General features: G+C 41.2%; 6 protein-coding genes and 1 long non-coding RNA gene across 8 annotated transcripts in view; 3 read left to right on the top strand and 4 right to left on the bottom strand.

The window, feature by feature from the left end:
* Nucleotides 1–9,869: 9,869 nt before the first annotated feature.
* Nucleotides 9,870–17,051, bottom strand: LOC112976253. The gene is made up of 4 exons (XR_003256973.1): nt 16,694–17,051; nt 11,269–11,325; nt 10,693–10,765; nt 9,870–10,522 (listed from the first exon to the last, which is right to left on the bottom strand). It is a non-coding gene; the product is annotated as an uncharacterized LOC112976253 (long non-coding RNA).
* TTC23L (tetratricopeptide repeat domain 23 like) lies at nt 11,282–16,684 on the top strand. The gene is made up of 4 exons (XM_026087262.1): nt 11,282–12,253; nt 14,155–14,304; nt 15,275–15,357; nt 15,880–16,684. Exons 1-4 carry the CDS (start codon nt 12,047–12,049, stop codon nt 15,917–15,919), a joined length of 480 nt encoding a protein of 159 aa, XP_025943047.1. The 5' UTR covers nt 11,282–12,046; the 3' UTR covers nt 15,920–16,684.
* Nucleotides 17,052–17,471: 420 nt separating the features above from the next.
* RAD1 (RAD1 checkpoint DNA exonuclease) lies at nt 17,472–25,015 on the bottom strand. The gene is made up of 5 exons (XM_026087208.1): nt 24,737–25,015; nt 22,922–23,030; nt 20,239–20,497; nt 18,532–18,630; nt 17,472–18,227 (listed from the first exon to the last, which is right to left on the bottom strand). The coding sequence occupies exons 1-5, from the start codon at nt 24,929–24,931 to the stop codon at nt 18,044–18,046; spliced, it is 846 nt and encodes a 281-aa protein (XP_025942993.1). The 5' UTR covers nt 24,932–25,015; the 3' UTR covers nt 17,472–18,043.
* Nucleotides 25,016–25,157: 142 nt separating this feature from the next.
* Nucleotides 25,158–30,386, top strand: BRIX1 (BRX1, biogenesis of ribosomes). Of its 2 annotated transcripts, none has more exons than XM_026087206.1 (10): nt 25,158–25,342; nt 26,361–26,472; nt 26,897–26,940; nt 27,590–27,660; nt 28,107–28,156; nt 28,244–28,317; nt 28,416–28,466; nt 28,741–28,842; nt 29,316–29,444; nt 29,767–30,385. In XM_026087206.1, exons 1-10 carry the CDS (start codon nt 25,193–25,195, stop codon nt 30,028–30,030), a joined length of 1,047 nt encoding a protein of 348 aa, XP_025942991.1. In that variant the 5' UTR covers nt 25,158–25,192; the 3' UTR covers nt 30,031–30,385. The 2 variants fall into 2 exon arrangements, with proteins under 2 accessions (XP_025942991.1, XP_025942992.1); XM_026087207.1 differs by lacking the exon at nt 25,158–25,342 and adding an exon at nt 25,370–25,613 and having other exon boundaries at nt 28,711–28,842; nt 29,767–30,386.
* A 1,669-nt stretch (nt 30,387–32,055) lies between these two features.
* On the top strand, nt 32,056–45,089 carry DNAJC21 (DnaJ heat shock protein family (Hsp40) member C21). Its single transcript, XM_026087239.1, has 12 exons — nt 32,056–32,254; nt 32,877–32,970; nt 34,009–34,132; nt 35,034–35,156; nt 38,234–38,538; nt 39,750–39,904; nt 40,259–40,346; nt 40,575–40,733; nt 41,202–41,241; nt 43,151–43,341; nt 43,766–43,841; nt 44,584–45,089. Exons 1-12 carry the CDS (start codon nt 32,158–32,160, stop codon nt 44,746–44,748), a joined length of 1,617 nt encoding a protein of 538 aa, XP_025943024.1. The 5' UTR covers nt 32,056–32,157; the 3' UTR covers nt 44,749–45,089.
* A 6-nt stretch (nt 45,090–45,095) lies between these two features.
* Nucleotides 45,096–59,693, bottom strand: AGXT2 (alanine--glyoxylate aminotransferase 2). The gene is made up of 13 exons (XM_026087240.1): nt 59,616–59,693; nt 59,035–59,219; nt 58,605–58,728; nt 57,393–57,487; nt 56,121–56,214; nt 54,941–55,034; nt 53,624–53,724; nt 52,443–52,535; nt 51,566–51,698; nt 50,791–50,879; nt 49,136–49,285; nt 48,667–48,765; nt 45,096–47,198 (listed from the first exon to the last, which is right to left on the bottom strand). Exons 1-13 carry the CDS (start codon nt 59,649–59,651, stop codon nt 47,088–47,090), a joined length of 1,404 nt encoding a protein of 467 aa, XP_025943025.1. The 5' UTR covers nt 59,652–59,693; the 3' UTR covers nt 45,096–47,087.
* An 8,935-nt stretch (nt 59,694–68,628) lies between these two features.
* Nucleotides 68,629–69,172, bottom strand: part of PRLR (prolactin receptor) — a 17,327-nt gene continuing 16,783 nt past the window's right edge. The window contains exon 13 of the mRNA XM_026087195.1: nt 68,629–68,911. The gene's annotated coding sequence lies outside the window, so the exon portion shown is untranslated. The remainder of the gene's footprint in view (nt 68,912–69,172) is intronic.

Raw genomic sequence — 69,172 nt, 5'->3', positions numbered from 1 at the left:
AACAGGATATTTTAGGGGCAGACCCATGGTGGTCCTGCCTTTTTGCCTTCAAAGTTGGTTGCTGCCACATTCAAATAGAACTGCTTCCTGGGCATCACAAGTCTGGTAGACATTTATTTCTGGTCTCCTGCCTGCACAGTGACAGCAGCATGGGTCCTCTCCTGGGCAGCATTTTTACGGCTGGGTTTCTTTTTTTTACTAAGCATACAAGTGCTGGGGATGAATGATGCTCTCATCATTTAAGTTGTTTTCAGCAGTTCACACATAACAGATTATTTGGTCAGATTGGTCAGCTTGACCCATCCCCTTCCCCATGTTAAGAAGGTATGTGAGAATAGTGATGAGTGGTGGCAGCAGACTTGAGAGGACTGTGAATGTGTTGAAATTCAGGAGGAGGCATTTAGATCAGTGCGAAAGATCACCTTTGTTTTTGTTGTGCTGGAGAAAGTGTGAGTCTCTGTTAAGCAGGTGTTGCCCTCATTATTTGGGATCTAGCCATCACAGGCTCCCTCTTTTGCCAGCTAGGTGGGCATGAGAAGAAAATGGACAAGGATGTGATTCAGGAGTTTGGATGGATGCTGCATTGCCAACAGGAAGGTGTGTGCAGCCGTAACATGGCTGGTCTGGGGAGGTGTGTGAAACCCCCCGTGCCTGTTGCAGTCAGTGAAATGCTGTTGCACTATTTCCACCTGGGGATCCTCTTCCATGCCCTGGCTCAGCCCCCATCTGCAGGCAAAATACTCTGTCTCCAGGACTTTTTTTGCTCATGCAGTTAGTAGCTGCCACATGCCCACTGAACATGACTTGGCTGTCTGAAGGGCAGATGGAGGTCCATTGTGGCCGGGCAAGATGTCAGCCGGGCAAGATTCATCAGCTGAATTCTGCCTGCTGTATCCTGAACAGTGTCTTTGAGCAAAAGCAAGCTTTGTGGTAAGTTTTTATCTGCACAGTCTGATTTCTTGAGGACTGAGTGTCAGTAAGTGTCACTCCCCTGGAGCTGGCTTTCCAGAGAAACAGGAGATTGGGGATAAAAGAAGGTGTTGCCAGATAGTTTCTTCAGCTACCTCCTGCACTGAGGTACTGGGTAAGGAGCAAATAGTTCTTCAAGCTGGATGTGCAGAGCAACTCCATGAAGGCAGAAAGCCCTGCTGGTTTCCCTTCTGCCACTCCTCAAGCTGTTCAACAAAGTGATGATGTACAACATGTCAACACAAGACAGCAAAAGCCAAAGGAAGGCCAAGCTGCCATATGCTGCAGTAAACCACAGCACAGTGCCCCAGGAGGAGCAACCAAGAGAGCCAGCAGAAAAGCTGGCTGGAAATCACTTGGCAGATGCTACATAGCTATGTGGAGCTGCAATTTAGTTTTAAGGCTCACATCACATTATGTGAGTTTTCCAGAGCAATGGATGGCTGTCTAGGGAAAGGAGGTAGGTGGTGTGTGATTTCATTGCTGTGAATGTTTCAGAGCTACATAAATCATTGTTGCTATATGTGCACTGTGTGTAGGCTATAAAAGCTGCTGGACACGGTCTTTGGCAGTGTAGGGATGCCAGCCTGGAGTGAGCAGGAGGGAGGAGGATATGCAAAGAGGTTGGAGACCCAGGCAGGTATGTGGGGAGAGCTACTGTCATGACAGTGTAGCAGAAGTTGTCTACCTAAGCGTTTTCCCGTCTGACCTGTCTCCAGGCAGACCCTGGCTCATGTCAGGCCAACCAGAGCATCCTGGGGCTTTCTCCACCCCAGTACCAGCCTTCATATGAGCAAAAGGCAGAAACGAAAGGCTGAAGCAAACTGACCTCATATGTGGCGGAGACCCATGTGCTGTGGGGAGGAATCACCTGCTCAAGTGGTGTGGTCAGGCTCCCTCGCATGGGGCAGGACCTGGTCCTGGAGCCGGAGCACCTCGTGTGGTTTTGGCCCTCCTAAGAGCCAGGGCCCCAGGCTGGTGCTGTGGGAGGTCTCCAGGATGGAGGTTGCAGAGCAGCTGTGCTGTAGGTCATGGGGCTGCACTCTGAAGAAACTCGTGGAAAAGCTCCGGGAGGAGCCAGGTTACATGTTGATGGACTTTCAGAGCAGCCGCATAGACAGACGTGCTGTAACCTGGCACAAATTCTGCAGGCGCAAGCATAACCCAGCAAATTCTTCCAAACAAATTTGAACTGGTGCAAAGCTTTTCTAGGCCAGATCAGTGGTTTAAATCCTCTGTTCACTGTGGTTTGGATCTGCTGCAGGGAGCATTAAAAGTGCTCTTAGTTTAGTGTCAAGCCACAGTTCAAAAGTTCGCCTGAGTACCTTGAAACTTTCATTGATAGCAACACTGTCTAGTTTTCCTGCCTCGGGTCACCGGTTGTGTTTGTGGGTGCAAGCCAGATCTCGGTGAAATGTTCCACAGAAGTGAAGTTTCCAAATTTTTTTTACATCCCTCCTTTCTTCTCCCCTATTTGGATCATTCACTGATCCTTTTGAAAATAAGTAACTGAACTAATTTGGAAACAAGTAACAGAGATGCTAAATACAGAGTAGAACCAATTTTTATTTTGTTTTTATGTCCCTTTTCTTCTCAGGGTAGTAACAAATCTTTTCCTATTAACAAGCATTAACCCCTTTTGCATGGAATTCTTATACAGTGGTAAACTGCAGCTGAAATAAGTTCAAATTCTTGATTTAAAAGGTTTCTCCTTGTTTGAGGAGGCTTGAGTTGTAATTTCTGTAACTATAGAAAACGGCTGCTGCCAGACCCTGCTGCTGGCAGGGAAGCGGAGCGCATTGCTGCACCTACATGTGTCGAGTTTTCCAAGTCACAGCGGCACGTGGCAAAATGTTTCCTAGGAGGGAATGGCAGCCTCTGCCTCGTGTCGGATCCAGTGACAGGATCACAAGGCCGCGTGTCGCCAACGTGAGGCTCCTCTGATGCAGCAGTTCAACAGTTTTGTCCCTCTGCACAAGCGGAGGAGGTCTGTGCTTTTAGTCCTGGACGTGCCAGTCCCAAATTCCACTGGTGGCTTCGGCAGGATCGGCTCTGTGATATAGCTTATAGCTCCTGAGGCGTTTTAAGGCAACACATCTGTCACTGTTTACAAACCTTTGGCTGCCCTGGCAGACTCTCTATTTAATGAGCTTAACACAGGTATTTACACAATCATCAGATTTCAGTCTATTATTTTAAAAGCCTGCTTGAACGCCGGTCTGTCCAGATTCACAGTGTTGGCCCTCCTCATACATTTTCCAACAGCCTGAAATGCTCAGACGGTTGGTAATGGGGCCTCCTACCAGCAGCTGGAGATTGGAAACAGGCACATCTCGGTGACTTCATCCCCCACAACGAGCACGGGGCCGGAGCCCATCTTCCGGCGTCCCGGCAGGCGCACATCTGCTCCTGACCGCCTGCGCCGGGCCCGCTGTTAACCCTTCCCGAGAGGTGTAAAAAGGACAAACGCGCTTGTCTGGAAAGCTTTCGCTCCGAGCGTGGTCGTTCTTCCCTCTGGGGTTAGCCGAAACGCTCTGCGGCGACTGCTGGGCCCAGACCTGCAGCGCTTTTGCACGCCCTGACCTAAAGCAGCAAGCGCTCTGCAGCCAGCTGCATGCCCAGAAGCCCTGTGAGAAAATGCTTTGGATGCATTTGCTTCTCCCCAAGCACTTTGCTGCCCACCAGGAGGTATTCCTGAAAGAAGAGCCTACAGAGGAAGAGGGGAGCTGAATTAACTGCATTTCCCACTCAGAAAAGAGTAGAGGAGGGACAGAGACCTAAAAACTGCATTCGACCCTCATGCAACCTCCCTTTTGCTTGGAAACTGTTTGGGGTGAGTAAAGACACAAGAGCACAAGGCTCCAGACTGCCCTCATTCCTAGAAATAGCTCCTCTCTTCTCTGCCCTGGGAGGTGTTCAGCATTAGCAGAGCGGTTCCTGAAGGAGCAGCTGCCTGGCACAGCTGGACAGATGCTGCAGAGCCCGGTGCTGGCTGCAAGGTCCCCGTGCAGGGGAACTAGCCCGTACAGAGGGCAGCGTGTTCTGGGGCAGTGATCCTCCTGGCTCGAGCCCTGCACCACGTGGGCGAAGGGCTTGCAAACAGGACTGCCCCAAAGTCCTGTGCTGCCTGGCGGCTGCACGTTATCTGCAAGGTTTCTTCCCTTGCTGCCACGTGAAGAAATCACATCACTGTCTTGCTCTTGGTGAGGAGAGGTTGGCAGAGTTTCCTTGGCAGATGCTCCGGCTAATGGGTCTCTGGCAATATGTTCTGCAAATATCTGCATGATTAAAGCCCTGCATGACTGCCCAGCCTGGAGAGCCTGGGCCGTAGCACAGGGAAGGAACGCGTGCGGCTGCACAGGCTGCTCTTGCACGGTTCTGTGTTGCCAGCACCTCCTCTTTGGTCCCCTGTCCCCAGCAGCTTTTCTTGGTGGTGCAGTGCTGCTGCCCAGGACCACAACTGCAACATGCCCTGGTGTTAACTGATCTCCTGGATGCCTCCAGTGACCGCAGCCGCATGCAGCATGCTCAGACTACCAAGGAGGGGATGCGAGCGGCGAGCCAGGGCTGGCTCGGGGACGCTCCTGCTGGAGACGAGCCCGGTGCGTACAGTAGCTATGGCTCCAGCCTGGTGCAGGGCATCCTGTTCCCGCAGCAGCAGGTTGGACGTAGCCTTGGTCGCAAATCCTTCCCCAAGGGAAAAGTGGCCTCCAAAGGCCACGGGGAGCTGCCTGCTTGTTTCATCGCTGGAAATATGCCCGGACCAGCCCCAGCCTTTCCCTGGGGTAGTGGCAGGCTGCTGTCTTGCAAATAACTGCCAGGCGCAGCTCTGGGTTAGCCCCTTCCCATTCTTTAGGTGGTCCCACGTTTCACAAGGCGAGTGCTCAGCTGGGCGAGCCCGGGCCGTGCAGCGCCGTCCGCCTCTGTACCCCGAGCAGGGCATGCACCGGTGCAGGTATAGACTGGGAGCCGGGCCTGGGCTTTAAATGGGGGCTCTGGTGGGATTTGTAGTACAGCTGTGGACCTACACACTCGCTCCTCCACTTTTTGGACTGCACTGAGCTGTGTATATAATCTAAGAGACAGAAGTCTGTCTCCTTGGACATCTGTCTGATCTCCAAACAGATGGAGGAACTGCGGTTTGGTGTTGCTGCAAAGATACGGTCTAGCACAGGAAAAACCCTGCTACTGCCTTACTGAGTGAGATGGCTTGATTCTGCCCTTGCTGCTGCAGATCAGTCACTGCACTGTACTAGCACTTACAGGGTAGAATCATCACGTATGTGCAGGTATATTTGTCATCTAATTATACAAATACAGGATTTACTTTGGGCTGTCCGGCTTTCTGCTGGCTTGGTCATTTCCAGTCAAGCCCATGGTCTGTCTGCATGGGTAGGAATAGGGGACTGCTACATTTTCAACGGGGAACTTTAATCGTTCCTTTTGTCTGCCTCAGGACAGGAAACTAGAAAACCCAACAGCCCCTCTGGGTTTGTCTGCAAGAGCCAGCAACCAACAAAGCAACTTTAACTTCTGGGGGGGTTTTGACCAGCGCTGCAAATTTAACTATTGGGACCCAAGGATTTTCAAAGTGCTGCTGTGAACTCACCAAACACTTGAACGTCATCGCTCTGGAGTTTACATGAGAGGAACTCCCATGACCTGCCTGCCCTCCTTTGGGCCCATGATGGCTCCATCCTGGAAGCAGGTGAACGCCAGCTCGGGCACAAGCTATCCAATCCCATTTTTACTTCTCATCCAAAAGTCAACACGTAAAACAGGCCAGATGACTAACGCCATAGAAGTGGCTCTTTTTCTCAAGGGAGCTAGCTGGGCTGCAGGGGTCTGTAGACATCTGCAGTCAGATGTTTCAGTGTCCTAACCCCATGCAAACATGAAGCAAAACAGATGTTCCCGAGTTACAGAGGTAATGGTCAAAGTGTAAGAGAAGGGGTAGCTGTGGCAGAAAACATAACACGGAGTAGTGATTAGCTGACTTCAAAGACACTTGAAGAGTGGTTTTAGGGGACGTGGAAGCTTTTCTGCTCTGATAAGTTTGTGGGGAAAAAATGCATCTAGCATCCATCTTACTTTTCAACAGGAGTAAAGAAAATCGGGCCAGACCCCTACTATTCAGGGTAAGGAAGAGATGAAAGCCAGCCCAATATATATTCCTGCAGGTTCCAGCTGTGGCCCTGAGGCCTCCTGCTTTCACAGGTGGGTTCCCACCTTTTCTTTCTTAGTGATTTTTATTCTGAACAAGGTTTTTGTCAGCTTATCTGTAGTCTGCTCTATTTATTGGCATAATGGCTTTCCTCTTTGAAATAATAATTTAAGAAGCAGATTTTACTACTGGGGGCAGTGGTGGCAGCTGCAGGTTTGGCCTTTTGGGTCCCTGTTAAGTTGCTCGAGCCAGCAAGAGGCTGGCCGGGTCTGCAGGGGCGGCATGGGGATGGACTGGCCCATGGACCCTGATGGGATGGCAATGATGGGAGTGTTGCATGGGTCAGGTGGCTGGAGATGGTCTGCAGTCTCTTCTCACCTAGACATTGGGGTGCTGTCACTTGCGACAGGCCTCTGACAGCCCAATGTGGCACGCCACGGGTCGCGTGTCCTTATAAAAGATATTGTTGTCAGAGCTCGGGAAAGCAGCACAAGTAAGTGCTCCCAAGCGCGTGGCCGGACCAAGCAACAGCAAAGCTGGAGACGGTGCCAGAGGAGAAACGGAGGGCGAAGCAACAGCCTCCAGGCAGGACTTTGGCCCCCGCTGAGAAGCTGGAAGGAGCCCTAGGACAGGCTGAGAAGCTCCTTGGAGACAAGCAGGTAACAGGACCAGTCCTTGCCCTCTGAGGTGATAACTCACTTTCGAAACACTTCCCAGTGGGGGAGGCAGTGGGGGCTGCAGTTTGATCTCCCCGGTGCAGCCACCGACCGGGTGAAAGCATGGTGGCGGTGGTGGGGTCGTTTTTTGAGCTGGGAAAGTCTGGTGCTGAGGCTCAGACAGGATGTGTAATGGCAAGCTCAGATCAGTGCTTTAGCCTTGTGCCGTTTTTGACGAGGAGGACTTTGCGGGGGACTGATCCATTTTTGCAGAGTCCACTAATGAGTCTGGAGTCTGGGTCATTGGATGTTTTGCAGGGATTCAGACTGATCGCCCAGGGACAGGGATCCCCGTGGGCTTGCAGACCCCTCAGCAGCTGCGTAGCAGCAAGCGTCCCTGTACGGCAGGTGCCTGGTGTCAGCTGCCATCCCTCTTGCGCCTTGTTAAATTCCCCTTGGCAGGAGCTCGCTGATGCGCCAGCTCCATGAGGCAGCGGTGCTAAAGGAAGACCAAGGCATTACGTTGTAGGAGTGAATAAGATGCAGCTGAACATGGTAGCATTACTTCAAATAATAGTCTGTGAGCCTGTTGCTGGGTTTCCCCCCATTTCTATTGCAGGAGACACTAAAACCAGAGCTAGAGACAAGCTCTCGATGTTTAAAATTTGCTAGTAAAATGCTACAAGCCTTATTTTCTCTTTAAACAAACATTAATACGAGGAAAGGCAAGAGCGGAGTGATTCCCGATGTGGGGCTCCGCAGGGAAGGGGGACCGGAGGAGGTGAGAGTGGCGGGAAGCCCCGAGACGAAGCTGTGATTCGAGCAGCTGTGGGAGCAGCGGTGGCACTGAGCTTCAGAGTCTTCCAAGGGGAGGAAGGCATGACCCTCGGAAGGACTGGGAGGGCAGAAAACCAGGCCAGATGTATCTGCGTGGTGTGTAGCTCACCGTTGTATTGCGCCTTGAATGGGTTGAAGAGACTAAGATCAGAGGCCGGAGGAGAAGACTCTCTTTACAGTGAGGACAGGAGGAGGCTGTATCTGAGCAAAGATTTATTTGAAGCGGGAACTCGAACATCTCTGTTTCCATCTCATCATGATAAACACTGACGCCAGATACTGAGTTTTGTTGTAATCTACACGTAGATCATTTTCTATCTGTTCTGGGGAAAGGAAAACAAAATCTTTAGCACTATGTGCTGTGTCTGCTTAAATGACAGTAGTCCTTTCTCCAGAATGTCTTCCTGCAGGTCGGTGAAGCCACTCATGAGCTGATCTGGTGTGTCACTCTCACTCGAGTTTTCTACGGAGACAGGCACTGGAAGCTGGCACAGGCATTTGCCAGCCTTGCTCACAGCTATCTAGTACTTCGAGGTCTGTATCTCATGGCTTTGGGGAAGGTACATGAAAAACATGGGAAAATTATGAAATCAGCTTTGCAAATTCAGGCTTGCAAAAAAGCACTGTTGGATGATGAGGTGAATACAAGTTACATGCATCTGTTTACAGATCTCTCAAAACAGACATTTGGCCAAAGTCACCATATGGTGTCTGCTCTTTTCCATGTGCAAGCAAGGCCTTTGTCATTGAAGAAATGCTGGATGGTGACTGGTTTTGTTATACAGTAGGTCTTTGAGAGAAGATGTAGACAGTGAAGCTTGGCCATTGCCTTGATCTCTATATTTGGAGAAAATTCTGTAGCGAGAGTAGTCTTGAAAACCAGAGATAGGTATGTCTGCTGAGTCATCTGGAAGAGGAGGTTGCCTGCATGCTGCCTTTCTCCCAGGACTGGTATGTTTGTACAAATAAGCAAATTATAATTAGAATAAACTGGAATCCATATCTCTCATTCCCTCTCTCCTGGGAAAGATGGCTCGTGAGGCTTTGCAGTTTTCTCAGAGTTAGTCAGAGGGGTGGTATGAAGAATGCAACACTGATAAAGAAGGAGCAGCACAAAAATTCCATTGTCAGTGCTCTGCATTTCTTTTTTTTCTTCAACCCTAGACCTCAATATGCTAAATGCTTTTTTGCTGTAAGCGTTTCCGTGTCAACATGTGTCTCAGCCCAGTGGTTTGTCAAAATTCTGCGAAAGCAGAATTGTGTTGAGGTCTGGATAGTCAACGGAAGAGTAATTTATTTCTTCTGCATCAGCTGCTTGGATACAGTGTAATGATCGCACAAATCTCTGCTGTATTAGTAGGACGGAGGCCCAAAACGGAGTGTGAGAGCTGCCGTGGTAGCCTGGCACCACATGTTGGTTCGGCGATCTCATCACCTTGCCAGGGAAGTATTGACATTGCTTCGTGCCTGTGGCACAGCTCCTCGTCTACTCGGAGTTTGCCTGGCACACAGGAACCGTGGTTGCGCACGGAGGGAATGCAGAGCACGGGTACAAAGCCACGCGGAAACCACGGCAGTGCTGCTGTTACAGGCTGTATCTCAGTCTCGCTTTCCCAAGCAAACACTGCAGTAAGTGAAAACATGGTAGCTTCTAGAGAGTGCACTGATTTTCAAAATGAAAATTTGTATTCGAATCATCAGCCTTTTCAGTGACCTTTTCTCTAAAACCATTGATCGCAATACAGATGTGATTCACAAGCTCAGCTTTCAACTGTTTTTCATCAAAGTGAAAATCTAGCCCCGCATGAGTCCTGTACATGCTACGCAATGGTTTTGCAGCTTTGCTTCGCCCTCGTGGGCTGTGTCCTGCAGTGACGCTGAACTTGCTGTACAGCAAGTTCAAAGACCTGGAGAGTACTGCCACCTAGCTCCAGTTTAACCAGTCAGCTGAAACCATTTAACCTCCTGGCACAGAACTGAGGGAGTCAACAGTGCCCTGTTCTCTGAGTTCCCTCACGTCTGAAATGTGCTGGGACCCAGAGTGCAAAAACTCTCCCAGTTTCATAACCAGAGCCCGAAGTGTGCCGGAGAAGCTGCAGGAGGCCATACCATGCAGCACACAGCTAAATGGGGACAGTGCCCCCGCAGCCTGCCGGACGGTGTCTGCGAATCACAGCCCGCAGGGCAGAAAGCTGGTTGAATGTTCAAGCACCAAGTGCAGGCACTGTGCTCAGACCGTTCGCCTTTCGCTGTTGCAGAGTGAGTTCAGAAATGGGAGTGCTGGTGCTGTGCCCTGGTGCCTGGCCACCGCGGCAGAGCGGGCTGGAGCAGGGCTGCTGTGGCAGGCAGGGATGTGGGTGCCTGCCCGCACTGCCTGCCGGGCTGGGAAAGGGTTGCACCAGTCCACTCCTGTTTCCCTAAAAGACTTTACCCAGGAGTGTTGTGCAAGCTGCAAAATGCTTGGCCTTGTCGTCTGCATGTTTTCTTAGTGCATCATGTATCTGCATAATTGTTTTTTGCTGTTGCTTGTGTCACATGTTATGGCATGTATATGCTCTGCAGAAGCACTACGCACGCAGAGACTGCTGTAAGGAACCTTTCTGTTCTCTGCAAGCTGGTTACTCCCCTACTACATCTGGGATGAACTCATGGTCTCAGTAAAGCTGAACCCAAATCTCTCATTGATGTTAGTCAAACCGGGATTTTACTCTACTGCATGATCTAGGATTATATGCTAGCATATTGTTTGGTGGATGCTTTGGTGGATTTTCTTATGTTGATAACTCTGTACGTATTTGTCCTCTCCCAGGTCTGTCCACACAGTAACATGCTGCCTTCCGGGACACTGAATCTGCCAAACGTGCCCTGCTGATGGGCAGAGAGTCTCTGCCCGCAACTGTGGAGGAGAGGAGAGAGCAGTTTAGGGACCCTTGTGACTCTCTACTACACTGCAGGAGCAGCACATCTGGCACAGAACAAATATCCTTGCACTTGAAAACACTTTGTTCTTAATGTATCTATTACAAATTTTTTTTTAATGCCTAGTAATGATGCATAACTTCTTACCTTGCAGTTCTCCCGTGCAATAATTAATGAGAAGACACAGCATCCTTTTGCAGTGTGCAGGCTGGTGTTGTGACTGTGAACGCAAAAAAAGCCAAAGATGATGTGCCAAGCTAAGCGGGTACCAAGATCAGAGCTAAAAACAGGACGTGTGATTTTAAGAGATGGGGACTAAGTTTTAGAACAGACTGCAAAGAGGGCTGGGGACTGTCCATCACTTGTCTCTAAATCAAGACAGGATGCACTTCCAGAGCACTTTTTACTCAGAGGCAAGTGCTGAGCTCTAACGCAAGGGTAAGAACACGAAACAGCCTGTGTGATACAGGAGAGCAGACAGGGTCATCTAATGCCCTCTTCTGGCCAAAAAGCTCCTATGAAATTGGGTTACCAGCTCGGCTTTCAGGCGCCCGCACAACACACTAAGACCTTGCTATCTGCCTTTGCCCACCCGGTTTCGGGAGTGGGACTGTGTATAGTCCACTGTGCACAGCCGAGCATGCTCATACTACTTGAGAATGTGATACTTGTGTTTCTTTGGGGATTTTTTTTTTTTTAAGAAAGGAAAAAAGAAAGTCATACTTTAAGATTTCTCCAGTGGTTAAACATTTCTGGAAAGATGTGATCAAGCTAAAGATCCTGCAAGATGAAAAGATGAAAGGTCAGTGCAAAGAACTATGTCCCGCTAGCTGTTCCCTGACGCCCTCCATGCTCCTGTGCAGGCTCTTGCATCCTCACATCTTTGTTCATCCTTCAGCTGTAAAAGCACAAGCCATGCTCAGCCCCAGCACAGTGAATTGAAGATTAGCAGCTACTTTTGTGGAATCAGAAACAGCAAGGAATAATGCAAGAAGTTGCCTCTTCTAACTAAAAGCTTGGATCTGATCATTAGAAACACCTAAAATGAGCACTGAGAGTTCAGAAACAGCTGGCATCACACTGTAAGACTGCTCTGGAAGCAGGAACCTGCACAAAAAAAACCTTTTCTCATTAGCTTCTGTGTCTATTGGTTTGTGTGTTTTGGTTGCTGATTAAATATTTCTGGTGGGGGCTCTTCCTTGACTGTTGCACTAGCAAATCATCTTACCTTAACCTCCGAAAGGCAGAGAGACTCCTGGAAGAACTGCAAGGACTTGACAGAGTTCCTAGTGTGAACCCAGGATTAAAAATCTCTGAGAAGGATCTAGTCATTGCCCTGGGCAGGTAAACACAAAACACCACACACAGACATCATCTGTGTGCTTTTGGGAAAATAGCATGTGGTGACAGTTCAAAAAGAGCAAATGACACTGGTGGGAAATGTGCAAATAGCCCAGATATGACATGTCGGTGCTGTCACTGAAATACCTGCTAACTTTCAATGAGTGTCTGGTTTTCCTCTTTTTCCAGAACATGTCTGCAACAAAATAAGCTGGAAGTTGCTACACTTTACTTTGAAAAAGCAGCCGATGCTGTCATTTCATCAGAAGGAAACACAGCACCTGAGCTGATACAGCTATATGAGGAAGTTGCCCAAACTGAACAGCTGAAAAAAAACTGTGATAGAGCAATAAGTTATTTATTACAGGTAAGAAAGATCCTGGTAATCACGTTAACCATTTAAACCATATTAAAGTAACTAACACAGATACATCAATATATAGGACGATTTAGACTAGTCTGAGACAAATGCTTTGAAATTTTTGCGTTCAAAAATCTAATTCTTGACCTTCAGACTGATAAAAATAGCCTTCAATTTTCAAGTACCACAAAGCAAAGCTCTTGAGTATAAATAGCTCTAAATTCCAGTGGGGTTAGAAATCTGTCTTGAAAATATTCAGTGTAGGTCCAGCCCTGAGAATATATTTTTAAAACTAGAATGGTTTGTTTATGCATTTTCTGCTTTAGAAAAGTAAAGCTTGAGAAAAGAAGAGACTGAGTGGGGACAATATCGCATGGCAGAAGATAAGCTGAATAGTACAGTTGGAATTTCCTGTTACTTCATTGTCTCTGAAAATGCCCTTGTGCTTGTTTGTGTGGGTAGTCCTTCATCCTCCTGTTTACCAGCCCCGAGGCCCCTGTCTCTGTTGTAGGCACATTCCCTTCGTGTAGCTCTCAAGAGCAAACTCAGCGTGGCGGCAGCTCGCACAGGGCTGCTGCTGGGTAGAGCTTATGCTGCGGCTGGAAGGAGCAGCACATTGGTGGGTGTCTCCTGAACAGGGAGCAGTGGAGGGTTTGGGGGAGAAAAACATGAGATTTTGGGTTTGTAGAGCAAAATGCTGCAGAAGGCAGTAATGCACAGGAAAGTTTGGAGATTACGAACACAGAGACTAAAAGAGTATGCACAGAGGCAACTCCGAGCTGCTCTACAGATCGCGAATGTCCCGTATTTCTTGGATTTTGTTACCAAATGTAGCACTTCGTTCTGCCTGCAGCGGGACAATTTCAGTTCTGCCATGAAAAAAATACAAATACACCCAAGCCAATAGAGACTGCAAAATTTGACTTTCTGATTTTCTGGGAGATAAAAGCCCACCTCTTCACATCCAAAAAGTGCAATCGTTCTTGGTGGTGTATATTGTTCCTGTAAGACTGCTCCTAATTGTTATAACAAAGTCAGAACAGGTGAGGAGAAGAGTTGTTCAAGGAGAAAAGCAGCTATAAGTCCTTACCATATGCCTCTCCTAGAGGCCGCTGAAACGTACTTTACAGAGAGCCTCAGTGCCTATTAAGTAACGTTGGGTGCAAATAATTCCCAGACTCTTGGCACTATTGACGAATTCAGCAAATGGCTTGTCCGACTAGGGAAAAATCAGGTAAGAACAAATATTTGCCTCAAAAATTTGCTGCAGACCTGAATGTTGGCAATAGCTGCTCAGAGCTTGTCTGTGCAAGTAACCCAAGCCCAGTGCAGGAGGAGGGAGACATGCAGTACAATGGCAGCATTTTCTGTTGTCACAATTAATTTTCGTAAAGGATATGAATTGATGGCAAACATATTTTTAGGAAAGGGAACATCCCCCATAGGTTTTTGGTAGGACAAGTTCATACTCCAAGCAATTTTATATATGTATAGAAGATTTTATATATCTATATAAATATTCTTGCATTTGTACTTCATAATTGTTTGTGTGTTTATTGTTAAAGCACTGGACATGTCCTACATAGAACTGACTTGGCACATGCATATTTGGTGTCAAACAATTCATTTCCCACAGGTGTCCAGCCTCACACATGTTCGGATTTTCGATGGTATAAGGAAGGGGAACTTGGTCTGGAATTCTGCTTGTTGGGCAGTTTGCTAAAAGTTCCTCATGTCTGGGCCTGGCTGTAGGTTCCAATTATACTGAAGTGCATTAAGCATGCACCAATCAAGCCTTCAAAAATGCTTCTAAAAATTAATATATTTAATAAAATTAATTTAATTGTGAGTGATCCATGTTGCATATCTTTCTCTCTCTCTCACACACTCACTCTCTCTCTCTCTAGCAGGCCTACACTCTGCTGAAAGACATCTTGAAATGTAAGGCAGATGCCCATGAGGACCAAACTGAGAAGGTTGTTGAACTTTATCTTATAATGGGTAGCATTTGTCTAGCAGACAGAAGGATACAAGAAGCTTATCAGCTGTTCAGCAAGGTAATTATAATATTATAATACTGCATTTTGCTTTTTTTTTTCCTTTGACTTATCACCTGTCTTTGAAAATTCAAATGAATGCAGTTACACAGCACTCTGGGCTGCTGCATCAAAACTAGCTCTTGTTGAAGGCAGTTCAAGTCTTTCTACATTAGTCAGGTTTATTTTGTTGTGGAGGCCCAGGATAGTTGAAGAGAATCACAATCACAGTTTTAGCGGATATTCATGCACCTTTCTCACCATGTATTAACTCTGCAAAGATCTGAGCTTTGTGTACGCTTGATTACATCTCCCAACAAACAATCCCACTCCTTTGCAGAGCCCTTTCAGTTAGATTTAGGAATGCTAATACACGGCCGTGTTAGTTGCTAGAGCACCGTTAGGGGCAGAGGGCACACTAGAAAGGCCAAAGCAGCCTCCACTATGAACCTTAGCTTCCATTTCTACCTAAGCAGTCCTTCTTCCCCTCAAAACTAATTCCATATAAACATGAGTTTGTCTGAACAAGAAGGTGTCAAGCCTCTAACTAGCTCTTACCATTCTGTAATAGACCCATTTTAAAAAATAATTCTGTATTTGTTCAAATTACTGAACAAACTACTGAACTCAGCTATTGTTTAAATAGTTAACGTTAAGAACGTTCTGTCTGTTAAAGCACTATTTAGTACTGCTATTATTCTTTATACAGTTTCTTTATACACAAAACCCACCCATTGGATTCTTAGGGATTTATAAGCTGCTACAAAACAAAGTTCAAAATAGTCACCTATAGGTAACCACACACAACTCCTTATCTCAACTTTTCAAACTACTCTACTAACCTCACCAAAGACCTTTCTAGTCAAGGATATTGGCATTTCTTTATAAATCCATACATAATTAGATATTAAACAACTGATTCTTTCCTATGACTGATTTTGAAAGGGGAGTATACAAATTAATTCCTTGTTGGTAATTTTGTGCTGAACAGTCCTTACAGATTCAAATGGTTGTGGATGGGCCTCAGCATGTGAAAGCCAAGGAGATGCAAGGACTTCTCAGCATGTTGGAGAGGTAAGCGATAACATTAGCCCTGGCATCTTGAATGTTTTGTTGCACCATGAGTATCAGGCCTGGGAGCCAACATTATATATATTTTGGCTTCTAGTATCTTAGCAGATCAATGGGATTAGAAGCCAGTTGATGGTGGTTTTCAGGTAGAGTAAAACAGGTGTTGTCTTGAACACTTGAGGCCAGTTCTTATTCTGAAAAGCACAACCGAAAATGAATACAGAAAAAGTAGGTTTTACGGCCTGCAGAGCCAGGTTGCCCAGAGGCCCTAACAGCAGTAAATCTGAGCAGCTTGGGAGCACCTGCTACAAGTTGTGGCAATCCTGAGAGAAAAGTGCTGGGTTCCGGTTTCCATCTCCAGGGACTGTTTTAGTTCACGCTACCAGTAAATCTGAGTACTTAGCTGTTCTCTATTTTATAAGAAAGCAAGTGGGCAAATTCTGAGCCCTGAGAAGTCCCTTCTGTGATGGTACTAAAAAAAAAAAAAAAAAAACACCCATGAACTAAATGTTTCTTCTACTGCAGGTTTCCCATTGTCTGCAAGGGGAATAGACTTGTCAAGTAGAAGAGAGAAAAAGTACTAAAGGTACCGTTGTCAGTGTTCTGGATCTCATGCAAAGCGTGGTAGGAAACTGGATCTAATCCAGTGGTGCAGGTTTGCAGAATTTAAGCAAATTATCAAGTCAAAAAGATGTGCAAAAGCCTTCCAGTCATTCTCTTCTTAACATGCATCCTTTTGCCCTTTTTACTTTATCTGAAGACAGAGACGTACCAAAACCCACCACAGTACCACAAACTGCATGCATTTTTAGCATTTAGCACAGTTTAGAACAGGACAGTAATCTCTTAGAAAAGCATGTCTCTATACTTATACCAGTGAACTTCTAAGGATGTTCCATTGCTATTTTCATGAATAAAGCATAATCTTCCCAAAGGGGGGAAATACAATTCCTTTTCCCCATAACTGTACCCTGACCTTTATTATTGTTATTTTAAACACACACTGAAAAAAGCTCAGCTACAAGACTTGAAGTTTAGTCAGCTCTGAGTTTCAGTTCAGACAACTGGATGCTATCTTTCCATCATTAAACTTCTGTTTCCACTATGAAAAACCTTGGTTTAGCAAATGCAACTTTTCACAACTTTTCTAACATTTTGATGACCATAACTGTGAGGTTAATGCTTCAGAAAGGCAACACATTCATGAATATGTGTGACTTCTGGAAATCCAAATCCCATTTTCAAAAATTACTTGGATATCTCAGAAACGGGTCTTTAAGCATCTACATCCCATTATTAGGCCACCACATAAGAGGATGTGTGCATATGCCAAACATACCTCTGGTAGTAGTCTTTAACTTACATCCCTCCAGGAGCACCCCCATACGGAGTTCATGCAGAATCACTGGTGTACTCCAAGTCCATTCCTTGACTCACTGCACAATAACTTCTTTTTGCAGCCAAAGCTTTCTGTGTTCTTATCTACCTACAACCACATGCACAAAGGCATTTGTTGACAATTACCAACTTACATTTGTGAGTCTAGGCCTCTGTTTGGTCCTACCATGTAGAAACATAAGTCTTGTACAAATCTTGCGTGTCTATAATAATTCTTATTTGTGAAATGGAAGAGTTACTATCACTTACTGGTACTGTGACGATTGTACTAACTTCTTAGGATATTCTTTCCATAATCACTGTTGGTAGATTATAGAAGAAATTGTTAAAAGTACCATTTTAAGAACTAATATAGTACATCTGAAGTCAATTATGTAAAAACACAAATGCCAAACCACAGCAATGTCCTTGAATAAAATACAAGGTAACTTCAATACTCTAAAGTAAATCACATTGAGAAAGTCATGTGTTCAGTTTCATTTTTATCTCATCATCCAGAAGTAGTAAATAATAATTCTTAATGAGACAGTAGATAATATTTCTTAATGAGACAATAATATTAATGTTTTTCACTGAATAAATTGAGAAGGTAAGCCTAAGGAAAATTCACACGTACTGAATATTTAATTTTATTTTTTCAAACTTAACAGTGAGTAAGAGTAATTTAGAATATTTTTAGATATCTTTATCAGCTCAAAGATCAGTTTAAAGATCTGTAATTCTTTTTAAAAATAAAATTTATTGCCACAAATGATCTACACAGAAGACAGTGAAAACGAATGGCTAAATGAATTGCTGACATAAGCAAGAGTTGAACAATGGTCAACAAAAGCATTTTTAACTCAAAATAAACCTAGAGGATTTGGATAGTATTGAATTGTGCAGCCATCAATTTGGTGACATACAAACATACTGTTTCTCAAGTGTGCAAGGCAGGACCTCACCTTCCGACAAACATCAAAGCTCAGCTATAATCTAAAACTGTAGGAACTACCCATGGATCACTGACTCTCTGGATCACAACCCACAGCAGCAAGCTAGAACACTTCAGTCTCTTGCAGCATCTGTATCTGGTTCAACAGACGCTTTGCACTCTTAGAACTAATTTTTCTGGGTCAAGGCTAAGAAACATTTGCAGGAAAATACAAGAGAAGTCTTCATACTTTTAATTCCACATTAAAAAAAAAGGCAATATCAAGTCTATCAGTCTTTACAACTTTCATTCAGTTCTATAAAAAAAATACATAATTTTATATATACATAAATAAAATACAGACTCCAAAACACACAGCTACAGGTCTGCTTCAGTAACATCCTCATCAGGGCAACAATAGTATTCTACAAAACAGATCTGTCCATCTTCATTCCTAATCATATATTGCAGTGAAAGAAATCCTCGAGTATCTGTTCGAATGGATACTTTACAAGATAGAGCTAGTGCCTTTGTAGATGGTTTAAGCAAAGAAATCTTATACCTGGAAGGAAGAAGAAAAGTCATTTAAAACTGTATTACACAGAGAAGAGCTGAAACACTACTTCCAATTAATGCCACAAAGTTACAGAAAGCCAGTTAGTAACACCCTATTTTGATCTTCTCCTGGTAACAACATCAGACAGACACTGTTATCACTGAGCTTTTGATCATAGACACAGGATTTTATCAGATGGGATTTCTGTACTAATGAAATAAATATTTCAGTAATGCAAAAGCAGTTTTTTAACCTTTCCATCAAGAATGTATAACCTGCCACAGAGTGCGCCGCTCACACAGTCGCTAACCTGTTTGTCTGGGTTTGGTTACAGTGGAATGCTTCCATCAAATCAGAGTCCCTGGGATAGTCGAGATGTGCACTTCCTGCATTTCCAAAAGTGGATAACCTGGAAGACAAAAGGTGCCATCTCAAAATATTTGATAGCAGCTCTACAAAGCCCTGTCAGAAGTGGTCATCTTACATATCCCTATGGCTGTTTTACAAAGCGCTATTGTTACCAAGAAAACATTCAGCAAGTTAGAAGAAACAGTGTTTTGTATCTCCCAGAATGGGAGATACGAATTACAGCAGAATGGGATAATTTAGCAAAAGGCTGAAGCGTTCCAAAGCCTAAGATTCCCCTAAGGCATCTGACACTGGTTTCACACAAAGCTGATTTACTTTAACGAAAGATTGGCTATTGGTCTTTAATAGCACATTTTAGTCTTTATTTATAAATACTGCAAGTGAAAAAGTCCCCGTTCTGCAGCATTATCTATGAAAGTAAAAAGAACATGGAAATCCCAGAAATTTCACTCATCTTCTATAATGACTGAATTCTTGATTTCAGATAGTTGGGAGTGCTCCCAAAGCCATTCCAGACCTGGGAGATACTCTCAGCAAACAAAGGTGCTAAAGAAAAATTCTTAATGAATTCAGACTCCGTAAAGTGTACAGAAAACAAACTAATGGAAGTTGAATCTTACTTAGGCCAAGACCACAGATCTCCAAGTCACATGGTTTTCAGTTGCCAACAGCATGAGGTTAACACTGACAAAAGTTAACATTAGTCATTGAAACAAGATTCAGGGCATGAAGAAGGACATTACAGAACATAGCAAATATTTACAATGAGGTTATTGAAGGTGCAAACTCACAGGATGGAAAATAGACAATAATAACTAGGGGTTCAAATGGTGTCCATCAGGAACAGATTTTTCCAAGTAAAAGCATATTTTTTGCTGCCTTGTATGATGCTTTGTACAATCCACATCACCGATAACGTGCTACGTTATCTTCCAAAGCGATGCACTGTCATATTCTCATGGTAAACTTGGACAATAACTGGACCATAGAATATGGCTGCAGGGTTCCACTATTAGATTAGAGATGCCAGAGCAACATGACATACAACACTGAGCTATTGTACGTCTACCAAAATAGTTCAAATTTGCTTTAAAAGAAATTTTATGGGTTGAATTGAGGATCATCCATCAGGAAACCTCTGTCTTTATGGAGAAACAGTAAAACACCATGAGCAGAATACACATATAGGCAGTTCTTCATTCTGCCCCTCTGCTTATTTTGCAATATTCTGATCTGAGTCACTCCATGCACAGTTTGGTTGCACATGCTGCAGCAGATGTAAACCAGCAACTGCTATCAAGAAATATGTGCTCTTTGGATTGCACTATCTGTCCCACCTAGAAATGCTGTCGTCTCATCTGTTTCTATATAAGACACATAGCTAAACAAATTTAAGCTGACATTTGTGTTTATTTTACTTTAATTAAAAATACTAAACTGTCTACATTATCAAGGTGGTCAATATATTCATTACTATGTTAATTAGATTACATGTTGTTATTTACTATATTCATTACAATTTTCCTTAAAATAAACTAATGTTCTAAAACAGCTTCCTCCTGTTCACCCTAAAACTTCCAGTCCTTACCCACAGAAGAGCAGAAAGGCCAAGTATGAACATTTACGGTGGATGCATAATTTCCTGTACCTGAAATATGGTTTGTTGGGAGACATTGTAATCTGCAGAACTTCACTGGTCATATCCAATTCAGCAAATGCTTCTCGTAGCCCCTCCGACTGCAGGATAATTTTATTAACAACATTTGTACTGCAGAAATCAAAGTCTAACAATTCCTCAGGTTCTTGAGTATTAATTTTGCACACTGTCACCACTCCTCCTTCTTCTAAGAACAGCATCAAGGGATAGCCATAACCACGATAACACATCCTAAGAGCTGTTGATGTTCCTGAAAAAGAGAACGAAGCAGACACTCTTTAGAGAGCTAGCTAGCACATCTGACCACTTTAAGAAATTTAGATACTACCTGCCTATGAGGCACAGATTAAATTAATTTAGAAGGCTTGGTCTAGCCTCTCATACATTAATTCAGCATGCTCAGTCTAGCCTCCTATACACCCTTCAAAGGGTTATGTTTATGCAGCAAAATGAAATGACGTGAATGTAGGCACTAGTTCCAATCCAACTAGTGGTATGTACCAAACAGGTAACTCTAGCTGTGACAATGACGCTGCATATGCCACAAATAGGTTAGCAGATTCAGTAAAACCTCCATGGTCCTAGGGCTCACTCTGGCTCAAACTGTCATTCTTTACTGCTCTTGTTACTTGTGCAGTCCAAACTAAAATTAACACAGCATAGCTTGCACTATGGTAGAAACCTCCTTTTGCTATGTAAGCATAACCTGAATGTTTGGGTCCCCCAAATCATGGTGCAGTTTAGCACAGTTGATAGTCTACCTTTAGGTCAGAGCCAGAACAGAAACAGCAGAGAAACCTAGAGCTCAACACACAGCTGCAATGGTAGAACTGCCTCAGAAAACTGGCATGGTATCACTCTGCTGCATACAAGTACACAGGGCATCCTGTAGCACACACAGTTACTCTGAATTCCAGTTATTTTGCCTGGGAAAACATTTTCTGAACAATCATCAAGTTAAAAAAGACTTTAACTTTTAGGAAGTAAAATCTAGCTAAGACTGAGCTTTTTAAACAAATGAATATATGTAATTCAATATTTGTATACATAATTATGAAAGAAATTTCCCTCCCTCCATCACTGAAAGCCAGTAATAGTCTGTGTGATTTTTGTAATTCACACGCTCGATAAAATACTTTATATGCCTCACAGCAAAATCAAAAACCCTCTATGCACCTGAAAAGTGTGTGTAGGGAAAGAGATGGTGTGCTTGGGCACTTGAAGTGGTCCTCAATTCAGCCACAAATTCCTTAAGAGGCTGTAGGGAAGTAACATGCCTTAGTTCCTTATTTGCAAGCTAGAGATAATACTCACAAAATAGATGCAGCTGTAGCTTGAAGAAGGGAAGGAATAGAGGGCACTACATAACAGCTATTGCATTAGGAGCACAGACAATGAACAGACAATGCTAACTGGAACAGCTGCAGACTCTTTCAACCCCAATAAACCTGCCCTAGAGTATTTCCTAATTCAAGCACACACTTGTTAATGTTTCTGAGGCATTTAGATGTTTCAGGGTGGCACAGGCCACACAGATGTTTGAAAAGAGAACAAATTTATTTACAATTTTTTTGGTAATAAGACAAATTCCAAACTATGTCTATACTGTCTCTTAGGGCACTGGTTTCTGCTACGGCACACAGCATTGGCCTGGGTCCCTTGTAAGACCAATGTGGTGCCCCTGTGGCCTTGAAACATGCTGATAATTGGGGGGGATGGGGGGAGGGATTCAGTTCAAAGTGCCAGCTCCAATGAGCGCCTGCAATGCAGCTTGCCCAAGCAGTAGTCTTTTAGTCTGATGCTGAGCGCAAGTGCAGCCTGCCCTGTTGGCCATTTAAATGGATGTGACAGAGTTGAGGACTGTCCCTAGAGGAGGGTACCTTGGTGCTATCTGTAGCCATACCGACTACCTTGAGTGGGCTGCAGAGGAACTACTCTGTCAGCTGTGCGCAGGTTTTCCCCTTAAGTGAAGGGCACTCTGGAACAAACTAGGATTTGGGCGATGTGGGTGATCTGGGTCCTGGAGTGAAACAACTGGCCAAACTGACAGTAAAGACACTGTGTGCATCAGTCCTGGGGGCCAGTACTGGTTCTGGCATCAGAATTCCAACCTAAACATACCATGTGACTTGCTGGAGACGCCTGGATAAATTACTTACCAGGTTTTCTTATCAAGGTTATAGAAAGTGTTTGAGATCTTCAGCCCCAAACCAGAGCAAGGGTATGAGGGGGCTCACACCTCATGCCACAAAAGGGTTGTCTCCACATAAAGTGGCCCTTTTGTGCCTTACAGAGATCCAAGAAACACTATCTTCACAGGAAGACTCCTCTGCTTCTTGTTACCCCACAGACATATGCCTTTATTCCATCCCCCAAACAGAGTCACCCTCCTCTGGCATCTCCTTCAGCAGTGGTCCCAGACACACTGGCTAGGTTAAGATCCAGCACCTCCCATCTTCAGCCCATTCACTGTTACCATAGCATACACTTGCATTAGCTTAAGCAAACACTGCAGATCCTGCTTAATAATGATAGCTGCCATTCCCAGAAGGGCTTATGGTGAACAAAGTCACAAATTTTACCAAGACTGGAAAGTTGCCTATGGCTAAGCACAGGTTGCACTATGTGATTACAAGAGATACACATGCATGATAAAGGTAAAGATGCAGCATACCTGGCAAAGAACTTGAACCAAAAATGGTCAAGCAGTCGAGAAGAACAGCCAGATTGATCCGGAACATCACAGATTCCTCCTGAACAGCAAATTCTTGAAAAATTTCTGCCTATGAGAAAAAGAAAATGAATGAGGAGAAGAAAGTTTTTGCAATTGTTTTACAGCTTGTATTTATCTCCTTAAGTTCAAAGTTTTCACTTTCAGAGATCAGTACAATACAAAGTGATTTCTATATGTAACACAATTTCTGTTAAAAAACAATAAGTCTTGATCCTCAAAAATTAGTAAAATAAAATCAGGTCACTGTTTAAATAAAGTAGCATGTCATAAGCATGAAAATCTAAACACTCATCTCTATAGTTTAAAAACAAGCCACAATTGTTAAAGTCTACAGCCACCTACTTCTACAGCAGGAAACATTCAGGTATCTATATGATGTAAATGATACACTTGTCCAGATCCAACACAACCCCATTAGTGATCAGACCTAGCTTGTTATAACAGTTATATTAAACCAATTTTTGAGTATTTTCAGGTTCATGGAGAGAGACTCTGTACTCTGTTTCTCTCAGAGAATAAATACAAACTCTAAATCCACACTCAAAACCAGTAAGTAGGCCAATGATAACTACCATACAAGAAAGCAGAAACTGTCTCACACCTTGTTCTTTTAAAAACTTTTGCTGGAAACATAAAAGCAAAAAAATCATTGTCTCCAACCACATAATTTAACAAACCAAAAAGTGTTGTCAACAACAACAAAGGGACTTACTTTTATTCTTAAGTAAGAGCTTTGCAGCAAAAAGCATGAGAAAAACATTTCAAATAATAAAAATATGTAACTGATCTTTCAAAAGCAGCTGAAATCATCCCCCACTTCTTTTGAGATACTCTTTTCCTGTGGTTACCACAAAGCTGCCGATACCTCCTGTCTATGCACATGCTTTTGCCCAGTGACAAACAGGAGGCAGCCTGGAGTAGTTTACCCCCTATTAGACTAGTCAAAGGCACATGTCACCACATGTGCTGAACTCACCTAACAGCTCAACACACTAAGAGTGTGCCCATGTGTAAACTCTCAAAACACTCTTTTAGGCCAAAACACTCCTTAGGCCAAAGGCACAGGCAGAATCAGAAGGCAAAAGGAACAGGCCATTGCTCCGGGCTTGCAATGACACAAGTAAACACATGCTCCTGCCATGGAGCTGGAGGCCCAGTGGAACGCTCCTAGTTTAACCCAGCTGAGATACTGTAGATGAAGTCTGTGAATTCAACTCTCTTTTGTAGTTAAGCTCATCTTTTTGGCTTTAGAATAAAACATAATAAATGTGTCCAGATATACTTTGTGAACCACTCATGAATCTAAGAATGGTACAGACAGAAGAACAATAGGCTTATTAGGTGCCAACATATTAAACGAGGATACAAATTCAAAACGTAAGCAGGCATGAAGGAGCCGTGCATCGAGTTCAGCCTTTTAATGACAAGGATATATCATAACTGACCGCAGCCAAACCAGAGCACTGCCCTCAGGCCAGCTTCTCCAGCTGCTCCACGGTTTTGCTCAAGTTTCCCCTTCTTCGCAGGAAAACTCCCCGCACACACCTCCTCTGTCAAATAACCTGGGCCTTTCTAAGGCTCCCAACGCTGCTGTACACCTATGTCTCACCCGCGCGGGTAAGAGCAGCTCCTGCGCGCGAACGCTACGAAGCCTGATGCAAAACAGCGGGAGCGCGGCCGCTCGGCACTGGAGACCGCGAGCAGCCTCTTCTCGCGGCAAGCGGCGGCCTCCGCCACCGCCCCGCGGCGCCGCACCTGGATGAAGGCGTTGGCCTGCAGGCACTTGGCGTCCTCCACCGTCACCTTGATGCCGTTGGCCGTAGCGAAGCAGGTCGCGTGGTCCTGGAAGTGCACGGCCCGGAGGAGGCTGGAGAGGTGGCGCGCGTTGTCCAGGCTGGCCGTCAAGACGTAGCGCTCGCCGCTGGCGGGCGGCTGCGTGGAGAGCGGCATGGCCGGAGGCGCGCAGGCGGCCCGCGGCCCTCTGCGGCCCTCTGCGGCCCTCTGCGATCCTCCGCGCCGCCCAACGGCCGCCCCGCGCCGCCCAACGGCCGCCCGCCGCAGCACCAACGAGCAAGCGCGCGCTGCCGCCCGCCACCACCATAGAGTGCGCGCCAAGGGCGCACGGAGTGGCTACGGGCCGTTCCGGCGAGGGGCGGAAGTGCGAGCAGACGGAAGTGCAAGCGACTTCCGACGCGGGGCGGTGCAGCCAAGATGGCGGCGGCCAAGAGGAAGCGTGGGGCGACAGCTGCCCGGCCGAAGAAGCGAGCTAAAGGGGACGCGAGCACCCCCGAGCCAGCTGCCAAGCCGGGCCCGGACGGAGCGGGCCCAGAGGAGTACAGTATCCCGGCGCCGGTCTCCCAGGTACCGGTCGGTCCTAGAGCGGAGCAGGCTGGGCCGCCCGCGCCGGGAGAAGTCCCGTGTGCCTGCCTCAGAGCGCGCGCTTTGCTCCAGCAAGGGGCTGCAGAAGCGCGAGTGAGGTGCCACTTCGTGCTTCATGCAGCTCCACGAGCTGCTGTGCTCTGTATTGCCTCATGCAGTGCTTCCATCAGGCGTTCGTAACTGATGGATTCTGAATTTTGCTGCCCTTCCTACTCCTAGGGAAAACTGTTAGACTGAGATATTGGGGCTCAAGGTGCGTGTGTTTGGTGGTGGGGAGCCAGCTGCTATGCAGGGCAAGGGAGGGTCGTTCATAACTTCTTATAGCTTTAGCACACGTGAAAGTAACATCTGACAGTATGTTTTTTTTCTGTGCAAGTTTGGGAAGAGCATTATTCTGCTCTGTGTAAATTGTGTTGCACTAATCTCAGAAGTTTTTTAGTCAGCTAAATAATGGTGTCATATGTGAAGGACTTCAGGGATATTGTACCTGTTTCATTTAGGAACTCTTCTGAGATGGCCTCAATAACTTTCTTGCCATTTGCTTAAAACCAAAAATTAGTATGTTCAAGTCTGAGACTTTTTTGTATGGTTATCTGTAGGAGAAGCTATGTTGTTTTAGAAGTTATGTTGTTTTGTTCTGATTGTAGCTTAGGTCATTTTATAGAAAAGGAGGGGTGCCTTTGGGGAACATGTATTGCATACAGATTTCTTAAACTCTAGTTGTTCTGTATTAGAGAAAGGTTTTATGTAGGAATTCAGTGATGCAGTATGGATAAGAGTCATTCTTGTAAAAACTTATACTGCTGTATTCTGTAGGAATGTCAGCACTTTCCCTGAGTGGGCAATTCTTGCTAGTGTAGTGGTGGTAGTAATATTAATAACAAATGTTCTTATCATGCTTTTCTGTTATTACTGTTCAAACACTTATTTTGGCTGTGTTGTAACAGTTTTAAGGCTAGAAACTTCCTTTCCCTGCTTAACTTTTGTGCCATTTTCCTAGGGTAAATGGAAAAACAAGGAGCGGGTGCTTATTTTCTCTTCTCGTGGAATTAATTTCAGAACAAGGCACCTAATGCAAGACTTAAGAACGTTGATGCCTCACTCTAAAGCAGGTAGGGCTAGGCATCATTCCTGACTTGGTTTAGAACTAGTCTGAAAACATGACTTACTGTTTTTAACAGCCTGTTTTTTTTGTTTTGTTTTGTTTTTTTAATGTGGTACATAACTCTTTTGACAAAACTATGGCCTTGTATCCTAAACAAACAACTGCCCTCCCTGAGCCAACAGAACTTGCAGCTGTTGTTATATCCTAATGTTCTCTGGGAAATTATTGTTATGGTCTCTGTTCTGTAAGTGCCCAAATATTCATATTGACATATTTCTTTATTGCATAACATGGCGGAAACAGCTTGATATAGTTATTCTTAATCTTTCATTTAAGGCCAGTAAATTTTTGCAAAGAACAGATTTCTAAAAAAAAATTTCCTGGTGTTAAATTGCTTTTTAAGCATTCCCAGTTTGTTTTTTGTTTTCCAGATACTAAAATGGACCGTAAAGACAAGCTGTTTATAATTAATGAGGTAATTCAGAATTGAACTAGTACTTCTTTTTTTATTTTCTGTAGTAATTCTATGTGTAAGAGAAAAGGGCAGCCAATGGACAGATAGTTCAAAGGAATTAATTAGCTATATGAGTTGTGCAACTTCATAAATGAAAACGATTAATGTTCAAAAAGTGTTTAGGTTAAAATGGGAAGTTGACTTTTGATTAATAAAACCAAATCCAAATCTTTAATTAAAAAATAGGCTTAAGTCATTAAAAAAATATAACAAAATGTGCCTTTCTAGATAGCTGAAATGTTCTACAATTTGTATTTGGATAAATCAAGGAACAAACAAGTGACCAGCCCAAATAATGTAGTAAGACATTGGTAGAGCTGAAACAAGAACCCATTGTCACAACTCCTGCTCTAATGTTCATGTCCTGGGAAGGCCATCAGATTGCTTGTAGCTTCAGTGAAATTATTGCTCCTGGTAATAAGAACTTGAGATCTTTCAATAAGTGTTTAAACTAAAGTTTGGGGATCAGTAGGTATAATCAATTAAGATGAGACCTTTTGTTTTTGAACTTTTATTTTGCTGTGGGGGGAAACATTAGAGATTAATGTGAAAAGTCTGTGAAAATGTTTTCAGAATTTTGTAAATAGCTAATTTGTCATGTTTTGTGTAGGTGTGTGAAATAAAAAACTGCAATAAATGCATCTTTTTTGAAGCCAAAAAGAAACAGGATCTGTACATGTGGTAAGTAAATGTTTTGGGTTTTACCTTTGCATATATAACTAGGGATGCTTCTGTTCTAACTGAAGTCTGTTAGAGTAATAGTGAAGATGCATAAAATAGCATTGCTTAGTTAAATCTGTACTAATCCCGCACTTACTTAGGTAATGCAAATTTACAGTGCATGATTGGTTTTACTAGACTGTTTACAAACGTATTTTATAAAACTGCTTAAAAAACAAGTATACATAAAATGCATTTCTGTTGAGTATTATAATTTAAGGCCTACTAATTGTACCCAAAGCAATTTCTTTTAAAGTATGTTAAAGGAATTCAATACTGCTTTTAAAAGAGGCTGAAATTACTTCAGTACAGAAGTAATTGGTTGGAGTGTATTGTACAACTCCAGCACACCTTTCTGTCTGCCATTTACACTTTTCTCCCCTCTTCTTCCTGCCTATCCCCTGTAGGCTTTCAAATACACCACAGGGACCATCAGCCAAGTTTTTAGTGCAGAACAGTAAGTTGTTGAGATCATTTGTGCTTTTTATTTTCTTGTCTGTACAGTCTTCTCTAAATACTAAAATGATATTTTTAATCATTGTAGTTCACACACTGGCTGAATTGAAGATGACTGGAAACTGCTTAAGGGGCTCACGGCCCCTTTTGTCTTTTGATCCAGTACGTATAGGTTTTGTTTCTCATGGATTGTGCTTTCATTTTCTTTGCACTACTACTGCATTTTGTTTTGTATGTAAAATTGCATTTTTCTTTTATAGACATTTGACAAGGAGCCACACTATGCCCTGTTAAAAGAGTTGTTTATTCAGGTTAGTTTGTAGTTCTTTTGTCCAGTGATTCCTCCTTCTTGGAAATGGACTTTGGCAACATGTTTATTTGTTTAAGTAGTAATTTTACACTTCTAAACTTGACCTAATCCTGTGGGGATGTTGTGCTTGAAGTCACTGGGGCTACTTGTTTTTAGGTTATTCATTTAACCTGGGATTTGGATCTTAGTAAATTAAGATGAATTAAAGATAAGCCATGTGTATGATTGACCTCTTATGATTACAGATATTTAGAAAAGGTTGCCTTTCATTACAGATATTTAGTACACCACAGTATCACCCCAAGAGCCAACCCTTTGTAGATCATGTATTCACATTCACCATTACAGACAAGAGGATCTGGTTTCGGAATTACCAGGTTAGTGGTCCTTTTTGGCTCTTCAAATAGTGCTATGAAATGGCTTCATATCAAATCCATTAGTTATAATAAATTGAGAAGAATCATTATTATCAGGATATGCTGACATTCAGTGCTTGCACAAAGTAATTTCGGTAATTTTGTGATTCTGTAAAGGTTGTCTTCGTAATAGGAAGCAGTAGCCAAAGCCCAAGCTTCACTTGTCTTTTAATTTTACTTGGTGCTTTGGCTCAAAGTGTGGCTCCTTATTTTCCAAAGGAGGAATTCACAAGTATCTAATACTTGTTGTTTGCTTTTACCTGAAAGAACTGCTTTGTATAGAGTTGTATTTGTACAAGTCTAGCTTATCAGTTTCAGTGGAGCCAGAACTTGGATTTGAATTCTGTTGTGGATCACCATGTGTAATCTGTCTACAAGATCATATATGTAGATTCAATCCATGAGAAATGAGTAATGTATTCTTTTTATTGCAGATCATAGAAGAGGATGCATCTCTAGTGGAAATTGGGCCTCGTTTTGTTCTGAATCTCATAAAAATCTTCCAGGGTAGCTTTGGAGGACCAACTCTATATGAAAATCCCTATTACCAGTCCCCAAATATGGTAAGCAGCTTTGTCTTTGTCTTTTCTTTCATTTAACTATTCATTTGAAGTCTAGTCTTGCAAGCTCTTTGTGCAAAAGAACCATGTGTGTCTTCACATGGAACCCTTTGTAGGAGAGAGTGCCCTAACTGATCACAGTTACGAACAGAATAACCATGCATAAATAGAAAGGACTCAAAATTCCTGTCAGTGAAAAGATAATACTATACTGAGGAGTTTGACAGTTAGGCAGAGAAATCCCCACCTGTTTCTTTAATACCTGAGTTTTTTTCCATCTTGCTTATTCAACACCTGACTTGATTTTAAATTCTTATTTTTATAGCATCGACGGTTGATAAGACTATCAATGGCTGCTAAATTTAGAGAGAAACAGCAAGTGAAGGAAGTACAAAAGATTAAGAAAAAAGAAACTAAGATGCTTATTGAAGATGATCCCACCGAAACTGTCTTTGAGACTCCAGCTGAAGAAAAGCTGATGGAAGTACAGCTTGTGAAACCAGAACCAAAGGCAACTCTAAAAGATAAAAGGAAGCCACGCAAAATTGAAAGGAAGAGGCAAAAAAAGCTTTTCAGAATTGAAGCATAAATGTTACAAATGACAAAACTAAGCAGACTCCAAAGTCATCTATTAGACTGGTATATCTATACCTAGCTATATTTCATAGCTGTCTTTACATAACATTGTAAATACTTGTTTTTACTGCCAAAACTAACTTGACTTCAGTTTTGAGTAAACAAAATGTCAGTTTCTTTATTAGGATTCAGTTTGTACTGTTCTATTGTCTTTCTGATTATGGGTTTTCAAAAGGAACATGTCAAGAGGGAAGCTGAAATAAGAAAGTTGAAATATTTCTGCTTTTGAGAACTTGTCTTTTACACTTGAATGGCTCTGGGAAACAACTCACGGTAACACATATAAGGAATAAAAATAACTAGGTTGTCTTTGGTGCTCATCATTAGCCAGAGTTCAGAATTCAGCTTTCCTAGTCCTTTACAGCAGTCAATCCTTTTTAAAGTTGCAACTTTATAGGACTTCTCTCTCTTTTGGGGGGGCTGTTTATTACTACACCCTGTAATCCCTAGGCAATGGCAAGGATTATGGCTGGTTTCCTTTTATTTATTTTTTTTATTAATAGTAGAAAAGCTGCCACTCTTGTCTGTGGGAGCTCCTGATCAAGTTTTTGGGACCTGAAATGTGCTTGGGGGGAGAAGCAGGCCTTTATTCCAAATTCATTGCAAGCTTCCTAAAGGTAAAAGGTACATTGCTGCCTATGATTCAGAGTACTAAAATCATATGCCTACGCCAGCTTGAAATAGAATTCTCTGTCCTTCTTTGGTATAGCAGCAGTGCTTAAAGGCACTGATTGTGTGTAACAATCCATGCTACATGCAGATAACTTAAAAAAGAAAAAGGAACTTCTTCATTCAATTTTGTATATTCATGTAGTTTGAGTCTTGTTTTTCAAAGAGTGAGTCTATATAGATTTTTTCCAAATAAAACTGTCAGATAAGCTTCCAATACTGCATAATATGGAATTATAAACAAATAGGCTTGATTTTGCTTATAGTTAAATGTGTCTGAATGCATCAGAATTTAGTACATGTATAGGCTGCTGCATACTGATCAGCAGCAGGAAGTCCAAAGTTTGGTTCCCTGTAGTTCTCGCTGTTTGACAGTTAGTGGAAACAATCATCTGCTCAGTTCATGTAGTACCAGTGCCCTGGATCTATGTCTAAGCCAAAGCAAAGGTGACTTGGTCAAAAATCTCTAAAGACCAAAGGTTTTAAAAGAAAGTGTTAACAGCTTGTAGAGGTACCTTCATGCAGCCAAAACAGCTTCACTCTTGAGCATTTGTGGAAACAGCTCTATGCATTTGATTTGATGAAATGGGATGCCTCTAAAAGCAAAATCTAGCATTACTGACAGGGAAGGTAGCATCCCCTTGTTTCTTCTAGACTTACAAGCCCATGCAGTAACAAACTGGAAACTCAGCAGGAGCAGGGCTGGTACCATAAGTGTGATGGTGAAGTAACTAGCAGGGCTTTTACATCACCCTTCCCCACAGTATTACTGCATGTGCTTCCCCCTGTCTGCTGCAGGCAAAAATCCTTCCCTCTGCCCATTTTCTCAGTGTAATAAAGTCTCAGTAACATAGTTCACTTCCTCGAGAGCAGGCAGCACCCGCCTCAGTACAGCTCTTCCCTCCCACTTGCACAGACCCTTCCGCCCTACCAGCAGCTCCCGCGGGGCCCTCGCGCCCCTGCAACGGCTCCAACGGCTCCCGCGGGGGCCTCGCGCCCCTGCAACGGCTCCAACGGCTCCCGCCGGGCCCTCGCGCCCCTGCAACGCTTCCAACGACTCCCGCGGGGGCCTCGCGCCCCTGCAACGGCTCCCGCGGGGCCCTCGCGCCCCCGCCATGGTTCCACCGGCTCCCGCGGCGCCCTGGCGCTTCACAGTATTCTCCCGACCCGCCGCCGCTCCCTCCCTCCCTGCCGCGGCGCTTCCCCGCCGTCCCTGGGCCGGGCTCCCCGCCTCCCCCTCGCCTAGCCCCGCCCGGCGGTGGGAGGCGGCGGCGGCGGCTCGGGCTCCTTATGGCTGCGCGGCGGCGGACGGCTCCTCCTCCGGCCGCTGCCCTCGCTGCGTTGCCGGCCGGCGCTCCCCGCACGCGGTGCCGGCGCGCCCCGCTCCGCTTCGCGCCGTGACCCCGCCGCGATGAGGTGCCACTACGAGGTGCTGGGCGTGAAGCGCGACGCTGCCGACGAGGACCTCAAGCGGGCGTACCGGCGGCTGGCGCTGCGCTGGCACCCGGGTACGGCCGCGCCTTCCGCGCTCCGCAGGCCCGGCCTGGCCGCAGGCCTGAGGGGAGGGGGCCCGGCCTCGCCCTCCCCTGCACCCTGCTGGCTCTGGCCAGGCGGGGAGGGTCCGCTGGGCTCGGGGTGGGAGAGAGCCCGCGGGGTGGCGGCAGGGCCCTCCCGGCTGCTCCGCGGCGCGGCGGCGGCGGCGTTGCCCCTCGTCGGCTCCGCAGCCCGGCCCTGAGGAGAGTGGGGGGAGAACGTGTCTGTAGCCGTCTTCTCGCTCCCTTGCGCAGCGTCGCTTTGAGGGGGAGAAACTCRCTTGTGACCGGGGAGGGAAAGCACTTTTAAAGCCTCGCGGATGACGCCAGCCTGGTTGTGTTTTGTGTTCATGCCGTGCCCTTTTGGCTGTTTCCTTGTGCTCTGGGTCTGTTAAAACAGACCTGCCCGGTGAGCAGGGGGTGGGGGAGCGTTTGGGAGAGAGCTGTGTCAGCTGTCGTCTGGTAATCATCTTGGTGTATCCAGTAACACCTTGAGCTGCACTTCTGGCTTGATATTTTTGACTGTTTTCTTAAATGGTTGTGACAGGTGCTGCTCTTATGCTTTTAATTATTTAAAATTTAATAACTTCTCTTGCAGATAAAAATCTAGAGAATGCTGAAGAAGCAGCAGAACAGTTCAAGTTAATTCAAGCAGCATATGATGTTCTCAGTGACCCACAGGAAAGAGCCTGGTTAGTAATATTTATCTTATAGTGGACTGGAAAAGGCGACCTCATATTCTTATTTCTGCCTTCACCAGGTCTGTCTTGGAATTCACTTCAGATTTCGCTTGGCTGGTAGTCAGAATAGAGCCTCTATGGCAGGTGCAGTCAGCCTTCCTGGTGCTTTGCTCCAGACTTTTAAGTAGTTGAGAGCCATGCAACATGTACTACCTGCCTCAGAAACTTGAAGAAGGAGAGACTTGGAGAGTAGTTTCCTGGGGAGACACAGCTATGGACCCACACCTTGCTCACCATTCTTTTGTGAGATGGTGTTGGGTGGCTGTCTGGGTGACATGGCAGTGCTGGCCTCAGTTTGTTCCTTCCACAGTGGGAGGTAGTTTGTGTGTTAGCACAAGTATCCCTCCAGTCTTGTGGTATCACTGCAGTCCGAGTCCCAAACTGCTGTTTGGGAGCTGGCTTTAGGGGAAAAAGGCAGCACTGCAATGGATAAATACAGGTGTTTAATGTGCTGTTATCTACTGCTGCAGATAATACACCTTAATAATGTATGTTCTGCCACATTGATAGTCATGGTGCTGTAACAATTCTAATTTGAAATGTGTATAAATATTTTCTTTTCAGGAGATTATGTCACTTTAAATGTTCTGTGTAACTTGTCTTTCAAATATGCTGAAATCATGTACCAGATTATGCAGCTGAGAACACCTGTACTAACTTTGTCCTCCTTTAAAGGAAAGTACTGTTTTTCACTTTTCATATGCTAATTTACAGTTTGGGTTTTGCGTAAGTATTGGATGATTTGGATAACGTTGTACTGATTTTTGAAATCTTATTGAAACATCTTGTTCAGTTGTGACCTTGTGGGATTTTTTTTGGTGTGTGTTTGTTTGTTTTTCCCTCTCTGAAGACGTTGTACATGAGCGACAAATTCTAGACACTGGGCTAAGCAGTACATTGAAGTAACATGGATACTATGTTAGATATCTTGTATCTTGTATCAGGAATGTTCTGTGACATTAATGTCCGTGATACTGTGAATTTTTGCAGGTATGATAATCATAGGGAAGCTCTGCTGAAAGGAGGGGTTGATGGAGACTATCAAGATGATAGTTTAGATCTGCTGCACTACTTCACTGTTAGCTGTTACTCTGGATTTGGAGATGATGAAAAGGTAATGAACTAATTCATTTTTAATGAATCAATTTAAATCTTATGAAAAATATCAGCATTCACTTAATGTTGAAAAGCTATTCATAGAAATGTTGAACACAGGTAGTAATAATGTCTTGCTAAGACAAAACCTACACTGGATATTTAATCAAGTTTTAATTCCTGCTTATTGCCTAACAACTACTTAGCCATGATTTCCATCTATACCATACAATTACAGAGCATGTGTGTATGTTTTTATATAGTGAAGAATCCCTATGCTTTTCAGTACTATGTGCTTATTCAGAAATGTCTTTAAAAAGCTAGAATGCCTCAAGCTAAGGAAAAGCAACATAATACCAGGGTGGGGGGTAGGGAGTACACTTGCTGCAATCTAATTTCCCATTGGATTTTAAGATACTGATCTTAAGTTAAAAAGCTCTGGGTGATTAGAAATACTTCTGCCTGAGAGTATCCCCATCTGTCCTTGTGTTATTATAGTAGTAATGAGTTAGTAACTATAATTTAAAAAGCAAAGATATAAATAGGGTACTTAATAGTGAATTTTATATTTGGATCTTCCTCAAAACTTGGTCCTGTGTAGCCAAAAATGTATTGACATCCTCAGCATGCTGAAAAAAATATGTATTTTTTTGTTTTGAGTTGGATACAGGTGCTTGATGTGAGACAGAGAGAGACAATAGACAAAGGAGATAGAAATAAAAGGAATGGGAGAGAATGGGAACTTTATTAAACAGAAGGGGTCTCATTACCTAGCATAAGCACTTACAAGGCCTCTACCCTGATTTAGAGTTGCTGTTGTGAATTGTAATATTTCTCTAAAATCCACTACAGTAACTGAGCAGTTGTGCACTTATTATTGAACCATGCAGAATGAGTCATAGATTATTTTTTTATTTCAGGGATTCTTTACAGTCTATCGACAAGTTTTTGAAAAGATTGCAAAAGAAGAGATGGAATATATGACCCAGGAAGATGCTGAAGAATTCCCTACGTTTGGATATTCCCAAAGTGACTATGATAAGGTAAGAGCAAGTGTAAAAGTAACATAGTTGAGCCATTACTTTGTCTCACATTGAAATCAAAGGAAAGGCTCCTGTTGACCTTAGTTGAATACAAAACCACATATCTACCCTATTTTCTACTACTGTAGACTATTACTATTATAAAGGAAGTGTTCAAATTATGATTCATAATATTTAGATGAATCAAAATTGTTATTTCCTGCTGGACTACATTAGTAGCCAGGCTTTTAGTGATGAGTTGTCAAAACCCTGCATTTCACAGGCCTAACCATCAATTATGCCAATAAAACTTAAGTGCTATGCAAAGCCTAAGAAACAAAAGAACAGATGTTCTCTTGACTTCTCAATGAGAATAGTTTACCAGTGCTCTAATGCAACATACATTACAGAAAGGGATGTTGAAATACAGTATTTTTAACAATATGAACAGTACCTTGCCTCATTTAGGAAAACTAAAATGCATTCACTGCATAATGCAGGCTATGGAACATGAGAGACATGGTGATTGCCTACAACGGGAGCTCCTACTAAGATGTTCCTGTCATCTACATTATTCTGTAGTAAGATTTAATTTCCGGAATATCACATCCTTTCCTTAGGGAAGTGAGCAGGAGTGGTACAGACCTGAATTCTTCCCTTCTTGTTTACCAACTATTTGTTGTATTCTATCAGTCTTACCAATTTTTTTTAAGGTTACCAGTATTTCTACGTTGAATGTGAAGTCCCAATGAATGACTGAATAGTATCAGCACTCTTAAATATTTCTCCTAATCTACTACTACTCCATGGCACTTTTAGTAGTATTGTATTGTATGACTAATTACTTACAGAATTTAATTGATGTATACCTTGATCTGGAAAAACTTCTGTGGTGTGAAACTTGGCTGGAGTTTGAAACAAAGTTACAAATCAAGCTAGAATGAATGTCAGAACGGTTTTTGGATTTCATGTAAAATTATAGGATGGCTTAACAAATTAAAATCTTTCCCAGGGAGAAAATATTTAGTGTCTCTGAAACTGCTAAAAACTGTTTGTTGATAGACTGAGCTTGAAACATCTTTTGGGAACTGCTTGTGTAGAGGCCACAGAATGGATATGATTATAGACCAAAAATAGCTTTTATACTGTCAGCTAATAACTACAAAAATAGCTGAAATTATAGAACCAACATGATTTGACATCTGCCTTGGTCATGCTGATTGGAGCAGGAAGCAGAACATTCACCATTTTTAGTGGGATCAAGTGATTTCAAGGGAAATACCCTAATTTAAATTTCAAAGTCATCGTCCCTGTTTGCTTGTATTCAGAAACAGAGATTAAACTGTTGGGAGATACCAGCATTGCCATGTCCACTTCTCTAGTCGGTGGGAGTGTTGTGGGGAAGGGGAAAAGAGTTTTAGAAGGGAGCTACAAAAATTATCTAGAGGCTTAAAAATCTGTGATGTGAGTGTTCTCCAGTTCAGTCTACTGAGCTTATTCACAAGTTTGAGAGGTGACCTGATCAGGGCCAGGCAACCAGTGAAAACATTTGTAAACCTGTGACTTAACAAGACTTCATGAGAAGAGAAGACATGTAGGTCAATTAGATGCTGAAACAAAAGCAATCAGCTCTAATTATAGGTAGTAAGTAAAGCAAAATGCAGCTGAAAGTCCAGCAATAGATGGTTTACTGTCGTGTGGAAAGGTGACAGAGATGTGCTTGTATTTCGGGCAGTCACTGAGCAGGAGGAAAGTCTCACAGCTCATAAAGTGGTGAAGGGGAGGACGATCACTGTCTACAACTGATGGCCATGCGTTCTTTTGGACAGAAAGCATCCCTTTCTGGAGCAGAAATCTGAGCTAATGGAAAGAGAGGCTATCATCAGTTAGATTATTGGGGGCATATACACAGCTGGGTTTTTGTTAATACTGGAGGGGAAAACTGCATAATGGCTTGCCTGCCAGAAGCCACAGTCATGAACCTTGGCACGTAAGTAGGTCGTTAGAAATTAGTGTTGAGGGGTTGATGATTGTAGCCCATATGGGTACCAATGATGTAAGGAGGAGAAGAGATATTAAAGGCAAAATGTAAGCTCTTAGGTTAAAGACCTGGACTTCTGCTGTGATATATTCTGAAATGCAAGCAGTAGTGCATGGAGGGATAAGCAGTAAAAATGCAGCTTAATGAGGAAAATAATGTAAGAAAGAGGAGTTTAGACATATTTTCTGTTTCCTATATATACAAAATACAGTGTGTTAATAGTTACTTGGAAAGAGAACAAAACAGAACACAAGCACTATGCCATTTTATTAATCCAGTGTTTACTCCTGAGCAAAAGGAAGAAGAATTAGGAAAAATTGTTCAGTTTCTTGTAGTGTGAGAGCTAGAGGACATCATTTTAACTTGCAGTCTCATAATTTCCTAACAAAACAAAAGTAAGCATGTCTTCACATAACCCGTAGTTAAACTGTGCAAAATGTAGCTCAAGGATACTGTAGATACTAACAATTTATGAAGAGTTAGAAAAAGAAATATTAAATTAATGAAAGAAAAATCCATCAAGGGCTGTAAAATAGTTTTTCTCTCTTGCTCTGGTAGCAGAATATACTGGGAAGAAATAGCATTATATATTTACTTTTTGTTTTGTTGCTCTTTTTGTGTCGGTTATTGGCCAATGTTGAAAATGTATGGATGACCTTTGGTGTAACTTGGTATGATGGTTATGTAATGTATGCAGACACCTGCCTGTAGACAGAATATCTGATTCTGTCTGTCAAACTGAAAAGTACACCCAGAAGTACAGCAAAATTAAGTAGCTGGGCACTAGTGTTAGTGCAATTCAATCCTGAAAGGAGATTGTTTCTTGGAAACTGGAGTCTGGAACAGTTTAGTGGATAAGGTTGTTGACTTGCCGTGGTTTGAAACTTTAAAGACAAGAAGGTTTAGAGAAACCTCTAATGATTTATTGGTACTTTGGGGAAAACTGTGGCCTGTATAGGAGACAAAAACCTACTATGAAATCCTCAAATGATTTGGTACCTTTTTTCTGCCCTCTCCCCTTCCCCCAATAAAATGACTTAAATCTTTTTTTCAACAGGTAGTCCACCCCTTCTATGCATATTGGCAGAGTTTCTGTACTCAGAAAAACTTTGCTTGGAAAGAAGAGTATGACACACGGCAAGCATCAAACCGCTGGGAGAAACGAGCTATGGAAAAAGAAAACAAGAAAACAAGAGAGAAAGCAAGGAAGGAGAGGAATGAACTGGTCCGTCAGCTAGTTGCCTTTATTCGTAAAAGGGATAAAAGAGTACAGGCTCATAGAAAACTTGTAGAAGAACAAAATGCAGAAAAAGCTAGGAAAGCAGAGGAATTTCGGAGGCAGCAGAAACTCAAACAAGCCAAGTATGTATATGTGGAACAAATCTTTTATTTTAAACTTGTCGAACAATCCATGATGATTCTGTATAGATTTAGATTCTAATACCAGCTGCGCTTGCTCTTTTAATCATCTTGAAAATTGTTTTAGCTTTGGTCTTAAGTCTGAGGTTTTTAAAACTGAGTGTGTCTGCATTGTGCTGATGTCTAGAGATATCAGAGATAACCAGGGTACAGTTATCTGTGCGCTGCAGGTAACTGGCTGCAGTGGCACAGAATTAAATGTGCCTTTACTTACCTGGGGAAGTAAAATTTAATAGGGGTCCTTGTTGCTTTAAAGAAAAAAATGGATGTTGGGGAATGAAGGGAGAAAACCTGGACTTAGATGAGCTTAAGTGGCCTTGGAACCATACCTGCTAAAAAGCGAAGTAGAAAAAATGAACTCGGTTTTGCTTTTTCTTATGATTTGGCAGAAGGGACCCTTTCATTTGACCAAATGCATGCTTTTGTGCATTTATTTTTCACAAAATTTAAGCAGAAGGAAAACAATGGCAATCTCCCAGCGTAAGTACAATTTGGCCTTCAATCCAGGAGAGCTTTTTGTCTGAAAATGTGAGGAAGGAGCTTAAATATTTTACTTGTTTTGCAGATGCACTTTTACTTCATCTTGCTTTTTTTAAAAAATCTATTTTACTGAAGGGAATGAAGCAAAGAGGTATGCATTTACTGGCAAATGGCTTCTTAATTCTGAGTCAGCTGGACCGAAATTCAGCAACACAATGCAGGGGTAATTTGGGTCACGCAGTGTAGGGAAAACTGAGCTGGTACATTCCCAAAGCATAGAGTTGAGAAGTAATGTGCTTGTGTTTTTGTGTTGCTGTGCTGTTTGTGATCTCACAAGAGGTAAATGAAGCTCTCCTGCTTTTAGGATTGAGCTGATTTTCCTGCTCTCTGCTTGATATTTGTACCACGCCGCCTAGCATTTCCTGCCTCAGATTCAAGAAGAATCTAGCTACATTAATACCTCTTCACGTGCAGTGTAGATGTGCCCACTGACATCACAAATTAACTCCTCAGATTTCCAGGCCCTACAAACAATTGTTTGTTCCATCATGAAATGTTCAGGAATTTCCTCCTAAAATACCTAAAATGAACAAATGATCTTTAAATAATACTATTTTTGTAATTCCTATCTCATAAACACAAATGTARAAGTTACTGCATTACTCTACTTAAAGGCTTGCTGAACAGTATAAAGAGCAGAGCTGGATAACTATGTCAGATCTGGAGAGAGAATTGCAAGAGATGGAGGCACAGTATGAAAAGGAATTTGGAGATGGATCAGATGGTGAAGATGAATTGGAAGAACAGGAGATAAAAGAAGGAATAGAAGGTACGTGTGAGACCTATAGTGAGTCATGGCTAGAGTACTGGTTTACTACATTTAAAGACTCGAGATCTAGATTCACAGTTTTAACTGTAGTGCAGCTCTACTGCCTTCATTTGGGGGTGTGCTGGATTAGAGTCAGGCTGTTCTTGATGTTTTCCATTGGACATAAGAAGACATCAAGACAGAGCTGCTAATTTATGCTAATGTATGATTTGGTGAGATAATCTTGATCAGTCTGCATGTCAATAATACTAAAGAAGTCAAGTATCAATATTGTGACTATTTGCTGTGGCTTTAAGAGCAGCTAACTTCAAAATCACTGATCTGATTTTCTCTCTCCAATCCCCATCCCTTCAGACAAGTTGAGTGATGAGGCTGAAGAAGCAGAATGTGTTGATGGTCTCTACTGCCCTGCTTGTGACAAATTGTTAAAAACTGAGAAAGCGTAAGTTTTTTATTTGTTTTTGGTTTTTTGCTTTTTTTTCCTGGATATCTTGGTAAAGATCCTTTACCTTCACATAATGGTCAGTGTCTTCCAGTACAGATGTCATCACTGTCAGGCAGAATTTTCCATGTTTGTAGTGATGGATAATGGGTTTGTTATTAATTTATATGTAAATATAACAATATGTACTCAGAGTTACTTGCAGTAACTACCTGCTGGTCTTCACAGCATGAAGAATCATGAAAAATCAAAGAAGCATCGAGAGATGGTAGCACTGTTACGGCAGCAACTAGAAGAAGAAGAGGAAGAATTTTCTGTATCTTTGGATGATGCAAATGGAATAAATACCAAAGAGGAGGAAGAAACAGAAGAGACACCCAAACAGAAGTATTTTAAATTGTTTTTAACTTATATAACATTGTTATGACCAATCATAAGTCTTGGAACCTCTTAATGAGGGCTTCTAGCTGGATTTATAGTTGTGTTGGAACTCATAGTACTGTGCAATTTAAAATATTTCTTTGTATTAGAGTTCCAGTGACATGCTTCCTTTAATATGCCTAGATTCCAATGCTGTAGAATAATAGTCTCCTGTTTTGTTTTGTTTTCTGCTTTTTAAAGTAATGTTAAGGAAAAATAATGATGATTGATTGTTATTTTTTAGCCAGAGGAACTTGTTACAGAAAATGACTGTGTTTGGAAATAGAATTGAAGAAAGCAAGTCATTTTCTAGTTGTGGCTACTTCCCCCTAATTTCATGTTATAATGATTTGCAAAAATATAACTTGGTACCTTTTTAAAAATTATACTTTTTTGTTTGTTTTTTAAGGTAATTTTAAATTCTTATCTTCACAGACTCTCTAAGAAGCAGAAGAAGAAGCAGAAAACAATGACGGTATGGAGTTGGAAAAAAAGAAATTCAGGGAACTTTACAACCTGGTTTTGTTGTCTCCTAACTTTTTTTTGTCCTGAAAAAGAGAGAATTTGAAATTCTACAGAACTTCTAGAAAGTGTTTAGATATTTTTAATTCATCCTTGAATGGTGAATGATTTCTTATATTTATTATCATAATATTTTATGATAATAATCATAGACCTCATTATATTAGGATCGGTACAAACAGAACAAACATGTGGTGCTAGCTCCAAAAAGCTTATGTACAAGGAAAAAGAGAACAGGTGGAAACAGGCAGATAGGGAGAATGCAAAGAACTGGCCAGAAAGACAATCAGTGGTCTCAGTGCGTTAGCAGCTTAACTGTTTGCTTTTCGTTTTCTGTGTTATGGTTACTTAACTTGATACCATAATTTACTGTCTGTTATTCCCTAACTTAAAAGGTAACATGTTGATACTTCTTAGTTGTTGGAACCAACACATCCATTCCACCCTACCGCTTGATTTGTGAACAACAGTAATGCCAGTCTGTCATGCTCCAGGATCTGAGCTTGTCTGTGATGTGACAGATCTGTGCTGACAGCAGCAGGGTGCGACCCAAGACTTAGGAGTTCTGTTTCAGGCTTGAGTGGCAGGAATACCGTAGTGAGCAAACTTTTCTGCCTTGTTTCCTTAAGCTTGATCCTATTCAAATCCTCTTCCCTACTTATCACCCCCAGTCCTAGTTTTGTCCCAGGGAATGCCCTTTACCAGAGAAGGTCTCGTGTCTGTCCCCAGCCTACCCCATCTAGTCTCCCATCGTGTTCCCTTTCTCTGCCTTATCCTCCACCATCATTATCCCTTGTCCTCGAGATACTCCCAGAGACCTTCAAGCAAGCTTATTTTTCTTGCTTCCATGTTTCCTGGGTTTACATAGTTGGAGTTAAGATGATTGGTTCTTCCTTCTTGTTTCCATCCAGCCCATCAGCTTCCTGTCCAACTCATCCCCTCAATTTAAAATCAGAAAGTTTTGTCCTTGCAGTATAGGTTGTATATGGGGGACTTCTCTCCCTGCCATCGGTTCTGTTACAAGGTCTTCTGAAGCCCAGAGCGCGAGTGGCATCTCGCATAGCATAAGCTGGAATGTTCTTAGTATGGAGAGACTCTTCTAGAAACTTAACTTCCATCCTCTACCAGGCTTCTACTGAGTACATGTAAATGCTAGTGTTTTTCTTTTGTTTTTCTGGAGGTTGGTAGTTTAGCCAAATCTTGCCAGACAGTTGCAACTCTGCAAAAGATACTAGAGGAGATACAGTTGCACGAACATAGTATTATGTCCGTCTTGTTACCCTGCTTGTAGGAGCTGAGCTGTTTTTGTTTCACACATGCTCTGGGGTTGACTTTTTGCCAAACTCCATGTCCTGAGGCTAACGCTCACCATGTTCCAGTACATGGGAAAGGTTACTGGTGTTGTGTTTTTGTTAAATACAGCACATTTATGTAGCATCAGTCAGCTGAGTTAATTTGGCTTCAGTGTCCTAATGCAGATGTGTGGCACAGAAAACTGTAGTCCAAACAATTAACATTTGGTACAGTTATAATCAAAACCATTATTTTATAATGTGAAATGGTAGCCAAAACAATATGAGTGCAGTGTATAATTAGAAGCTAATGTCATTCTCCTCTTTGATAGTTCTAGAGGCTGTATGTTAACAGTGTTTCTACACTGATTCTTCTCTTCATCACAGTTGGCCTCGCCTTTCAAACTAAGATAACTACAGTGTCACTGAAAAGACAGCATAAAATTACAGTGTTGATGACTTTGTGTGTGGTTTTCCCCAACCATTCCCGGGTGAGGTAAATGACTGATAATCAGTAATTATGTTTATAATAGAGTAGTTAACTTACTTACACTTCTTCTGATTGGACAGACTTATGAGGACTCTTTTGATAAAAGTGCTGATGAAGAACCAGTTGAACAAAAGGAGGCTCTCAGTGCAGACAAGGACAGTGGCTCAGCAGAGGAGCTGGTAAATGATGGCCAAAGATGTGCTGCATCAGAGGAAATGAGTGCTACAGAAGATGTCAGCCAAGTGAATGAAGCAAAAAGTGAAGCAAAAAGGTAATTCCCTTTGCACTGACTTGTAATATAGCAGTGACTATGTGATTCCATGCCCTGTTTGATAATGTCACACAATTCTGAATTTTCTCAGCAACGTGAATTAGAGGCTACTCCACTAAATCAATAGAGTTGAATAAATATAATACTAAAAAAGGAGGGTTAGAGTCTAATTTGAAGATGGCTTTTGAATACCAGTAGTTGCCACATTATTTACCAGTAGCTGATTCATCATCTAGCTAAATCTTGAGATCAACAATTGACAGTCTAAATGAAATTGCTGTTTTTGGTGGAAGCACTTATGACCCACTGTGTGAAGGAAGGGAGGGGGAAGAAGCAGAGACTGATTGAAAATGATCAAAGGCTCTTAAATGCTTTGTTGAATGTTCCTGTGCTACGCTGATCTTGGTTTCTCTTTGTCTCTCAGAAGTACAAAGCCTAAAGGGAAAAAAGCCAAGGACGCAAAAAAGTCTGCTAAGGCATCTTCAGAGCACCCAGCAACGGTATGTCAAGTTACTTAAAACTGCTGGTTTCTAAACAGCATAACATTAAAACCAAAGTTGTTGATTTGATCGCCTTCAGTCCACAAATTCTGTTTGAGGTTTTTGGCTTACTATTTAATAATTTTAAACAAGTACTTTCTATTCCTGAAATTACATTAGAATTTAGGAGCCTGGAACATCAGCTTGCAGCTTTTCAGGGAAAAGCAGCAGCTCTCTCAGTACTGAAACGCAGTCCTAGAGTTCTGCCTCCATGGATCTCACCAAGGCAGTTCAAACCAATTAAATTAAACACACTGAAGACAGAGCTGTTGTCATCAAGCAGGTCACAGGCAGTAATATTTGAATCTTTTCCAATATTGATACTTCCCAGAAAGAGCAAAACTGTATAATACTACAACTAAGACATACTTAATTCAGTAAATCTCGCAGCCCAAAGAAGTATGCATATACTGTAGAGTCTTGTTTAGTCAGGTAAGATCTGAAGTATTCTTTATCTTAAAAGGAGTTAGATTTGCAAGGCTTCTGTCTGTTCTTGGCTCTACTTGGCACTCCTCAGTGTTTTAGGATTATTTTTTTTTATTGTTAATCAGTAATCTGATACCCATTGTACAAACAAACAGCTTAGTAATCACATTTTGTTGTCTAAGAGAAGCTGCATACCACAAACTGGTGGTATATCTTATTTATTACATATCCTGTACTAATGTGAAGCACTATGTTTTGTTTTGCTTTCCCTTTGTAGAGTGAAGTTCCCATCCACTGTGTAACCTGCAACTGTGCATTTCCATCTCGGAATAAACTGTTTGAACACCTAAAAGCCACAGGTCATGCAAAAGCAACACAAGCACCCGCTGTAAATGGAGCCGTACACACCAGAAACAAAAAAGAGAAACGTAAAAACAGATAGAACTTTGTGTTACAGTGACAGTCTTCAAAATCATACATGAAAGCTCTCTCAGAACTGAAACGTGCAGATTTCCTGTATTCTGAGTTAAACAGAGAAGGAAACTTCTAGTTTTGGAAAAAAAGGAAGATGCAACAAAAGGAACATTATCTTGTGAAGCAACCCATACTTTCCTTTGTTTGTACCAGCCTTTCTTCAGTGGCTGAATTTGATCTACCATCCCAGCAGCTTTCAAGTTGGGATGGCGGGGGAGGAAACAGGTAAAGTCAAAGCCTTTGCCTACCTATTGAAACTTGCATGGATAAAAGTACCCAGTCAGAGGAAATAAATTATTTTAACACTTATGTTGCTTTTTTTTTTTTTTTTTTGCTTTTTTTTTGCTTTTTTGAAAGAGCTCAGCTCATGTTGAGTATAGCAAACTGATTTTAAGTTAAAGAATGGACTGTGCTGCTTTGATCATCATCAAAAATGAAATATAAACAAGAAATGGAAAAAAAGGCTTTTCTGCTATCCACAAGCACATCACCTTTCAAATTACTTAGAAAGAAATATTAGCATGATGATAAAATTGGTTAATCATATTTTTGACACTCTCCACTGATTTTGTACAGGCACCTGCAGGGAGTTGGAAGAAAAAAAAAATCTATGGAAGGGGGAAATAAATGAATGACAACTGAAATTCAGTGTACCTATATGCAAGGTGAACTGCATGTGTGAAGAACATCCCTAGGTCTATATACACACAATGGTCAACTCTGAACTAAGTCTCACCACTTGAGGAAGAAAAAAAAATGATGGGAGCTAGTAGATATAGCTGGCTACTTGTGTTCTTTTCCTCTAATTTCTAATGAAAAACAAAACCAGAACTAAAATTGTGCTTCTGTTTAAGTATATGGTCTACTTGATCATAAATGCTGCAGACACCTTAAAAAAAAAAAAAAAAAGTGGAAGTATGGTTAAAAACAGCTGATTTTGGAATTACAAAATGTTTTCACAAAACAATCATCAATGCAATTATAGAAAGCAGCACTCAGCTATGACAGGGGATGTGGTACTTGGTTAGGAAGTCCTTAGCATAAAACTTTCTAGAAGCAACCATCTTTCTTTTAAAGAAGTTCCTCTTAAGTTTCAGCTCATTAAACAAAATGGCAGAAATTCCCCTGCAAAGTTAGCATCGTAGCTTTATTGGGTTAAGATATGATTCAAACTTTACAATTGTAATCAAAGTAAAATGACAAATGTGCAGTTAACAAACACTTTCATTTTTTTTCTTGGTGCCTGAAGGAAGTAATGAACTAAACTTTTTGTTTTCTTTTTTTTAAACAAATACAATTATGTAAGAAAGAACCAGTGCTGTACTAGGTAATCCCAAAAGCAGCTACTTAGCTGGGCAGGAGGAAAAGAAAAGCACTTTTTGGAGAGGGTGTTGATAGGATTAGAGCCCCATGTTAAAAGTAATTACAGTAATTAGAAACTTTTCTATTTATGTGGATACAGACTTTTCTTGCTCATTACAGTGTATTCTTGCAGTAATGGTAAACAATTTTAACTTTGACATCTGCAGTTATGTTCTGCTCAGGATGGCTCACATCCTGAGATTGATTACTCTTATATAAATGAAGTCTCACATAATGGGGCAAAGGGGGAAGTTTACCCTGCAGTATTACCTCTTGACTTTGATTAGTTTTTTGTTATTTAAGGAAGTAAAAAACCATACTTTTATAATTTGTCTGTTTTACAAATGTTTGTACTTTAGTCTAGACAACTGGAAATGCTTGCTGTTGAGGTTTGTTAAAGCTATTCACTATGTGCTACTAAAGTCCAAAGAAAGTTTATTACCTAAGGACAGTTTTACTTTATCTGTCACTCTGCTTTCTAAAAATTATTGCTGCCTATAAACTTAGAGTTAAATTAAACATGTAGTTGTGTCAGCTCTTAAGTCCTAGTGAAGACAGAATCCTATCTTTTATTGTGGTAACAGCCATGACTGTTTTGGCCAATTTTGACATGAGTTTTATAGATGCAAAATGAACAGATAATGTTTTCCACTTACTCTGGGACCAGGTTAATACACTCTGGGGTCTTTTTTATACCAACACTAGAAAAGGTATGTAACTAATACAAAACACTACTGCAGAACTGAACCGTATGTTTACCAAACAGATTATTCTTTCAAGACTGATGTGTAAGAATGGTCTTATTGTGCTGAACAAATATTTCATCTCCAGCCTATGATTTTTATTGTTCATTGTAGTTTAATTATAGTGCAGATTAGTGCAGAGATTGGATGGCAGATGTCAGGGGTTCAGTGAGCATCTCGTGTGCAAGGAACCAAATCCAGTCTATTTCTCAGCTGCTCTTTCCATGTGTCTCTCTAATGCAGTACGAAATACTTCCACAGCAAAGTCTGCATCCCTTTTAGTAATGCACATGGGAGGTTTAATTCTAAATGTCTGAGGAGAGAGGAGGGGAAAAAAAAAGAAATCCTTAGAAGTGTATGGAAAGAATACAGGTTCCAGCAGCCTGTTTAGGTCAGCACTCACCTTCTGCCAAAAAATCTAACCAAAAGTGGGAGAAATAATAAATAGGAGAACTGCAGAGCTAGGACCAAGGCCTCTGATTAATGCACTCTGAAGTGGGGCAGTTTTGGACTTCACTACATCAAACTCCCTACTCTGTTTTTGTGACAGAGTAACTGCCTCCATAAGAGACCTGACAAGAGTAGATGATGTGTGTACAGGTCTGCTGTTCCAGATAGATAGAGCTAGTATAAAACCTTAGATGGATTTGTACCAAGAAAGAGCTGAGACACAGCAAAACTGCCAGAAAGGAAACTTTGCCCATAGGGAAAGCAATCTCTACTGAGAGTGGCAACCTCTTGCATTGTGCTAATTTGCTATTGTTTTATAGCCTTTAATTCTTCTTAGAGAATGTATTATGAAACAATCAGTAAATACTGACTTTCAATGAGGGTAATACAGCTTGAGTGCCTCTTGATCAGGAATGAAATACATGCAGTTTAACATGGCAAGAGCTTAAATTCTTAAATCCACACATTTGGTGTGTAGCTTCCAAAAGTATTTAACCTCCATAAGAATAAGTATTAAATGTTTAGTTTAAGTTTTCCTGTCACCATATACCAGGACTTTACACAACAAGTACGGAATGGTCTTTCCCACTCACAGCCCCAACTAAAGCTAACAGACCCAGATCAACAGCATTCTTAGGAGACAGACTCGGATTTTACTACGCTCTAAGCTGCAGGCTGTAACCTGTGTTTTGGTCCATGATTTGTGGAAGAACTGGTGAGGTGACAGATGCACACTGGCCACTTCCTTTTAGCCATCCCACATCTATCTATCTCATACACAAGTTCCTTCCTCTAAGTCAGAAGGTCTAATTGACCTGATCATCCTTAAGGCAGTTCTGTTATTAACTAACTAACTGAAGCGTTATAAGAAGCTCCCAACACACTGCCCTGGTATAGCATGGTATATCTTAGAATGAATTGTCCATGGCAATTTCTTCACACTATTGTGCTGCATTGCTGAATTTACTACTAAGAGCTCTTTCTCTGTTACTATCCAGGCAGAATGCTACCAGCTGTCCTGAATGAAAGACCTGACAGGAATAAACTTGTTTCTCTTGCCATTAAGTCAGGTGATAGCCTGTAAAGTAGCAAAGAGCTAACAAACCTGAATACTGCTGGTTTTCTCTAACACGATACATTATAGTATATTGCTTTTCTTGGGTGATTTGCCCCTCTAAAAGTAAGAAAAGACAAACAGCTCCTGCCTGATTCGTAAAATAAGAAAATTAAGCAGAGTTAGCTCTTTGGACTATACATATTTTCTAGTTTACTTATTAAACTAAAGTTAATTTAGTTTAAGTGAAGTAGGATGCAAACCAGAAGTACAGTACCTGACGACAGAGGCCTCCTCTGCCAATCAGTACCCCCATGTCTTTACAGTCCTCCCAGATCCGACTGATTTCTTCATCTGGAAGAGGGTGGCAACTGCCCTGTGAAAAGTGAACATTAAACTTCACTTAGCTATTCTAAATTAATTTATGAAAAAGGTGTATATTCTACTGCCTCCAGTAGATTTACCCCCCCCCCACATACCTGGGAACATTAGCTGCACAATTTATCTGCTTTTTTTAGGCTAAGCTTGCACAATTTAAGTACACAAGTCACTGCCTACCCAAAGCTTGTGAAATATTTAAGCTGTTTGAATGTTCTAGCTAATTTTTAGCCAGAATACTGTCACTCTTACTCCATCTTTATTAAAAAAAAAAAAAAAGTCCTACTACTACCACAATCATTCTGTTTCAGCTGAAATAAAACTTTCAGCGGCACTGTAAATTGAAAGAGATAAAGTAAATCACCAACCTTATTTGTCACCATTTCTATCCCAATCATAAGTCCCTTGCCACGGACATCTCCAACAATTTCGAACTTATCCCGTAGTTTAGCGAACTCTAGTAGCATGTATGTTCCCACCTCCTCACTGTTCTTTTGTAGACCATCTTCTTCAATAGCCTGATTAAAATGATGTAAAATGACAACATTGCAGGAAAAGCTTCAGATGCATCTGGTACCTCATGTTCATCTCACTTCCTTGTGCAGACTATGCTCCTTCACTACTATGGTACTGACATTTTTCCTCCCTTCTACCCTACTAACAGCATCAGATTACAACTGACAAATGAACATAGTATTTTGACCCTGCTGTGTCCTTTTTCACATTTTACTCATTATTTCATAATCATATTCCACTAACTAATTCATGCTCATATATTCATGCTCATACATATAATGTATTTTCAATATCTTACCAGGAATATTTTAATTCTTTCTCCAATGTCAAACTACATGAGAAGAATATAATTTGACAAGGCACACTTCTGCATAACAGAAAACCTTTTGGAAAAAACTTGAGTGTTTTAGATTCACTAAAGCCATGTTTTTTAAATGCAATCTTATCTCTTTCTTACTCTGCTCCCTTTACCAAAGTTCTGACATGCAGCCAACTTCCAGCACTGAACATGCACAAAACATTTTATGAGCTGATAATTTGTATTAAAAAAATACACACGATCAAACAAAAATTGCAATTATAGAACTTAAAACTGGTGTTTTTCCCTTTTTTCTTTCAATTCATTCTTTCTGACTCAAACAACTTCCTCAGATTTACATCACATCCAGGCTCAAAGCTATTTCAGAGCCAAACAGAACCAAAATACTGGTTTTGACTTTCTTACTTGTAAACTGGCTTTTCAAAACGTTTTAATTTGTATCATATCATCAACAGTCTAAATTTTATGAAACGGCTGTGAGAAAAATCAGCCAAGAAAGTAACATGAGCATAAACTGACAGTCTGCTATAATAAAGCTTGAGAGTCAAGGAAAGATGGTCTGTGTGCAATCAAGACAAATTAAATAGGGACCTACTGCCCATTGACTAATTTTGTATCAGATGATAATAAGTAAAATACTGCAAATTTTTCTGCATCTTTTTCATGAGAGTTTTTTTTTTTCAGAAGAGATTCTGACTTTATACATCTTTAACTATCAGATTATCAAGCCTTTTTATGCACAAGGTAGAAACTGTGGAGTTAAAATAATTGTGTTACATATGAGTGTCAGAATAAATTAGTTTAGCTGAGGATTTGCATTGTCCTATGAAAGTGTCACTTATGGGTGCTGCTTTTGAAAAAGTGCTTTCCTACATTTTTATTAACAAAGTAAAGAACATAACGGAATAAAAAAGGAAAGATGATTCTGATAATGTAATTATATAGGACCCTTATTCTTGCTAATGGGATGAAAATTTTACAATGGAACAAATCATCAGTTACTGTTTTCCTATACACAGGGCACACTGACCATGTAAAAATAACACATATATACATATTCATACATTTTCTACAGTTATTTACAAAATTGCCCATATCTAACTTTATAGTAAGAACAAACGTAAACATTTTTCATCTTTTGTTATTAGAAAAAGCTTGGAATATATACATTCATAACATTCTCCCTACATCAAGAACTGCAGCTCCAACTACACAGGCGACAGGGTTTCCTCCAAACGTATTAAAGTGAAGGTTCTGAGCCAAGGAACTTGCAATCTCTAAAAGAAAAAGAAAAACATTTTGATTTCTTCTCTTACAGTTGCCTTATGTTTCGTAACAGTATTTATCTGCTTTAACTTAACTTCTAAAATAATGCTGTGTTTCACCCTGATTCTACTGGAGATAAAGAGAGAGGAAGACTTTAATTTTTCTGCAACAAGTCTGAGCATATTATGGCTATATTCCAAAGACTATAAGGTCTAGCAGTTGCTAAAGGTAGAATTTTTAAAAAGTGTTACACTTCTAACAGATATAGTCAGTTGTCCTTTAAACGAACATCTACAAATTCTCTTCCATACTAGATTCAATGAATCATTCATATGAATTAAGCAGTTGGCTTTATATATGCGACTTTATATACACCCAGTGTGTTCATGAGAAAAACAGTGAATTCATGCAGAATTTCCAGGGTCTGCTACCAGGTCCAACCCCTCAGAAGATCATCTCTGCTTCAGTTACACAACTAACCCCATTTAAATAAAACTCTACGCTGCTGTAACACAGCAATTGATAAATCAAGTACCAGGGGAATCTGATTCATTTATCTATCTCAAAAGATAGTTTGAAACCAAGAACATAAGTAAAGCTCAGCTGTTTGAACAAGTGCCTCTCCAGTAATTAATTATTGCATAGTGTACTTTGTATCTGCTTTATTTTAAACCTTAGTAGAGCAGAATGCTTATACCTTTTGTTGTAACAACAGCTCCCATTGGAAAACCGTTACCAATTCCTTTTGCCATAGTAACAATATCAGGGACTACATCATGTGTTTGAAATCCCCAGAAATGGCTGCCTGTCCGTCCGAATCCTGTCTGTACCTTTCAAGAGAAACGTCCAGAAACGTCCCCATTACCTTCTCATATCTTAAAATATGGTTTCTTTTTCTCATCCTTCTGATGTTACCGATTTGCAAAAACCGCAGCTATAATATCTAGAGTCAAATATAGAGCCAACTATTATCATAGGATCTTTATTCAAATGGCTTTACACAATAATTTGTAATTTGGTTTCATTTGTAATTTGGTTTTCCTTTGTTTTTTTCTTTTCCTTCCATATGAAAGAGCTAACATCTCACCATGTCTTAGGCATGGTCCAAAGGAACGGGGTGGAGAGGGTGAGGGGGCTCTACTGGGCCAAACCCCTTCACATGAAACCCTGAAAATAGTTCTTCATTTAGATTTAGCACAAACCAGTGCTTACAAGCAGGGTAAAAGAGTCATGAAAATAAGTGCTACTGTGACAATACTCATGTCACAGCTGGTATTTATGAGCTGCATATTTGTGTAAATTTACTACTCCCCAAAGTTAAGGAAAGGCAGCTACTAACCTTAGCTGTGCCTAAAATCAGAATAGCACAGAGCAGAATAGTGGCAGTAAACACCAGGGGCAGCTGTGCTCGGAAAGATGCACTGTGTTAACCTTAGGCAATGAAACGGAAAGAAACTAATAGTACAGTGTTTCATTTAGATTATTTCCAGTCTTGGATTCTTTTAAAAAGACTTCCAGGGGTACCTCAAACTCTAGAGCTTCGGTAAAGCAAACAAACAAACAAACAAACTCACTTCATCTGAAATACAAAGGCCTCCTCTTTCCCGTACTAGCTGATAAGCTTCCTTTAAGAAACCTTTTGGGTACTGAACAGTGCCATTAACACCCTGCCAAAACAAAAAGACAATGTGTTCACAAACAGATAAAGAAACAGGGGATTTACTGAGTGACTATCCTACAGTAGAAAAATACCAATAGCCCTCAGGTACTAGCAAGACTTGTGTTGTCTCACAAGTTTCTGGCTTCGCAGTGAAGTTGCTTCAAAAAGTTCCTGCTCAGGTCACTCATTCCCATCCCACAGGGCAGTCTGCTGTTCCATTAACTGTGTTGGTACAAACGTGTGCGAGGCCACACTGTAAATTGGATCGCTGTAAAACAGATTGGATTAAAGATAAACTGCCAAAACAAGTACCTTGAAACCCTTCACAGTGAGAAATCCAGAAACTGTTTGATGATTAAGTTAACCAGAGAACTCAGGTCCATTCTTTGGTAATTTTTTTAGAACCGTTTCCTCAATTTCTGTCCACCTTGCCACTTTTCTTTCAAATCAGAAATGCCACTCCACACCTGGACTGCAATGGCTTCTTAGAGTGATGTAAACACAACAAAAATGACAGAACAGCTCCACTTTTCTCTGAGGTCATCGTTCTCAGATTTTTTTGCACTTACAGAATATATTCTCCATACTTTCCTGATATTTTAGAACTAAATAAACAGCAGTTCTGAAACTGGGGTGAAGCACCAAGAGGAATGAATCCTGGGGCCACAACTTGCCGGTGAGCTGCTAAGAACACAGGGGAGAATGTGGCTGGGAAGAAGTGGAAGGGGACTGAGATAAAGTTTACAGAAATAATAAATAGAAAAGCATTATTAAACTAGAAAGTAACTATTAGAATCTAAATAATAGTATAAACATTATTTTGGTTTTATGTGTCATCCTTACTATTTAAATACAAAAATTAAAAAAAAAGAGTACATTTAAACATTATTCTCTGTTTAATGTAACTTAACGAACAAAAATCCTGCTCTATTGTAATCAATGGCAAAAGTTCAAATTCTAACAGAGCGCACCCATTCTTTCAAACATTTAATGTGTTTAAGACCTAAAATCAGTAGAAGTATACAATTAGGATGTAGCTAAAGAACATATTATTTAATTTGTGCTATCAAAATTGAGAAGTGGCAAACTACCTACTTGAATCGGTTCAGCGATAAATCCAGCTATTGTTTTTGGCACACAGGTATTCAGAGTATCTTTGAACTGTTCAACGTACTGGTCTTTTGCATGACACACACCTGTTTATATGGAAAACAGTTTAAAGAGAGTTTACTTAAAATGACACAAAAGTAGTTTCAAAACATGAAATTGCACATCTAATCCATAGTCTTCCTAATGGAAATAAAGGGAGTGCTTTCAGACTGATAACTTTCTGTTTCTCAGGAAACATCTTTGACAGTAAATCATTTTTTGTGTGTTTTTAATATTCCAAATCAACAGGAAAAAACAGATTTACAATGCAAGCATTATCTGACTATATGGTACATATCACCTTTCAAATAAACAAAAACGCTAAGCATTAGAGTAGAGAGTCCCTTACTTTCTCTTAAACCATGTACACTCTAAGGAATGCCAGTTCCAAAACAGCAAGGCAAAGCTGCCAGACCATAAGATGTTACCCATCACACAGGTCAATAAATTATAGATTAGAGAAAGTGTCTCTGAATTATCTACATCAGAAGAAAGAGTAAGTGAACAGTTTCTCGCGGGTTAATAAATATCAGAATAAGATATAACAAATTGTCAGGTTATTATGAGTATGAAGATTTTGGAGAACACTGCTGCACATCAGTCTATACTGTAACCAAGAACACAGCAATTAGTATAGCTCATCCTCTCATTCATTGGAAAGGGCAAAAAAACCTAAGAGAAAACATTTTGTTAGGCATGCGAAGTAAAACATTAGAGTGATTGCTGAAACAGTGAAAAAGTTATTTTAATTGGTGTTAACAGGAGAGCAGTAGAGGAGCTTTCACACTGTGCTCCATATGGAACGTTCTGCCCCATATATGACTTCTGCTATCGCTAGTGTCAGATTGTCCTTACTATTAATTTTATTCCAAAACAAAAGCTGGAGAGCTATCAACACTTCAGAAGCAGCAGAAATTACCAGTCAACATTTCACTTCTTTCAGATGTGTCAAATTTTGAGTTCCAAGCTTTGTGAATATCAGTACTCATCATGAAACACATTGGAGACCAAGGCTGGGATTTTCGGAAGAAATCTGAGTACAAAGTGTTCCCTGCCCAAATATTTTTCAGTGGGATGTGGATACCTGAAATTCTCTGCTATATTTTCTTCAGCTGTCTGCAAATCCTAACCCAGAGGTCCTATTAATGAATGCTTATCTTTACTGAGAAGTTAAGTAAATATGCCCTGAGTATGCATTTTGGTTTCCACAGCCCCATACTATCTTCTAATCTCAAAAACAAATACTTTTTGCCATTGACCAACCTTCAGAACAGCTGCATTTTCGAATAGTTTGCACTGCAGAATCTCTACAATGGCTGCCTCCCCAGGGACCACGAAAAACATCTGGCAACATTGTCTGTCAAGCATAAGAGAAATAGCTACAGATTTGACAACATCGTCTTTCTAAGAGATGTGTTGATCGTACTTAGGGATGACTCTAATGAAGAAAGCTAAAACAGTCTACTGGAGTCAAAGGGTAGAATTAGTTCAAGTGACTTGTCTGAAAAACATTTGTGAAATAATACCAGACTTCCCCAAAGATAAGAACCCTGATGGAAGGTAGAAGAGAGACAGAAGTTTTTTGGGGGAAAAGAAAAAAATCCCTGTTTTGACCATTCCAGCAGTAGTCACTCAAATGTTGACTTCATTTGTTTTGTTCTTGAAGTTAGTCAGCAATTACAGCGATCTAAGAGTAATGGCAACTTTTTTTTAGAGCTGCCAGTATAACTCCAATAATCCAAAGTATGATAAAATCCCCAAAATACAGGGAGACAGGTGGATCTAGTAAAGTAATAATGGGCTGGAAACCAGGAACTCCTGACTTCTAATCCTGACTGCTGATGAACTGGTACATGACTTTAAGCAACTCACCTAGTGAGGCAGGTTAGGAGCCTGCAACAGAGGAGCCCTCCCAGAGCCAGTGCGGTGGCCAGCGCAGGTTAGCAGTGCCCGTGCCAGCTTCTAGCACACAGAAAGCCATTGCTTGCTTCTCAGGGACACAGAGATAACTTACTGCTATTTATCCCCTATGGACCTCTTCCACAGATATGTCTCCTGTCTTGTGGACAGGAAGGACATACAGGGTTTTTTTTTTCCTTCATTCTGAGGAGGATGTACTGCAGACCAGCAGAAAGTAGCTTTGCACAGATTTGCCAAAACAGACTTCAGAGAAGGAGCTCTGAGCCGTACAGAGGCTTCCAAGCAAACACCAAGCAAGAGTAAAGTGCTGTAAATCATGACTGCTCGTGTCATACTTTTCCCAACTCTAAACTAGCATCAACAACTGCACAAAGAGAGGGAAAGGGGACTCCAGCTCTTGTTTTGCTTACCCAGCAGAAACAGCTACACTGCAGTTCAGTTAATAAAGCACTTATTAATGACTGAAATATTCAAATAAACTGTTAGTTACTCAGATTATTAAAAAAAACCAAAAACCACTCACTGTCGAGCAGCCAAAGCCATTGGCAATGCCATGCTTATAAGGACCAATAGATGTCACTCCCAGCGTGTAAGGGCTGCCTCCGTGGTATCCTCCTCTGCGCAAACAAAGCACAGGAACAGCAGCATTTCTAAGAGTAGACTGTAGCAGTATTAGTCTGGAGAGGGCATGCTTCCCAGCTACAAATCACTGAAAAAAGGGTATACCACTGACTTCAAAACAAGAAGATTCCTACTGCCAGTTTTTGCTCTGCTTTTGGAAGATTCATGACTACCCATCTGTGACACGTTTCCTGCAATGGCAAATGTTAAAATTGCGAGGTGACATTTACACAGGGAAAAGAAACAGACCGGAATCAACAGCAATTCAGACAGGTTTTGTGCAAGCCTCTCATGAAGCTCTGCTTCAGCACCTGAGCCCTACAGCATAAACATCTCCGTTCCTTGCATCTTGGGAACTTCTGCTCTCTCAAACTGATGTTGCCAATCATTAAACTACATGATGGTTTGTTGCTAGTCTTATACACAAATCAGAAGTTCACTAATGCAAATATACAAGTTAGGTGGATTCACAATTTTTTGCTGAACAGAATGGCAGAAAAATTGCCATTTTCCCTAAAAGCTAACATTTTATAACAGGGTCTCTTATGCTAATATCTGAGACCTTGGATGCACAGTAAAGAGAAGAATTGCTTATCCTGGTGTTTACATAGTCCTCACCCTGGCATCGCTTCTGTATTAAGATAGAATAACTTTCTGTGCAACTGTGCAGTGAACCACATCAGGGATCTGGTAGAAAAACAAGCCAGCAAAACAAACAAGAACAAAAAAGTCCCCAGTCCTTCCGCTAGGTCAGTTTTCAGGCAGATCAGTTCCCCGCTCTGGGTCACTGCTCAGCTGTTCCAGCTGTACCCTTGTATCCCCACAAAGGGGAGCGCTGCAGGGTGGGGTGAGCGGAGGCAGGCAGTGGACTGCTAACGTCTGCCTTGCCGCTGAACGAAGGTCCGCAGAAGTAACACCCTCAACACAAAGACTAGATCCTTTTTAAATAATGAAAGCAGAAATCGCAGGTTGTCTTTCAACTAGTCCTAGCTCACTGTATCAAATCTTCAACTCCCAATACTGATGTCTTACTCTTCTTTGTCCGATAAATTAATTTGAAAGTGTCCTCAGCAGATTTGAAGTTAGAGTTCCACATTATTTCATGTCTTACGCATATACAGAGTGAAACACAATGAGTTTCATGAAGTTTCAAAGAGTTTCACATCACCATTACCTGAAACAGATGATGTCAAAGTTACGAGTATATATCCTTGCCAGGAACATTGCCAGATCATTGGCTTCTGACCCGCTGTTGGTCAGATAAACCACCTACAGAAAAATGCTTATGATCAGTACAGCCAACAACCACCACCTGCTTATTTGGGATCAGACCGTGTCACCTTAGCAACATTATGAGCAATAACCTATCACTGCCACAAAGTCACTTCACTGCAATAAACCTGATGTTTACATCACAGATGTACAGATGAGGGTTAAGATCAAGATGATGTTCTACTCATGGGCAGTATAGAAAAAGCTTCAAGAGTTAGACACTTCAGCTTTTCCCTCCCATATCTAAGATGAAACAGTGATTTAAAGAAAAATGAAAATGTTTGGGTCAAACTGAGCATGACTGACTGAAGAGAAACTACCTTTGCACAGGTAAAAATGGCTGTAAAATATCCCTGTATGTTAGTTACAAAGAGTGAAGCACATAGACACATCACTGTAGAAGAGTTAAGCAGTGTTTGTTTATTGGGAGCCAAAGAGATTTAAGGGGATAACCTGAATATAAAACCTGAGATTTGAAACCACCTGAATTCTAATAACTGTCAATGCTTTTAAACATCCTTTTCAGAAGTGACTGAGATTCTCTACTGCTTGAACTATGTAGATGCTTTACATTTTTGTTTTACTCTCCTTCCATTCTTAAGTTTGTGAAAACTTCATAGTCTTCTGTCAATCCCATTTCATTTTATAACCTGTTTCTTTTACCTGAAAACAAATACAATACTTTTCTTACCCCATTTCTGGACATATGAAACATACTTGTTACATGTGTCATTCATTTAAGCGTCAGTGAAGTTCACTACACAAAGTACTGTCAAATACTTTTCCCTGTTAATTTACTCAACATCAAGTAAATGTATGGCTACATATAACAGTAGTTAACATCATCACATTTCCTTTACTAATTTTTAAGTTGGCAGTGTCCCTTCATGGTGACAACTGAAGAGAAGGCAGAGATCTAAACAGAACAGGAGCTTGGGATTTTATCCTTGTGTACATCTAGGTCCAAAGAAAAGGCCTTGGGGGTCACAATGTTTTCTCTTTATCTGACAGTCTGTGGTCCCCATGCAGGTTTTCTCTCCACTGTTACTGTACCTCTACATAAATATTTTGATCAAATAAACATCCCACCACCACCACGTCAGAAGTGAAGTACCTTAAGTGGATCTGGGAGAAATGAAGTTAGCTTCTCAGCATATTCCTGGATTGATGGGTGCATGTAGATATTAGTGGTATGCCAAAGGCGAGCAAGTTGTTTCTGGGTAGCCACAGTTACCTTCCTGCATGTACCACAAGACAGTGATTTAATTCAACACACATCTGCATGCAATGCACACAAACATATTTCTGTTATTAATTCTTAAAATTCAGATATTGCTCCATTTGCCAGATGAGTGAACAAAATAGACAGAATGAATGAATTCTTCAAAATATAGTGGGAACTGACCTGAATATGAGTGATACATGAAAACTCAGTGAGCTAAATTCTGGTTTTGGGTTCACACAGCCACAAATTAACCCAGAACAAAACCAATGTAAGCCTGTTTCTGTATTTGACAGCATAAATCAAACAGCAGCATACTTACGGGTGACAATGACCAACACTGACGGTAACAATTCCAGCAAAGAGATCAAGGTATCTTCGTCCTTCATAATCAAACAACCACTGCATATATCCTTGATGCAGCAACAACGGCTTCTTGTAATACGTTACCAGGGAAGGAGAGATATTTCGCTCACGGATCTTCAGCATATGGTCATATGCATAGGACTGAGTGGAATAAAGAAGTCAGTATGCATTTATGCTTTCTAAAGATTCAGACTAAAAATTCATGGCTCACACAGTTGTCTGCAGTGGTTGTTCACAGAAAGACTTTAGCAAATTCTGGCACCCAGAGGGCTCTACAAACATCTGAAATTCAGCTTTTGAAACAAGACTGTTGTTGTGCACTTATCTTTTCCTTAAAGTCTTTCAAATCAACAATTTATCCTTAATGTTACATAGGTGCATCTATAGGTTATATCATAGTTGCAACATTATTGTTTTTCCCAAACAAGCAAATTGCTTGAGTCATAATGGATGCACAGACTATCCACAGCAAGCGAGCCCATCACTCAGATCTTAGTGCAGTCTTTACTTAAAACCAGTGTAGTATGTATGACTTACTTGGTATTTTTCGGGTACAAAGTCACAAGGAGGCATTTTTGCTTGTAGGGAGACGGAGCTTTTCCATTTCCGCAGCCCGAAGACAACTACAAAACAGCAGGATAAGTGTCAGACAGGTATCAAGGGGCACATCGGAGACGGCTTCTCAGTAAGCCTGAGCGCACAACACAGAAGCAACAGTCAAGGCAAACGTTTTTTTGTCTGAGAGACTGCCTTTGGGAAAAAACATACTTGAGTACTGCCATAAATATAATAAATATAATCATAAATAAAAGTCTAGACTCAACCCCCCCCCCCCCAACACCCTAACTAAAAAACAGAAGACTGAGAAGTGCCGCCGTAGGGTCCCTTCCAAAGGCACCTAGGGCTGTGCCGAGGCGGCGCCGCGGCCCGGGGCTCCCCCGGCCCCAGGCTCCCCCGGCCCCTCCGCAGGGCGCCGCTCCTCACCGCCGCCGAGCTGCCGCCTGCGCCCCCGCAGCAGCGGCCCGAGCCCCAGCGCCATGTCCGCCGGCAGCGCTGGGCGAGCGGGCGAGCGAGGGAGCGAGGGAGGGAGGCGGGGTCGCGAGCCGCGCGGGCGCCGGCACAAACGGCCGCTCCGGCCTCCCCGCGCGGGCCGAAATGGCGCCGCTGCCGCGCCGGCTCCCGGTCAGTGACGGGCCTGGCGGCCGCCGGCGCCGAACCGCGGGGCCTGCGGGGGGACGGCGCCGAGGCGGGAGCCCCGGCCCGGCCGCCCTGCGGCCGCTTCGGACCAGGCCAGGGCTGTCGGCACCCAAAAGCTTGGGTTTGGGTTTTTTTTTTCTCCTAAGTGGAGCGGTTAGGCTACAAAAAAACCCTACTTTCCCTACAAACATCACTTCGCTTGGGTTTCCCTGCTAAGGTCTTTTGTAAAGCTCGTGGGAGAAGCTAATCACCAGAAAGTGGTGTTATCCCCTTTCAGAAAGTCTGATGAGGCAGCGGCGTAACCATCCTACCCAGGTTACCAGCGATCGTTAATTTATATTTGGCGTAAATGAGCTTAACATCTTGGAGAAAAAGAGCTAATGGCAATCTTGTTTTCCCAGGGCTCTAAATTAATTCTGATGTAGTCGAAGTCTGTCTCATTTTTAGTAATTTTCTAGCAAAATTCTAATGCATCATATTTAAAAAATGTGGCTATAAGGGAGTATATTTACCCTTATAAAATACAGATAATTTTTCTAAGCATTTGTCATCTTCACACAGCAGATCTCAAATACTCAGCAAAGAAAAAGCTTGTAAGGTTGAGCATGGCCAGTTGTGCTTAGCCTTGGCCAAAAATGAGCGCTGAGGACAGATCAGCCAAACCAACTCACATCAAGAAGAAAGATGGAGAGAGATGTTGTCTTTAAATACAGCTTGGTGATAAGTTAAATGGAAAGATATTGTCATAAGGAGAGGGATATGACTTTTTTTTTTTCCTCCTCTTTCTCAGCAAAGAGCACCAGCACGACCTCCTACGAGCACAGTAAACCTGATGACAGAAGATCACAAGAGTAGCAACAGGAGGTTCTAAAATACCTGAGTATTTCTCTAAACCTTTGATTATGAAGCTGAGCATGACCTGTGCAATCCAAATCCTTTAAGCTTTTGGAGAGCCTGGGGGACTCCTGTGCCCCATGTTTTCTTTTGTGGCCACAGCTGTTACTAGTTGTAGCAGAATCAGGTCACCTTTTTTCTTCCAAGTTGAAAAAACTCTCATCTTATAGCAAGTGTAATGACCTTTGCAGGACCGTCCCTTTACAGTGACCTTTCCTTTACAACCCCTGCTGTAATTCAGGGGCAACACCTGAATTTAATAATGACTTCAGAAATATGAAATCAATCTGCTTTATTTTAAATTTCCACTGTATTTCCACCAGACCCAGGCAGCACCAGCTGTAGCCTATTTTCTAGAGAAAGCAGGAAACTCTTTGTCACCTTCCTCTGTTAATTTCCCAGTTCCTTAAAATACTAAATTAAGGATAGATTTGTGATGGTGTCACCTAGAATGATAATTAGTGTAACAAGAGACAAAATTGCCGGTGAAAAATATTTCACAGTTATTTCATTGTCTCTAACTATTCCAAAGGTAGAAGACTGCCTACTTCACCTACCCTGCAGGGTAGCCTCAGTTTCACTGGAAACACTCCTGCTCTTGCTGCAATGAGTCAGATACTTGTCCTTTCTAATAACCAGCGTAGCGCTTACATACCTTAGGATTCCCAGGTTCTCAAACTTTTTCTATCAAGCTTTACTTTTGATAACTGGCAGTGCCTGAATTTCAGCGATCATTTACTTCAAAACAAAGAGCCATAAAGAAGTATGAATATATATAAAAAAGATGTGACCTAGTGAATGAGCTATCTGCATTAGCCATGTGCTTTCCATGAAACCTAGAAGACTGAATGTAGGTAATAGCATTGCTGACACTTCTCTCCAGCTTAGCCCTCCCCCCCAAATGTTTGGATCATGTGAATATATTGCCTGTTCATGCCCTACAGACTATGTCCTAGGAGTGAAAAGAAATGTGAGCAGCAGTAAACCAACCTTTCTAACCAGCTCCTCCAAGAAGTCGGGGAGCAAAGCTCCTTCTGTCATACCCAGCTTTGTATGTACAGAGGACTTCACGTTGTGTTCTCAGTATACCTGCAAATTGGAAGCCTACTGCACATCAGATCAATTGCTCGGTGCATATGAGGTGGATTAAATGCCTCTGGCACTGGGCCTTCCATGGGCAGGATAGTGGGAGCCCATCCTATGAACTGTGCTGGATGCCTGGCTTTTCTTGCTTGTTACACATTATATATGGGAACTGATAAATTCCATGATGAAAGCTAGAAGATTATCTAAAATTTATTCAAGAACTGTTTTATTAAATTGAAATGCAAACACCATTGCAAAGAGTTTTTACAATGACAAAAGATTGAAAAGTCTATCAGAAAGCTACAGACTTCAGTGACAATATTGACCTTACAAGTGAAATTACTAACAGGTTTTTTTAAAGCCAGCATTTTCAATATTAAGAACTTAAAAAATACATACACTTTAAAGCATTGTCCTTCAATACACTTAGAAACAATGAAGAATTCCTGAGCAGCTATTTTTATACCAGTATTCTCCAACCAATGTAGGTACTGTATACTAAATGACCTACTTTCTATAATTTTTTAAATTTTAGAAATTTACAAAACATTTAGATTTGATTCATAGAATAATTGTGCTTCAAGTCATTCTGTTGCTACAGTAATGACACTACAATAACCTGGATGTTCCAGATCACATACAAGTTCTGAAATTGCAATGGAAAAAATACCTGGCTTTTATTGCAAGGCTAGGAATGGGGTGGTTTACACAAATGGAAAGAATTTTGCTTTAAATATTGGACCATCTCTTTCTGTCTTGGAAAGTACATTGTTTATTGTGCATGTTATTCAGAACATGCAATGTAATTTATAAATGCTTCTTAAAGAGACCTGTTGATATTATGCATAAAGTAGAATTCAGGCAAGGAAGTTCCAGAGACTTTCCCCTGCACTTATCAGCATGCCAGAAATGTGAACAAATACATCTTGTTAAGTACTGCTGACATTTTTTCTGGGCAGTGCTTATTCAGACCAGCACCCCCAGTATTGCTATATTTTACACATTGACTCAAAAAAATACATGAAGCACAATATACAGATAGAAGCCCAGATAGTGTTGAGTATCTCTGAGCAATATAATGCATACATGGAACTGATGGTTCTGTTATTACAGAAGAAGAATGGTATTTGTAAACAGAATGAAAAAATTACTTTCTAAGATGAAAAATGAAAAATAGCAAAGCGGCCCAGGAGCTCCCATCTGAGTGTATCTGAGCAATAGTTTCCTCTTCCTTTTGGAACAAAGGACAGGTGGATGAGAATTAAGAGTAGTCTACAGCATTATGAATATTAAAAAATACAGTTTAACATCATTGTATTTCCACATATAAGTTATATAGAAAAATCTGCCTATTCCTAGACATGTACCATTTCCTGAAATACTTAAGGGATACTTTCTACAAGTGATTTCTACAAGGATTTTCAGCATCCTCTAAAAATCTGCTCAGTGTTATAGACTGTAAAACTGATGATTACAGAATCTTTGCTGGAAATTAAGTGAAATCTTTCCATTCTTATTGTTGTCAAAATGAGGTGAAGGTACTCAGCAGCTCACAAAAATAGACCCAGAAGCAGCATTGTCAAGAAAAAAAAAGTCAAATAAAGACAAAGTCCAAGACAAGCAGCATCACAAAGTAGAACAGGACATTAATCCTTCCAAAAATAAGAGAGGGAGATGTAATTCTTCCTTATTTCTAGCTTGTCTATGCACCACTGTCTTGCTCAGCTTTTTAACACATGACGGGTTGGAAGAGGCCACACAACTAGTTTAGGTATGTTTTGAATGACTTTAAGAGATACGGTATTTTCTCTTAAAAACTTAGCTTAAACGGGAGAAAATGTATTTTATGCCTGACTTGGTAACTCTCAAGATTTATCACCAAGACAGGGACTTTCTGATTAAGAAAAATATTAATTGTTGTATTGTCACTGATACAGACTAAACAATGCCTAGAAACGTCAAGAGGCCATTTTACTGGAGTCCCCAAGGGCCGTTGCCTCTTGCGACTCATAGATCATTACCTTTAATAAACAGAAAAATGCTTGAGACTGATGATAGGCATATCTGTGAGACAGTGCAAATGGAGAAAAAAGCCTCATCTATAAATCTGTGTCTGAAAAATTGAAGGTTGCTTTTAAAAACAGTTTGGCCACACTATTCCTGTTGATTTATTTCTTAAGCACATAGGAAATGCAACAACAGATCAGATGAAGTATCTAAGCTCTTCAAGTATTCTGTTTGCCAGTGGCCAATATCAGATACTTGGAAGGAAACCCTGTAATTCATAAAAATGGAATGACCAGCTCTCATGTATAGGATTTTTTCCAGCTCTTATATAACAGCTGATTTCCAGTAGCTGATTTCAGCATCTTGCCAGCTGGTTGGCATTTAATAAGGCCTTGTTATTTTTGTGGACTATCTCAGGTAACTGTGGATATTCCCACTTTTGAGCTAAAAGTCTATTTCTTTCTCTTCCATTCTTTTTGCCCACAATCTGATCTATCTCTCCTCTCAGTTTTATTATTTCTTAATCTCTTCCAATGTCCTCTTACATTTGACTTCTTCTGCCTCCATTTGCTGTTCTCCCTCCCTCGCTTCTCAGTTGCAGTCAATATGCATGCTCACCACTTCTGATTCCTCCAATTTATTTACCTGTGTACCATCCTACAGTGTTCACTGTGACTATACTCCCTTTCTGTTCTGCCACATGCTCCCACCATGCCCCGCTTCCCATCATTAAGCTCTCTTTCTATTCCCATTCATTATGTATTTCTGTATTTCATTTATCTTTAATCTCCTGCATGACATACACAGAAAAGATGAAGGCATTCCTGTAATTGCTTCAAAAGAGTTTTCAAGGCAGGGCCACAAGATTATTCCAGTTCAGTGTAATTCAGTCCATCCTCCCATGCCCACCTCAACTGGAGTCTGAAGGAAGTCAGTGGTCTGGTTTTAGTAGGAGGGTTTGAGATGGTTGAAATTTGGGCTAGTCTCCATTTTCACTCATTTAGGGGCAGTTTGAAGATTTACTTCTCAGGAACTCAAAACCTCTTCCTGGATAGCAAATGTTGACAAATGCAGAGTTTGTGATTTGTCAGATCTGGAGTCAGAGCCTATGTGAGAACTCAGCTTATTCAGTCCAAGTGGGCTGGGCACACAGGCAGCTCCCAAATAACTTGTCAGTCCAGGAAAGGGACTGATGCATTAGGAAAATTGTGTCTGCCAAGCTGATCAGTATGGCTTTCCATAGAAGAGGGAAATTCCTTTGTTTCCTTTTATACATAAACATCTCACCTTGCTACGCATCTCTAGTATCCCATCCTAATAGTACTAGTGCAACCCAAGTGATGGTTCCATAACAAACTGTTATTTAACAAAAACAAATTGAACATTACAAATTATAAGTTGTTTTTAATCTTGGTATAGTAATTTGACATACAAAGTAAAATGCTTCTGTTTGCCTTTTTAAAGGGAGCAAAAAAAATCTGAGGTAGCAATTCTTTAAAAATATGGTGCCTGGTCTCATGATACATTTTCATTTCATGTGTGTTTATGGCTTTGTAGAAGATTTTTTATATTCACTGACTGTCTTAGATGACTTTGGTTTCCTTGCACAACACTTTCAAGTTGTTTACAGTTAATGAAAAATTATCAGATACATTTACAGGCTTCATGATGTGAATTCCACATACACAGTGCTTCAGATATCACAAATACTGCATATTCATTTTTGATACTTGCTGTTACTACATATTAAATACTTAAGTGACATTTAAAGCAACTGTAGATTTTCCAGCCATCTAAAGATAAACACATAAAACATACCACAGAATTCATAAATCAATTATCATTACATATTTGTTTTTCAGTTTGTTCCATAAACAAATATATCCTCTTATTAGTATTATAAAGGTCGGTTTACTACATTTTTATTAAATAATGCTTTGTAGTTATATAATATCACAAGGACCATTCTTCAAGCCTGTAATTTTATGTGACAATAAGTTTTGGCAGCACATGTCCCAGTTCAACAAATATTTATTTAAAAGTCAGGAACATTACACTGAAAATACCAAAACATTATATCAAATATGTCTTTGCTAAAGAAAAAAGTCTAATGAGAAAATTGAAAATAATGAGGAGTTGTATTTCTCAATATGAAGAAAAGCTGTTAGTAATTTCTGAATCCAAAGGAAAGATAATTAAGTAAAAATATACATATTCAATTTTATGAATTTTATAAAATGAGTTACTTCTGAAGAGCCTTTATGCTTCCTTGTAGGGCTTTTATGCTACTAAAAGGCAATTTACACTTTAAGTGACACATATACAGATTTGACATTAAAGACATCATACAAACTTTTTGAAAAGTTTTTCAAGTAAGAAATTTATCCAGTGGGGCAAAGGCCTGAGGGCTGATCTCTGTTCCTGGGGTAAATTCTGTGACATAAATCATTGTCCTGTGTATGCAGGGAAGTTTCAGGAGCCTGTTATTCCCCACTCGTGTATTGTAACTTCACAACAATCCAGTCTGTACAACTGCTACAAAATCTCTTCTATATCATAATAAAAAGCAACTCCTTAAAGGGCTGTAAACAAAAACAATATTGCAAACAAAAAATGAAGTACTCAAACATCCAAAGGCCAATATACTCAGCTGAAGATTATCCTGATTTTACAGAACACTAGTTTATTCTCTTTTTGATGTGCAAAAGTACTGTTCAGACCAGTTTCAGAAGGCATTATTCCCACTGATTTTGGAAAATAAAAGCACATCCAAAGGAAAAATAATCACACTGCACATTTGTTCAACTTGAAGTATGAAATATGTTTATGAAAAATATGTTCAGATTATATTTATACAGCAAATCCCTCAACAGGCTGAGCTAATTCTAAGCAACCAGCAAATGTACCTTTTGCACTCCGGCTGAATTTCTGTTTTTTCACAGAAAGCCACAATGATTTGACATCATGAGACATTCACTTGCAGAGGTGGAAGAGAATCTATGCCTGACAAGGTGATTTAGGCTACCGTTCTTTCATAGCTTCAGCACCAATTTATAGCAAGGCATAGAAACTCTTCTACTCAGTTCTCTTTCTGTGTGGATTACTGGAGGGACCTTCTTTTCAATATCATCTCACAATCCTGGCTTTTCAGGCAACAATACTGATTTTTTTTCTTGTGGCAACTTGGACTTTGCATGAGCATGTAAACTACAGGTCTTTTGAAAATCTGATCTTTTGTGTTTTATAAACTCAAGGTCTTAAAGTTAACAATATTCCTGGGATCCAATGGCTGGAACACAATCGGACATACTCCAGAATATTAATACGGCCCATATTCTTTCATTTAAGCAACGTCAACACAGAAAATGTTTTAGTAAACATGACTGAAATTCTGATTCTTGGGCTAGAGAATCTCAGCCCCTGATTAGAGCAAGCTAGGAGAGACAAACTTTAAATACAGTCAATGGAGACTAGAGTGTGAATCATCTCTTCCTAAAGTAGACTCTTGCATTTGGTCAGATGAATCATGCTCTAGGCTCCACAGTCTACAATAAAAACTTAGAAACCTGATACACATATAGATACCTAAAGTTAGGCAGGATAATCATGCAATTCACATCTGCTAAAAATTGTGCCTGGCTGCCGCTGGTCCAAAGTAACCAGTATGACAGCAACAGCCTGCTGCTGACACCTTACCTGGTGCTTTCTTTGGTTTATAACATCTGTACTAGCTGCCTGTGTATTAACCTAAGAAATCCACTGCATAAGTAAAATCTTTAGGTTGTAGGTTGACAAGATTCTACCGCCTCTGTGCATCACCAGAGGGACACAAAAGGCCTGCAGCCGCATGTCCTCATGGACATGGTCAGGAGTAGAAAACAACTGCTTGGCTCAGATACGGCTATCTGTGTAAAGAAAAGGAATGTGTCTGATCCGAACCAGGTCTACCAGATTCAGTCAGGAAACCAAACTGTAAATGAAGTACTGTCAGAGAAAATCAGACAGTGTATTATCAGCTTGCATACATGCACACAAACAAACGGCTGCCCTGCAAAACATCCCAGTTTTGACCGATAACTTGATAGTTTCTTTGCAGTATTTTAGCATCTCTAGAAAATCTAGAAGATATACTACAAATGCTACAATAAAATTGTCCTGGTACCATTAACTAAGCAAAATGTTAAGCTGCTCTCCAGAGTAGCCAATTCATGTCTTCAGGTATTTAAATTAAGTGGCTGAATTAAGAATCTATGATCCCTCCCTGTACATTCAGCAGAGCATCCAGATTGCTCTGATTGCCCTCTAGAAGTGGGCAACATACTTACTGCCTGTAGAGAGGCCACAGACCCTTAATTTGATTCCTAAAGTGAATGTTACAATATATATTAACACATATGTTTATATACTCACAGATAATTAGTTAAGTTCTAAAGTTCTGCCAGTGAAAGGGCCAAACAGCTAGACTGATCTGTACTTGGCAGTTCCATGGCATGAAGGTATAATGTGAGAAATCTATATGCCAAATTAGATGTGGCCTTCTGGGACTTTCAAAATCTGAAAGTCTGTTTTGACTGGCTCTCCAGCAGGTTACCTGATATTCCAGGAAGGCTGACTCAGTGCATATAATAAAAAGTTGGAGAAATGTGAAGCTGTTTAGGAAAGACAAGAAAGAGAATGGAGCTCATCTATGGTAAATACACTTTCCATCACATGCCCAATACAATTTCGCTTCCCTTATGTTTCCAAATTCCCCTGAAGCCAGTGGTATTGACAAAATGCTTGACCCAGTTTTAATGAATCATCACTTGGTCACTCCTTCCTGGAGTAAATTAAACTTTTCTTTGAAGAAGGAAGGGCTACAGAAAGTTCACAGCCATTGCTAACCATCATTTTGATTCTGCCTTCAGTCA

This window comes from Apteryx rowi, unplaced genomic scaffold (genome assembly GCF_003343035.1).
Source record: "Apteryx rowi isolate R43461 unplaced genomic scaffold, aptRow1 scaffold_71, whole genome shotgun sequence".
NCBI lineage: Eukaryota > Metazoa > Chordata > Aves > Apterygiformes > Apterygidae > Apteryx > Apteryx rowi.
The sequence above is the reverse complement of the archived record's forward strand: the minus strand, read 5'-3'. Positions and strand labels throughout refer to the sequence as shown.

What these genes read in the sequence shown, in the direction of transcription:
- RAD1 (XM_026087208.1), bottom strand. Translation starts at nt 24,931, where the DNA reads ATGCCGCTCTCCACGCAGCCGCCCGCCAGCGGCGAGCGCTACGTCTTG. An exon ending in AGGCCAACGCCTTCATCCAG is followed by an intron (nt 23,031 to 24,736) that starts GTGCGGCGCCGC and finishes TTTTTCTCATAG; the next exon opens with GCAGAAATTTTTCAAGAATT. An exon ending in TGGTTCAAGTTCTTTGCCAG is followed by an intron (nt 20,498 to 22,921) that starts GTATGCTGCATC and finishes TCTCTTTTTCAG; the next exon opens with GAACATCAACAGCTCTTAGG.
- AGXT2 (XM_026087240.1), bottom strand. Translation starts at nt 59,651, where the DNA reads ATGCCTCCTTGTGACTTTGTACCCGAAAAATACCAA. An exon ending in TTGTACCCGAAAAATACCAA is followed by an intron (nt 59,220 to 59,615) that starts GTAAGTCATACA and finishes TATTCCACTCAG; the next exon opens with TCCTATGCATATGACCATAT. An exon ending in AGCTGTTGTTACAACAAAAG is followed by an intron (nt 50,880 to 51,565) that starts GTATAAGCATTC and finishes TTTTTCTTTTAG; the next exon opens with AGATTGCAAGTTCCTTGGCT.
- TTC23L (XM_026087262.1), top strand. Translation starts at nt 12,047, where the DNA reads ATGAGTGTCTGGTTTTCCTCTTTTTCCAGAACATGTCTGCAACAAAAT. An exon ending in CAATAAGTTATTTATTACAG is followed by an intron (nt 12,254 to 14,154) that starts GTAAGAAAGATC and finishes CTCTCTCTCTAG; the next exon opens with CAGGCCTACACTCTGCTGAA. An exon ending in CTTCTCAGCATGTTGGAGAG is followed by an intron (nt 15,358 to 15,879) that starts GTAAGCGATAAC and finishes CTTCTACTGCAG; the next exon opens with GTTTCCCATTGTCTGCAAGG.
- BRIX1 (XM_026087206.1), top strand. Translation starts at nt 25,193, where the DNA reads ATGGCGGCGGCCAAGAGGAAGCGTGGGGCGACAGCTGCCCGGCCGAAG. An exon ending in TCCCGGCGCCGGTCTCCCAG is followed by an intron (nt 25,343 to 26,360) that starts GTACCGGTCGGT and finishes CCATTTTCCTAG; the next exon opens with GGTAAATGGAAAAACAAGGA. An exon ending in AGCTGTTTATAATTAATGAG is followed by an intron (nt 26,941 to 27,589) that starts GTAATTCAGAAT and finishes TGTTTTGTGTAG; the next exon opens with GTGTGTGAAATAAAAAACTG.
- DNAJC21 (XM_026087239.1), top strand. Translation starts at nt 32,158, where the DNA reads ATGAGGTGCCACTACGAGGTGCTGGGCGTGAAGCGCGACGCTGCCGAC. An exon ending in GATTTGGAGATGATGAAAAG is followed by an intron (nt 34,133 to 35,033) that starts GTAATGAACTAA and finishes TTTTTATTTCAG; the next exon opens with GGATTCTTTACAGTCTATCG. An exon ending in TTGTTAAAAACTGAGAAAGC is followed by an intron (nt 40,347 to 40,574) that starts GTAAGTTTTTTA and finishes TGGTCTTCACAG; the next exon opens with CATGAAGAATCATGAAAAAT.